Source organism: Nilaparvata lugens, chromosome 1, assembly GCF_014356525.2.
Source record: "Nilaparvata lugens isolate BPH chromosome 1, ASM1435652v1, whole genome shotgun sequence".
Classification (NCBI taxonomy): domain Eukaryota; kingdom Metazoa; phylum Arthropoda; class Insecta; order Hemiptera; family Delphacidae; genus Nilaparvata; species Nilaparvata lugens.
The window spans coordinates 93,783,492-93,855,580 of NC_052504.1; positions in this window are offsets into that span (position 1 = coordinate 93,783,492).

Consider the following 72,089-nt stretch of genomic DNA (forward strand, 5'->3'; position numbering starts at 1 on the left):
GGTGGAATCACCTGATTATTGCATTATTTTCTGTAGCATAGCCTAAATCCTATATAAAATATAATCAATAATTTTACAAGATCCAACAAAATTTATTCATAGAATAATAATTCAAGTAGATGACAGAATTAAAAAAAAACTGATGGCTTCATTCAGATGGTAATCAAGTTACATATCATACTCACTGCTTACAGGAATTCAAAATAACCTCCATTTCTGTTTATACAACTCTGCTGCGTCTCATCAAGCTTCGAGTTGCCCGTCTCACTTCGTTGGGCCGTGTCTTCATTACTTAAAAACGTCAATCAAATTCTGAGAATCAGTTCCTCCCTGGTCTCTACAGGTTCTCTATAAACTTTACTTTCCACAACCCCCCAAAAGTAGATGTCTATTGGAAAGAGATCAGGTGGCCAACTTACGGGTCCACCTCGGCCAATCCACCGTCCAGCATAATTGTTATCAAGCCACCCACGGACGTTCCTAGCATAATGAGGGAATGAGGGAGGCAGCCATCCAACTGGAGCCTCATATTCTGCCTCAAATTGAGAGGCAAGTCTTCCATCAATTCGTAAAGCTCATCGACCAGGAAGTCCATATAAACTTCACCATTTATACTTGCAGGGAAAATGTAAGGTCCATGTATGTGTATTGTGGAAATTTACAGCACCAGTTCTTGTGAACGCACTTTTATCTGTGATCTTTCAATAATATGTTTGAAACACAATCTTGTGCTAAGATCCAACGGCAAAACAGCATCCTTGAAACAGTATCAGGTTCATTCAACTCTTGAACTGGGTATCATGAAAGGTTCGTAAGTTATTCTTCTTCGATATTCTTTGAACTATTCTTGAAACATCCAACATCCCAGCTGCCCACCGGATGCTGCTCGAAATACTTTAGAACAAGATTCTCAAAAGCTTCAGAAATTAAGACGGGCCTCTTGTACCTTGAAACTGATCCTAGACCCTTACCATCTTGACATCTTTCAATCTTAAAAACGTGTCATGAGATGTGTGTTTTCGGTCAGGAAAACGTTTCCTGTATACTCTCTCTGCCTCTCTTGAATTATTACATCCACACTCTCCATACAACAATAACATGTTCAAGTACTCAAACAAGGTAAATTTCATGATAATGAATGCGAACACTTATCTACTAGACAAAGTTGATACATATCATGCCAATTAACTGGAAAGCACACTGAAAACTATACTGAAAATAGGCTGAAACATACTCTTCTTGTTATTTTATTCAGGACTTATGGTACAGGAAATAATGCAAGTTATTGAAAAAGTCATATCATTGTAAAATTTCAAATGTTGATTAAAACTTGTGAATATTGTCAGAGATAAATCAGGTGATTTCACCCCTTTAGGATCACCACTTGATGCATGCTGTTTGTGAATTTCCTCATTTTAAAAGTGTTCATTCCAGATATTAGCAGTTTTGAACACTTTATCATGGAACTTACCTTTTCGAATTTATACCCATTCGAAAGCTTATGGAATGGAGAGGTTTTCGAAGTAATAAAACCCGGACAAAAATTGGTTTGAAATTTGACTTTGAATTTGAAGAATAGCATTTTTTTAAGTTTAAGCCCTAATAAAAAACTAAAAAATACCTAACAACAGATAAAATTACATTTATCTTGTTTGAAATGTTTTCTTCTTTCTAACAATACCCTTGAAATTGAAATTCGACCAGTAGTTTTCGAGTTATTGAGTAATTAATGACCGGAAGTAGGCATATTCTGAAAATATCGAAAAATCGATATATCTCGAAAACTAAGGTCGATAGGAAAACAAATTACTAAACATTTTTTGTCAGAAATGCTGTGAGGAATCTGTGGTCAACGGCTGTTACAACCTTGGTGGGACACCCTGTATATCCATATCTAGCCAATGCTTTGGCGCAGAGCACCAGTGTCATTCAAATATTTGAGGAATTCTTAAAGAAAACAAAACTAAATCTTTTTACAGGGTTTCCAAGGTCCCAATTTATCGGGGAGGTGGCCGAAAGAAGCTGAACTTTCTTAAGTGGATGGAGAAAAGTTTTCTAATGTCAAATTCTACATATTCCACTTTTTTACGTAGTCATCCTTGATTGAAATGTAGAGCTTCAGTCCATTAATACCCAAGAAAATTCATACTGGAAAATTAAACTGCTTTACCCTCTTTGTTCGTTGTTGCAACAAAATGCATCGGAAACTCTTCTTCACTTGCTCTTTGGCGCTACAGCTCATTCAGAGCCTTGACCTCCTTCAAAAAGCCTCTCCATTCGTCTCTATCGGCAGCCTTACGTGTCCATCACCTGACACTCAGCTTCCTAATGTCGTCCTCCACATCCTCCAGCCAACGCTTTCTCGGACGTCCTCTCAGCCTTCTCCCTCATGGGTTGTTCCTGAAGACCTTTTTTACAAATCTTGAGCCACTCAACGTGTCCCAGTCAAATCAAACGCCTCAGTTTTATCTCGTCAACAATTTGACATTTCTGGTACAGATATTTAAATATTTCGAAATAATCAGCTACATTACAATCTACTGTTAACAAAATCCATCGAGAATTATGGAAGGAATCAGTTCGTGAACAGAATTTAACGAAACGAACGTCTTTGAGAACAGTATTGAAGTACATTATATCCGACTAAGCCATGAAAATTATTTAAAAAATATGAAAACACATTAATAAACCAGTCCCTTCATAAATATTGTATTCTCATCCCCCATTAACTGAGAAGTTCTCCTCTTTTCCATTGCTTTAGACTTGAAAAGTCTTCTTCTTTCACTTGTCTTACATCGTATTTTATTCTCTCTCCATATTTTTGTTAAACTTTCAAATCCACCTCCTCTTCTCCATTTTTTCTTCTTCTCCTCCTCTTCCACCTTTTCTCCACTTCATTATTATTCTACACCCTTTCCTTCAATAACTGTTCTTTCTCTCGAATCAGTTTCTTATCCTCTTCAAAAGTGCGACTTCCACTACTCCCAGGTATAATATAAAGACAATCATCCTATTCTATTCTACCTCATACTTTAACTGTCTTTCTCTCTTCACTCCTCCCTACCTTCCTCTTCCAATTCCCTTTTCTTATACTCACGTTCTCTCTCCTCACTCCCTAAAGCCATTCTTCTTCACATTTCCCAAAATTATCGGCTACATTACAATCTTTGAAATGTGAAATTTATTTATTTGCCAAATAATTTACAGACATTTCTACAATCATAAAATAATAACAATTATAAAGTTAACAAAAGTACAACATTTTAGAAGTATACAGTACAATATATTACTATATATCTAAGTGAAGTGTTATAGTTTTAACTCCATTGAGAATTTACGGAAAAACCATTTCATCAATCATTCACTCCCAAAATTCATTCTTAATTTGCACTACTCTTCTCTTCTACCTCATACTTCCACTGTCGTTCTCTCTTCACTCCCTTCTCTCTCTCTACCTCTCTCTTCGTAATCCCTTTTCTTATACTCTCGTTCTCTTTCTCACTCCCTAAAACCATTCCTCATCCTCTTCTGTCCCTCTCTGCAGAGTAATCCCTCAGCAGAACCAGCACTATTGAGTCCCTTCCAGGCAAATAGACGCGCCCCTTGCTATTTCTCTCGCGAATCTCCCCGAGCAAATCTCTCCTTGTTAAAAGCAGAGAGTAATTGCTCGCCTACCCCCATCGCTGGCGGCTTTTGCTCTTTACTCCCTGTTTCCTTGGTTCCCTTGATTTCTTTTCTGTTACTCTATCCCTACTCAGTCATCCCTTCCCACTATGTTCCTCTCTGCTCCTCCTCTTCACCAATGTTAGTCTCTTCCTTCACTGTAAGACATCTTCTTCTTGTTCTTGTTCTTGTTGTTGTTGTTGTTGTTGTTGTTGTTGTTCTTCTTCTTCTTCTTCTTCTTCTTCTTCTTCTTCTTCTTCTTCTTCTTCTTCTTCTTCTTCTTCTTCTTCTTCTTCTTCGTCTTCTTCTTCTTCTTCTTCTTCTTCTTCTTGTTCTCTTCTTTTTCCTTCGTCTTCTTACCCCTCCTCCTCCTCCTCCTCCTCCTCCTCCTCCCCTCCTCCTCCTCCTCCTCCTCCTCCTCCTCCACTCCACCTCCTCCTCCTCCTCCTCCTTCTCCACCACTTCCACCCTCCCCTCCTCACACTTGTACTCCTCTGCTTCTACTTCTCCCCCTACTCACCCTTCCACTCCTCCTCCTTCCCACCTCCTCCTTCTCCACCACCTCCACCACCTCTTCCTACTCCTCCTCCTGTCCTTCTTCTTCATCATTCTACCCCTCCCCCTCCTCATCATCATTATCCTCCTTCTCATCTCCCACCCCTTCCTACTCCTTTACGGAGGAATGTAGGGGATTCCTCTCCCTCACACTCCAGCTCCTCATCACACTCATCCCCCTCCTACCACCCCTTCAACTACTCCTCCTCCTCCCACTACTCTCCTACTCCTCCTCCTCCTCTTCATCATCCTCCTACTCATCCTCCTCCTACTGCTTTTCCTTCTACTTCTGCTCTGTCACAGGTCACTCACTGTATCCCTAAAAGCAATCATCGAACTACCCCCAGAGTTTTCTAGAGCATTCTTGACATCCGGTACCTAACTACTACAATACAATATAATATAATAATAAAAAAGGAAAATGGGAGCTGTTATTCTTGAAATGAATATGATATGAAACATTGAAACTAGTTGTTTTAATTTGTGTTTTAATCTGTTATTCTATATTAAAAACTTTTTAAAAAAGGGTACTATGATGCTATTTTATAAATAAAAGGAAGCTGTTATTTTTGGTCAAGTAAGCACTCACTGATTCCAATTAGGATATTTTTTTCCTTTTAGGATTTTGGAAGGATCCAACTATCCGCCTCTTCTACATCATACTCTGAATTAATTAACAACACTGCATATCCATCCTTTGCGTTATATCCTATCTATTATTATAGGACTATTGAATGGAGCATTATTTTTTAATGATGAGGAATTATTTAAATGATGATATTCGCAGAGAGCTAAATATATAATATAGTATGAATGAGAGTGTAGTGTTGTACTGTCACGTGAAAAAATGACAGTAGAAAGAGTTCCATTAGAAATATATAATGAACACACTTTTTCTCTATGTATTTAACACGACATGCAGTCAAAATTTAAGTAAATAATCAGACTCATCCCTCACTGACTGTGGTACTTTCGACCGTCTCGCGATCATTTTTTTCACCAGTGACGACCGGAAATGATTTGTTGATTAGGATGAACACATGATTTTATTATATAATCAAAAAGTTTGTTTGGTTTGAAATGAGTGTTAATTGAAATCTATATATATATATATATAAAAGCGAAATGGCACTCACTCACTGACTGATGACTGACTGACTCACTCACTCACTCACTCACTCGCAGAACTAAAAATCTATGGACCAAAAACGTTCAAATTTGGTAGGTATGTTCAGTTGGCCCTTTAGAGGCGCACTAAGAATCTTTTGGCAATATTTCAACTCTAAGGGTTGTTTTTAAGGGTTTAAAGTTGTCTTTTAGCATGTATATTCTTCTTCTCCAATCTCTTAATATAATTGAAATTTCCATATCATATGTACTATAGAACTATAATCTAGATAGAGTACCTCTTCGAAACAGTTGTTAACTGGCAACTAATAATAATTTTGTCAGGTTGGCATTAAGTTGAGTTGACTTTGTTAGATTGGTACCAAGTTGAAGATTTAAATGCATTTATCGCGGAAAAATTGATTAAGCACTGCTACTTCAATCCTGGGAATATTATATTACTAGCAGTCAGGCTCGCTTCGCTCTACATATCCGTTTAGCCAGCCGTTTAGTCTGGACCCCCGACTGAATTGTCCTAATATATGATAAAAATGCTGAAATGAAAAATGCAGGCGAGCGAAGCGAGCCTGCTGATCTTATACATGGACGATCCAGTCAGGGGTCCAGGGGGCGGAGCCCCCTGGCCAGATGGATATGGCGAGCGAAGCGAGCCTGACGGCTAGTGTAATATATAATCATCATCGAAAAGATATTTTTACTCTATATTGTAAATATTATTGTAGCCAAATTGATAGGTTATACTAGCTTTTGAAAGTCGGACCAGGCATTGTAGCCTAAGCCTTGAATGCAAGAAGAAATATGAATATTTAAGCTAAGTAATTTCAACTGGGCACCATCTTCAATACGAATGAATGCCTTGATACAAACACAAAAAGCCTTGATACAAAAGAATGTATGCCTTGATACTGAACTTTTCGTTATAGATGGGACTCAATGCCTTTTGAAACACGGCAGAGATTCAAACACACATTGAAATTGATGAATATGGAAATTAAAGATATTGCCTGAAAGCCCGGAAATAAATAGGTTGTTCATTGAATTATTACTGATTCACAGCCCAAGAAGAGAAAATCTTCAGAAATAATTTAAATATAAGTAAACCCATCAATTATCAACTTGAGAAGTGACAAGAAATCGAACATGAGATATCTAGATAATGTGGAAAACACATTCTTCAGCACTAGTGTTGAATTTCTATTTGAGATTCTAGATTGCTGCTTCATTGAAATGAAATTCTCAAGTGTCAATATGATAATTGGTTATGACTAATGCACTAGAATAGAGTATTGTTTGATTGATTCCGGGTCATTGATCCGACTTGAAACTGTTTGGTAAAGTAGTCACTTCATCGAATTGAATTGAACATCACGGATTCTACCAACACACAATAGATCGATTATGAAATGTTTGATGATTAAAAGTTTCATTGATACACTTGCACAATATAGCTAATAGAGAAATACATTATTCAGTTATCATCACCAGAGCCTCTCTAAGGTGCGTACAGGTTTCTGAGCAACAAACACGCATTAAATGAGCGTATTCATTAACAACTGTATGATTTCATTTAACTGTATTCTTACTGTATTTAACTGTATTCATCCAACTGTATTCAGTTTGATGATTAAAAGTTTTATTGATACACTTGCATGATGTAGCTATTAGAAAATGACAGCTATCCTTATCAGAGCCTCTCTATTAAGGTGCATACATATTTATGAGCCACGAACACGCATTAAATGCGCGTGTTCTTCAACTTAATGACTTCTTTCAACTGTATTCTTCTTAGTGAAAACTGTTTATGATCAAGAATACATTGATAGCTGCATAAATTATTCGTCTGTCAATTGAAAATAACTTGCTGAACTAACAAAAATGTTTTGTCTATTTTACTATATTGTTCTTCTTGATGTTCTTTAACTGTATGACTTCCTTTAACTGTCCTTTAACGTAACTTTTCCTCAATCAAAACAGTTTATGATTAGGAATACATTAATAGCTGCATAAATTATTCGTCTGTCGATTGAAAATAACATGCTGAACTAACAAAAATGTTTTGTCAATTATACTATATTGTTCTTCTTAATGTTCTTCAACTGTATGACTTCCTTTAACTGTCCTTTAACCTAACTTTTTCTTAATAAAAAAAAGTTTATGATTAGGAATACATTGTTAGTTGCATAAATTATTAGTTTGTCAATTGAAAATAACTTGCTGAGCTAACAAAAATGTTTTGTCTATTTTACTATATTGTTCTTCTAATGTTCTTCAAGTGTATGACTTCCTTTTAATGTACAATTTTTCTTAATCAAACCTGTTTATGATGAGGAATTCATTAGGAGCTGCATAAATTATTAGTTTGTGATTTCAAAAGAAGAATATACTGAACTTAAAACAACATTATTTGTCTATTCCACCATTTGTTTCAATAATTAGTGGTCAGTTCCAGTTACTACAAGACTATGTGTTACGTTATCTAAATTTGGGAGAGGAATAGAACAAGGTTTCCGTATTTTTCCTCTCCGAATTGAAATTGAAATTGTAATTTATTTGCCAAATAATTTTACAGACATGAATCTACAATCACAAAATAATAAAGTTAACAAAAGTACAACATTTTAGAAGTATACAGTACAATAATAAAATTAACAATATTATAAGTAAATAAATTTATTTACTGAAGTATCACGTATATCTTATATCTTATATCGTATATACTTACGTTTATCATTATTTACGCGAGTATCAGTTATCATTTCGATAATGTACTTATTGTAAAAAATGAATTCATAAACATTTCATGATAAGCAAAACTGAAATAATTTTCAATTTCAAATATGAAAGGTTAAAAATTGGGAAGTCCGATTTGCGTCAAATCTGCAAAAGTGTAGAAACCAATCCGAAAAAACGTCTTGTTTGTAGTACCGTATATTTTATTTTCCTCACATCAAGAAAATAATACATTTCAATCAGGAAGTGTTTTCACAAGTCAAGTCCGGGCCATAGTTATCATACAGAGTTCCGATCCCACACAAGTCCGATATTTGTGTGGGGTGGAGGGGTGGTTGTAGGACAGATCGCATGTGTGGCATGCACCAATCCAGGTCTTTGTCATCACTGTTCATAAATATTATAGACGACGTTTTAAATTATAGAATGACGTTTTTATTTGTTGAGGTGACGAAGTTTGGACAGCATGTCCACTCTTCCACAAAACTACATTAGTTATGGTCTTTACACAATAAAACTATGTGATCGGATGAGAGTGGGATCTGAAAGCTGCAAGATACTTGTTGCCCAGGTGAATTAACAAGTGGAGTAAAGGAGTATAAAATAGTTATTTGTATATCTAGAGTGGAAAGTACTGTTTTTTCTTCCTGAGGGAAAAGTTTGAAGCCCGAGGCGAAGCCGAGGGCAACAATTTTCCTATGGAGAAAATATATTTTTCACTCGTGATATACACAACATTTTTCCTCCACCTACATTTTTATAAAAACTGCAAATAAAATAATTTTTAAAAACGTACTTGACCAAACAGTGTGATACAACATAATCTAAAAATCTGGTGTGGTACACTCACACAACTTTCCTTCCTCATTGAACTGGGAGCCTCATTCTTAAACGATAATAATTTAGAGAAATAACATAATGACGATTGGCGGCAACATAATTATTTGAAACTACGATCGGACTACTGTATATGTGTGTATATAATTATTGTTTTCAGAGTACTTTTTCCTTTGTGTAAATTGTGAAATCCGATGATTTTTTAAAAGTCGTCAAAAAGCTGTTCTACAGATGAAATATCTCGACTATGTGTTATTTTTATAGACTGCTCTACCTACCTACCTCATGCACGAGAAGGAGGTTACAAGTACATTTCTCAAGGATGGGGTGAACCCCATTAGTTTCCCAGAGAGGAGACTCATGCCAGTTGATGGGGCTGATAAATAACTATACGGAGTATGAATTTGAAATAAATCAGTCGAGTAATTTTTGAGAAAATCGTGAAAAACATGGTTTTTCAGTAATTATCCGCCATTTTTCTCGAGAATATTACGCAGCTCCTGCAATTTTCCTAGAAATAAGACTCATGTCAGTTGATAGGGCTTATAAATAGCTATCCATGGTATAAATTTGAAGAAAATCGTTAGAGCCGTTTTCGAGAAAATCGTGAAAAACATGGCTTTTTAGTAATTATCTGCCATTTTTCTCGATAATATTACGCAGCTCCTGCAATTTTCCCAGGAATGAGACTCATGTCAGTTGATAGGGCTTATAAATAGCTATCCATGGTATAAATTTAAAGAAAATCGTTAGAGCCGTTTTTGAGAAAATCGTGAAAAACATGGTTTTTTAGTTATTATCCGCCATTTTTTCCGCCATCTTGAATTGAATTTTATTGAATTTCTTATAGTCGGGTCCTCATGGTATAAGGACCTTAAGTTTAAAATTTCAAGTCAATCGGTTAATTAGGAATGGAGTTATCGTGTTCACAGACATACACACATACACACATACACACACACACACACATACACACACACACACACACACACACAGACCAACACCCAAAAATCATGTTTTTGGACTCAGGGGACCTTGAAACGTATAGAAAACTTGAAATTGGGGTACCTTAATTTTTTTTGGAAAGCAATACTTTCCTTACCTATGGTAGTAGGGCAAGGAAAGTAAAAAGTGAACAGAAACAGCTTGTAATCACAGTTCTCCGCCGACAGCGCTATGCGCTATTGTTGGCAAAAAGTTGTTACAACAATGGCCGCCACAACTACAGCTATAATGAAGTTCCCGTTTCAAATTTGATTAGTTAATGAAGAATATTCGTTGGCTGGTATTTTTAATAACATGGAATTAAAAAAAAAATATACATAGTAAGAAGTAAATTCGTATGGCTTTTGTTGGTGGGGAGTCCCTTGTGGGAAGGTCCCACCGCCTGAATTTTGAGCCATCAATGGGCCTTACGACTGTCACACTTCAGCCGGGACAGACAATTAACGTGCCCATCCTATAACACTGGATACATTTCTTTAGTATAGTGATATGAAGTTTGTAATAATTTTAGCATACAAACATGAATTTCATATATTGATCATATGTCTGGTTGAGGTATTGAATTTAGTTGGTTCAATGACTACTCTATAAATGCTTCCTAATCTGAGCTTAAACATTCTAACCTATTTCAAATGTACGTTTTTAAAATAGAGATGCTCCCCATGTTATTTAAATGGAGTCACTTTTCCTCCCTAGGGAGTTTTTCTGTTTTTTAGTTCCGAGAGCGAAAAAGTGACACTTTAGTATTATGTTTCAGGGAGTAAAGTAAGTAGGCTACTTTAGACAGTAAGTGGAGGAAAACGTTTTTACAGAGCCCTGAAGTTTAAAATACACAGGTCACAAGTGAATTGCACTTGCATGAAGTCACGTGGTCGAGTGCATTTTGGTGCATTTTTGTGGTGCCCGTTGCAGTGGTGCTCAATCACTGTACAACCCCTACCATGCGCATAAACAGCGTAATGTTACTTGCAGTGCGCATGGTGCATCTCTACAAGTAGTCGAGTCAGTCAAGTTATTGATCAGCTGTGAGTGACGTCACCCAGCCAGCCACCCACTCTTACCCACATCACCCACCTTCACCCACACCAAAACCCACCCTTAAACCTTCTATCATTCATCCCCACAACTAAACTGTCGTCAGCAATATTGCACTTCCGTCTTCTCCACCTCCTCTGGCCACCCCTCTCGTCATCATCTCTCAACCCCCTCCACTCTAATTTCCCCTCTCACTACCCCTCAAAACCACCTCCTCTTTCCGTTCCCCTCGATATCAACCCATCCTTATCACAAATGCAGTTCCTGACAGGGGCAAAGCGTAAAACTAAATACCATCTGACGGCTCACCCCTAGCGTTTCTACTATTCAACCCCCTGCTAATATTTGATAATAGTATTGTATTGATTGACTGGCCGATAATTGATTTAAGATTTAATTCATTAGGTTTAATATCGGGGGCCAAGCTTCACACTGGAAGACAAAAGCATAAAAAATGTATTACAAAAGAAGAAATTATAACATTCATAGTTCATACAAAAATATTCCATCTAATCACAGTAATTGAGGTTAATTTCCAGAGGAATGCAAAAATTTCCCTCAGAAAGGCCCGGTTGCACAAAAGCCGGTTAAATTTTAATCCTGATTAATTTCACTTGAACCAAATCAGAGAAAACCATTTCAAAAAGATGGTTCTACTGGAATTAATCAGGATTGAAAATAACCCGGCTTTTTTGCACTAAATACCTGATTGAATGATTACAAAAGTTCAACAGCTGAGTAATAATTTTGACACATCCCACACACATGAACTCGCTCACTCACTTCCATCATCAACAGACGACGAAATGATTATTTTCAGCTGTTTTTCCAAGGATGAATAATAATTATCGTTTTAATGTCCTTCAGCGTGTTTTCCCAGAGATGAGACCTAGTGCAATCGAATTTTTATATTATAAACCTACTATGTTCTGAATTTCGTGAGAATCGTTAGAGCCGTATTCGAGATTCGTTGAAATACAAACATATAAACATCCAAACATCTAAACATCTAAACATCTCAACATCTTAACATCCAAACATTTAAACATCTAAACATCTCAACATCTTAACATCCAAACATTTAAACATCTAAACATATAATCATATAATAATAAACATATATCGTGTCTGAAATAAGAGAATCATGTTTTTGGAATCAGGGGACCTTCAAATGTATAGAAAACTTAATATAGGGTACCTTAATTTTTTTTGGAAAGCAATACTTTCCTTACCTATGGTAATAGGGCAAGGAAAGTAACAATATTAAAGGTACTAGTAATTCTGTGTAATTAGACTTTTAGGGCTGGTTTCCGAGCTCGGGATTTGGCTGCGTTCTGGAATTAGCCAACCAGCTAGAGCCAGAAAATTGGCTTTCTGAAACGGGGCGTAGTCGTAGTCATTGTCATAGTCAAGTTTGAATTAAACTTCGAAAAATTAGAAAATTGAACACAAAATAAAATGAGGAGAAAATAGTGTAAAGTTACAGCTATTTTGAATTATTTAGGAATGTTTAATTTCAGGTGGTGATGCAAACGAACTCTGTGAAGAGTATAAGTGTCTTGGCAGTGTTATAACCTCAGAAGGTAATTCAAGAAGAGAGATCACCAATAGAATTGGGCAGGCTAGGCATTCTACACAGAGACTAAATTCTATGCTCTGGTCCAAAAGCATTAAGAGCAGTATCAAAGTTAGAGTTTACAACTCCATTGTACAGAGCATTCTGATATATGGCTCAGAAACATGGGGAATGACAAAAAGGGACAGCCAGAGACTGAACGCAGTAGAAATGGATTATCTTCGAAGGAGTTGCTGTGTATCTCGGATGGATCGGGTCAGGAATTTGGAGATCAGGGAAAGAGTCGGGAAGCAGATTTCAACAGTGGATGAGATCAAAAGAAGGCGCCTTGTATGGATGGGACACATGCAAAGAATGGATGATGAACGGTGGCCCAAAAGGATATTGAATTGGAATCCACCAGGAAGAATAAAGAGGGGAAGACCACCTGAAGTGAGGAGTGACATGCGCGAGAGGAATTTGGCAGAGGGAGATTGGATGGATAGAGTGAGATCGCATGTGGGATGCAAGAGACGGCTTGAGCTGTAAATTGAACTCGCGATATATATTACAAATTCAAGGAAAAACTATTCCAATTATAGAAATGAGTAAATAAAAACTGTAACTACACCCCGTTTTGGAAAGCCAATTTTCTGACTCCAGCTGTTTAAAGTCTAGAACTTAGCTGAATCCCGAGCTCGGAAACCGGTCCTATTCGTTTTGTGTACAAAGTTTGTATTGAAATTACATGGTTGAACTTATGAATATCATAGAGTGTGGATGTGTTGGGAAGTACCATAGACGAATATTATTGATAGGCATATCTCATGCTATTATTGGTAACTTATTGTATCCTATACTATGTTTTCCACGTGATAGTACTGTATCTATCAAACTTTTCTACTACTGTACTATACACAGGCCCGTATGCTCAACAGTAGTTTGAACAGTAGTTTACAAGTGAGCTGATAGTAGTTTGATAAGTTTGATAAACCATCAGCTGATAGCCCACAATAATTGTAACACGTTGTAAAAATCGACCATACATGATGTAAGCCTGGATTATTCAAGTGTTGGGTTAAACTACTAATTATTGAGCATACGAGACTTACTAAAATAAATCACTGCAAACTCCCAAAACAAGTCACAAGTCACCAACCAAAAAACGACCTACCATTCCATTGGAATGTGTGCTGCCATCTATAGGAATGTGCGGAAAGCTTTTAAGGGGAGCGAACTCCAAGTGACTCTGTGGAGGTGTCCCCTTCGATCTGTACATACGCTGTTCTAAACTTGAGCATTAGGCTATATAAGTTATGTAAATTTATATATATTTTTTGTTCTGACTGGCTTGTTATACGAAGAATTTTTTATAATTGACGCATTCATGTACATTTTATGTATGTAGCCTATGTATGTTTGAATAAAGATGATTAATTGATTCAAAAAGTTACCAATCAAGAGGTTCTCAGGAGAATGAATAAAGAACCGGAGCTCCTGAATAACATTAAAAGTAGAAAACTCCAATACCTCGGCCACATTATGAGGAATAGCTCAAGATACAGACTCTTGCAAGAGATCCTTCAAGGAAAAATCAACGGAAAAAGGGGACCTGGCAGAAGGAGAATTTCATGGCTGGCAAATCTGAGGCTATGGTTTCACCAGTCATCTGCAGAGCTGTTCCGTAGCGCCGTCGACAAAATCAGGATAGCCATTATGATCGCCAACATCCGAAACGGAGCAGGCACGTGAAGAAGAAGAATTGATTCAACTTATACACAGATTAATCTTAGGGATCAAATAATAATTGATAATACGTAACATAATCAGAAGTTCTAATGGTGAATCTACAAGGATGCAGTGTCGGCAATCACAGTTGACTCACTATCAATTTGGTGAAAACCCTCAACATTTTCTTGCAGTTCAATCTTGAATATTGATTAAATAGAATAGAATATTGGATTTCCAAAACAAAATGTATATTAGAGGATGGAATTTGAATGAAATGACTAGAATTTGAACTGCAACAAAATCAATGCCCTGTTGCCTTATGAATCCTTAATTTCACTGCACGGTGGTAAATCCAAATGTACGGTGATAATCATTCTGCCAGCTTCATACAGTTTTTTATACTACTCGTAACTTTTCTTGAAACTAGACTCGTTCATTGGAGATTGAAAAGTTTGAGACTAGTCCGTTTCAATCCACTTTTTTGAATACTGTTAGTAATTATTGTACTATTATATTTTATTCAATTATTTATTTATTTGTTATCATTTTACTAATAGTACTCAAATAGTCACGAAAGCGTCTATTCTTTGTCTACAAGAAACATGGAGAAGGGACTCGTTCTCAAAGAAAGTATTTAGTATTTATTAGTATTATAATATACTATTCTTGACTCGTTCCCACCACACCAGCAGCCATCAGCTACTAATCGGGAGATTTTCTTTGGTCCGATATGTAATCAATTTCAAAGTTATAAAGTTATAATAACTCGAAATAATTCATTAGCCCTTCTACTTTTAAGACTTTTCCTCATTTTGGGAGTACTTTGACGGCATCTACCAGAAATCGTATACAATCACTTCTTCATACAGCTAGCTAGATATGCTTGAAAAATGGAAACAGTTTTGGTGGAAACGTTTGAAAAATAGTGTTATATTAAATAGTGTTATAATAAATATATTATGATAGAACGATAGTAAAAAGAAAAGAGAGTATAGGTCTACAATATTCTTAGCATGGATAGAGCATAGAATCATAACAAATAATAACAAAATCATATGACAGTCATTGAGATTCAGATTGTAAGCACGCCTTCAAGCTCATCTCTTCTGATTGGTCATTATTTTTCAGCTCCTTGATTGGTCAACATCCAATCGAAACGTAGTTTCAAATTCTGCCACTAGAAGGTAGCAATTACTGGGTGATGTACAACTGCTCAGATCCCAAGAAATCTAGCCATGCCTACTTTCTCCTGATTGGTTGTTTGATATTTAGTACTGGAGTCTGCCGGTAGATGTCAGTAGTAACTGGATAATGAACAGTTTCATTAATGATTGTACGAATTCAATCTTTCTCTCTCCTGATTGGTAATCGTTCTAGTTTGACTTTTTTCCACTAGTTGGCAGTAGACTAGTAGTTGAGTGGAGAGGCAACAATTTGTCAGACAGATTTTCAAACAAATCACTTGAAATAAAAGTCAATTTTAGGCATGATTTCAGGATATTTTAAAAATCTACGAACCTGTCTTATCTGAAATAATGATTCGATTGAAAGTTTTCCGTCCAGATTATTCACAAGAAAGATTACAAAAACTTGGAATCTGAGAAAAATTGAAATTCTTAGCTTTTAGCCTGGATTTTGATGACTCTGGATAACCTCTTGAGACACTTTTCCTAGATGAATAACCATACATAATGGTGAATATAATTGAAAAAAAATTTTTCAGTGAAAATTTAAAATTGACAGACTTATGTTCTCCTGACCGAAAACTACACAACATCTCAAAGAAATTGGAAATATACCGTGTATATCTAGGCATTTGGGACTCATGAGCTATATATTTGTAGTGTATCTGCCATACGTTGAATAAATAAATAAACATAAATTATTAAAACTCTTTTGGCAGTTATTCAAGGAAAATCTAGCGAAACGCATTGAAAATCCTTGGCACCATTGGAAATAGTATATTTATGGACTTACATCATTCATGAAAATAGAAACAATCTTGTATTTATTAGAAAATTTAATTTATTTGTAGAAAGCGTCCAGATGTTCAGCTGGAAATGTCAGTCAAGTTCAAAATATTTTTGGCTTTGGTAGATTTTTGGCATTAAAATAGATAGTATATTTGTAACGCTTTTATGAAGAATAATTCCAATCATATTATATCAAATGAACATGTAGTCTAGCAAATTGAGAGAAATAGTCTACTGACTGTACAGTTCCAGTTCTGTATCTTTCAACGGCTCTAGAACTCTTCGTATGGATTGAACCATTGTACCAAAATTGTTACGTTGAAACCTACTTATTATGAGAATAAAATAATATTAAATCAAAAATATTCAGAAATATTGATGAACTAAGCTAGTACCCACAAATGGATCATCGTGACTCGGACGACTCACTTATTGGGGACCGCTGGTCTTCAGTTGAAAAGTTCTCCAAAGAAGTTCAAAAAAGTTTCTCAACATTGAATTCTTCTAACCTGGCGAGTATCCAAGATTCAGTTTCTTCTCTTCAAGCTTGGTAGAGTGATAGACTGATAGTCTAAACTTGTCTCTTGTCTACTCGATTGTGGATGGATTACTGTAGATAAGTTGGAGGGGTCATGGATTTCGGATTCTTTAGATTCAGTCGACGATTCCATACGCTTGCAATCTATCTCTCTCTCACTCTACTACTAGAGTTTTATCTCGTTGCTATCACTCACTGTCACTGTCACTCACGTATTCTTCGATCGTTTTTTTTTCGACTCGATCTCTTCGATTGGGAATCTATTACTGCACTACGTACAATAATAGCGAAGTTAAAAAGTAAGGCTAGCTACACACACATCGATCTTTGTCCGTACGATATTTTGCCGTACTTATAAATTCTATTGAATTAAACAGATGATTTTAAACAGATGATGTTTGTCAAGTTCCGTTTAATCTGATAGTATACATAAGGACGGCAAAATATCGTACGAACAAAAATGTGCACGATTTGTGTGTTTTGCATAACGAAGTGAACATAAGGAACATAAGAAGTCGTGGTGAAGATGATTTCAGCTGTGCAATGATGACAACAATGGAGTATTGATACATATACGATCGATATATATATTATAGAAGGTCGATAGCGAGCTGAAATCTACATATCGACCTGACCTAACTGTTCGTACCCTTAGCTCTCTCTCATGCAATAGGAGTTACATCAGTGGTTGGGACTTGGATTCTACCGATTAAGAAAGGTTGGCTTGATAAAAAACAAGAGTAGCTTATTTGGATGGTAATTAATTATTATTCTGGAATAAATGAAGTTTATTGGAATAGTGTAAGTCACTACCAGAGAGAAACGATAAAAAAAGAGAAACTAACAGGGAAGAAATATAAACAGAAAGTGCTGGAAAAGAGTGATGATACCGGAGAGAAAATTAAACATGAAAGCATGAACTGTGATAAAAATAAGAGAAACTACCAGAGAATAACAGGAACAGAATCTATCATTAAAATGAGAGAAAAAGAAACACAAACTACCATTAAAAGGAGAGAAACATAAACATAAACTACCATAAAAACCAGAGAAATTTTCAGAGAGAATCATAAATTTTTAATGCTTCATCTATCTGTAAGGCGGGTTCACACCAGAATGATTTTTCCCTGGCAATTTATAACTGACGAGACCACCTGCACCGTGTTATCAGATGGGCACGTTAATTGTCGGTCCCGGCTGAAGTATGACAGTCGTAAGGCACATTGACGGCTCAAATTATATTCTCAGGACCTTCCCGCAAGGGACTCCCCACCAACAAAAGCCATACGAATTTACTTTTTACCTGCACAGACATTTTACATGTAGATTAACAGGAGGCGATAAAAATGGTTCACACCGTAGTGATTTTCATCTTCCAAGAACAGAGAAAAACAGAGAAACTAACATGAAAGAAATAAAAACAGAAACTGTCAAAATGAATTGAATCAAAGTGAAAAAATGTCTAAACTGTCAAAATGAATTGAATCAAAGTGAATTGCTGTCGGTCCTAGCGATAAATTGCTGCAGATGTGTTCGAGGTTCATCATAAACTGTCAGAATTCTCTATAAATAACACCCATGGATCCATGCTCCTAAATCAACGAATTGAGGTCAACAACTGCATGAGCTCATACTTTTGACAGAAGTCAGAATTCAGAAGTCATAAATTATAGAAGTCATAATTTTGACATGTTCAGAATTCAGAAGTGACGGAGACTCATTGTTCCCATCCACATCAGTTTCGTGCCGATTTATTGCTTGCTGTATGAACTCCTGTGCGATTTTTCTTGTTGATATTTCCTTGACAATCAATTTGCCTGAGGATAATGCGATTCCTTAGACAAGTCAAAGAATGCACAAGAGAGGATCGGATTCGGAATAAAAATATATAATGATCTTACTTCGCACATTAATGAATAATTGACGAAAGATTTTCATTTACTTTAGAAAATCGATTTTTAATGTCAATTATAATATAAATAATCTCATAACTTAAACTGTACAAATATGAACATTCAATGATAGTTTGATAAACCATTAGTAAATTATTAACAAGTCCATATGGTCATATGATTAGAGAAGAAGCGTGAATGTAGAGCACCAGCTTCTTACATCTCCCCCCCTTGAACGAGAAACTTCCTCGAGGTGTCAATTTGCTTGAGTGACAGATGAATCTAGAATCTCACATATTTTGTGGGACTACCAGTTCATATTCAGAATAGATTAGATAAGGAAAATATCGAGACCACAGAAGATCTGATGAATGAGATTCAAAAATATGATTCATTCACAAACATTGCTCTACATTCACGCTTCTTCTTTCTAATCATATGAACCATATGACTTGTTAATAATTTACTAATGTTGTTTATCAAAACTATCATTGATGTTCATATTTGTACAGTTTAAGTTATTGAGATTACTATAATTGACATTAATTTATTATAATTGACATTAAAAATCGATTTTCTAAAGTAAATGAAAATCTTTCGTCAATTATTCATTAATGTGCGAAGTAAGATCATTATAAATCGATTTTTTTTTTCAACATGCCGAAAAAAGGAAGAGTGAATTTTCATTGATATTGATAGGAAATTTGTTTTGGAAAAATTCTCGGGGAAAATTGGACAAAATGCAAAATTCTGGCTGGAAGATTTTGAGAAAGAATGTATCCGTTACAATATCCACAACGATGAAGAAAAAATAACATGTTAAAGACTATTTTTAGAAGGGAGTTCTGAAGATTGGTATACTTCCAACAATATAAATTAGGATTGAAAAATGGAATTTGTGGTCAAAAACAGTTCTCCAAACTTTTTCTAATAAAGGCTGGTCAAATGTGAGATATGCATATTCATTCAAATACATTAAAAATCGATTTATAAGACTTACTTCGCACATTAATGAATAATTGACGAAAGATTTTCATTACTTTAGAAAATCGATTTTTAATGTCAATTATAATATAAATAATCTCAATAACTAAACTGTACAATATGACATTCAATGATAGTTTGATACAAACTTAGTATTATTAACAAGTCAATGGTTCATATGATTTAGAAGAAGAAGCGTGAATGTAGAGCAACCAGCTTCTTACAAATATAAGAAGAGAATGTGATGTCCAACCAGTGGTGAGTTTGATAAAAACATATATATATATATTTTTTTTTTTGATTGTATATCATCAAGCTATCAGAATGAAGAAGTTTTCTCAGGAAAACATTTTTTCTGATCATTACTTTCCGAGATATGAGCGTCTAAATTTTAAATTGTTGGGACAGAACATTTCAAATTCGGTATGAGATAAATCCATGAGATTTAGAGGATAAATTATTCTTCATGGTAGTGTTGATCTAGAAAAACGAAAATTTTCTGAAAATATAAATTTTTAAGATAGTTATTCAATTTACCAAAAATAACTTTTAGTTGAGTTATTTTTGGTAAATTGAATATCTTTTCCTCTAAATCTCGTGGATTTATATTGTACCGAATTTGAAATGTTCTGTTCCAAAAATCCAAACTTTTTCAATCCATTTTTTTCTGAACATTACTTTTTGAGATATGAGCGTCTAAAGTTTAAATTTTTGAGATAGAACATTTCAAATTCGGTAATAGATAAATCCATGAGATTCAGAGGACGGATTCTTCATGGAATTGTCGATCTATTAACACAAATTATCTCTGAAAATATCAATTTTTGGAAAAGTTATTCAATTTACCAAAAATAACTCTACTAAAAGTTATTTTTAGAGAATTGAATTTTAGTAAATTTCTAACTATCTTAGAAATTGATATTTTCAGAAAAATTTTGTTTTGATAGATCAACAATACCATGAAAAATCTATCATCTAAATCTCATGAATTCATCTATTACCGAATTTGATATGTTCTGTCCCAAAAATCCAAACTTCAGTCCCTCATATCTCCAAAAGTAATGATCGGAAAAAATGTTTTCTTGAGAAAACTTTTTCATTTTGATAGCTTGATGATATACAAATCGAAAAACTTAGAAAAATATCACGAGTAGAAAGTTTATTTTTAGCCTTTGCACAGCCTTAAGACGGATTTCACTGACAGTAAATGCCATGTTCGGTTTTCCGTGTTTAGTTTCTCTATACACACGTTTCATCTGTTCGAGAAGAGCGATGTGACAAACCCTCGATGTGATCAAATCTCCACCATAGAACCATAAAAATTTTACAATGGTATGATCTCCACACATTGAAGAGCTTATAGAAGGCTAGAGGCGCCTAAATCTCTCTCGATCTTTCCTTTCTCTTCTACACACACCTCACAATAGTTCTATTCATCCTCTCTGTTGGCATCAATTCGCAGGAGACCCATTGTTGCGCAACAATACATTTTCGCACGACAAATTTCACGCGTCCGCTTCCTCTTCCTCCATCTCTCTCGCTCCAATTCTTCTACTCTAATTTGCTCTCCTTCACAGACTCTGTCCTCTCACTCTATTGCAACCCAATTTCATCGGTTCACATTTCACTTGAGACCGTTCTCGTCGACAATGGTGTTCGGAAACGTTGAAGAGCCATGCTGGAGATCTCCAGAGAAAGTTGAGTCCGATTCTGTTCAGACCAACAACCAGACAAAATGATACCATGTGTAGCCAACGTTAGTAGACAGATTCTATCTACTAACGTTGATGTGTAGCAGCATCAGAGGAATCTTATACGATTAAGATTGTTTATTCTATTCCACCCCACACAGGCTAGGCCTCGAGGCATTTCTTGTCTTATTCATTCATATAAAAGAGCCTTATCTTTATGTTAAATCATTATATTACTGTACATTTCTATGTTTCGATGATAAGAAACAGATTCCCCTGTTACTGTATTATCTTTTGGATGAGTAGAATCTTTTTCATCTCATTTCATTTCTAAGGAAGTATATAACAATGCCGTAAAGTAGAGCGGAATCAAAATTGTATTGAGGGTACCCACTTTTCCATTGTTATAGTGGAATGCTTTTGCACTCATTCATTTAGCAGTTGGATAAATAGTGGTTGAACAACAATTGTAAACATTTAATGTGGGTGAGGAATAGAATAGAATAGAATAAAAAAAAACGTTTATTGAATGAGTAAGTTACCTTAAGCGAACCTCAAAGAGGCTGCTTGACAAGGTACTATTATACAAAACATGTAAATTCAAATATAAATATACATATATCAGTGAACTTTATGTTTACTTAACAGTTAAAATGATCATGATATTAATTAATTAATTGTTGGCTCAGATCTCAAAAGTGTTATAATATTTAGTCAACCTGAATTTACATACAAAAATAGAACAGAATGAATTACGACAATACATTATGTTACATCTAAAGTGTAATTATTCAACCAAATCTTTAAATTCCTTTTCAACAGGCGCATATTAACAAACTCAGCACAATTTTCGGGTAAATCATTGAACGTTTCTGGTACAATGCTTGTAGATTAAGGTGTTTCAGGCTAAATTTCGCAAGTAAATGGTACAACATACATCTCATTCCTTAAATCATATCGAATAACTTTCATAACTAAAAACAACAAATAAATGAGGAAGCTCTTTCGTATCTTCCAGTGTCGTTGTCGATTCGTGTCAGGTTTTGGGTGTGACGAAGGTTGAAGATGGTGAGTTCCCATATCTTCCACTATAGGTACTGTAACTGATATTGATAGAGAACTGCTTAATTATATTACAATTTTAGAATAGGACTTCAGAAGAGTCCTTTTATATATTCAATATAAAACGACAAAAGGTGCGGACTGAACGAGTGAGTCTCGGTGTAGATTTCGGTTTCGATCGTTTCTTAATATTTTCGGCTTCATAATTTGCAATAGCTTACTGGCATATTTATTATCAGAGTGAAAATTACACTAACGTTTTGTCTAGCAGTAGACAAAAAGGGCAAATATTCTTGGTGCTTGTATAGCAATGAGAAATATTTGTTGAGAGCTAGTGTAAATAAATTCAAACACTTGAGTGTGTTAGCACTTGTATAAACAAGATTCATGATGTTGAAGTGCACTGCTACAAAGAGAGACAGAAAAGTTTTTATTTTTCATTCTCCGGCAACTCTGTAGCCTGTAGAGAATTCCACGTCTAATGTAGAATAGAATCAAAGTTAGTAGACTGTCTACTAATTTCCTAATTTGTAGACATTTTTTTCCTAATTTCCTATTTTACTAATTTGTAGACTGTCTTATCTATTTCCTACTAACGTTGGAATACAATAGCTACAGTGATTCAATAATAATATTCAAGGTGGCATGCCAAATGACCGATTCCCATTTGGCCGAAATTATTATTTTGTCGCAAAAGATCGAAAATTGAAGAATCCCAAATGGTAGAATTGAAACTTGTACTTTCCCAAATGGTCGAATCCCAAATGATCGAAAAGTTTTAATAGTAATCCCATTTGGCCGAAAATCTCAACTGTCGCAAAAGGTCGAAAATTTGATTTTCCCATCTGACCGATTCTCAAACAGTCGAATCCCATTTGATAGAAAAATGTTGTAGTTCGTCGCAAATGGTCGAATCCTATTAGGTAGAAGAGTTTTGTATTTTGTCGCAAATAGTCGAATCCCAAAAGGTCGAAAGTATACTTTCCCATATGGTCGAATCCCATCTAGCCGATGAGATTCGATCATTTGCGACGAACTACAACATTTTTCTATCAAATGGGATTCGACTATTTGAGAATCGGTCAGATGGGAAAATGAAATCTTCGACCTTTTGCGACAGTTGAGATTTTCGGCCAAATGAGATTACTATTAAAACTTTTCGATCATTTGGGATTCGACCATTTGGGAAAGTTCAAGTTTAGTGGCAAGTCAAATGACTGATTCCCATTTGGCCGAAATTATTATTTTGTTGCAAAAGATCGAAAATTGGAGAATCCCAAATGGTAGAATTGAAACTTGTACTTTCCCAAATGGTCGAATCCCAAATGATCGAAAAGTTTTAATAGTAATCTCATTTGGCCGAAAATATCAACTGATTCGACCATATGGGAAAACAAAACTCTTCTATCTAATAGGATTCGACCATTTGCGACGAACTGCTACATTTTTCTATCAAATGGGATTCGACATTTTGAGAATCGGTCAGATGGGAAAATCAAATTTTCGACCTTTTGCGACAGTTGAGATTTTCGGCCAAATGAGATTACTATTAAAACTTTTCGACCATTTGGGAAAGTACAAGTTTCAATTCTACCATTTGGGATTCTTCAATTTTCGATCTTTTGCGACAAAATAATAATTCGGCCAATGGGAATCGGTCATTTGACATGCCACTAAAACTTGAACTTTCCCAAATGGTCGAATCCCAAATGATCGAAAAGTTTTAATAGTAATCTCATTTGGCCGAAAATCTCAGCTGTCGCAAAAGGTCGAAAATTTGAATTTCCCATCTGACCGATTCTCAAGCAGTCGAATCCCATTTGATAGAAAAATGTTGTAGTTTGTCGCAATTGATCGAATCTCATCGGCTAGATGAGATTCGACTATATGGGAAAGTATACTCTTCGACCTTTTGGGATTCGGTCAGATGGGACCCCACGATATTCAATATTCAATACAATGTTTGGACAATTTGAAATTAAATTAGAAAATTGAAGAAGTTTTGGCAATAGCTTGTTTTTTCTATTCCGATCATTGTATTGTTTGTGCTATCGTAATAAATAAATTCAATGATTTAAGTAGGATAAATTACTGTCTAAGATTCACTAGACCAATTACCACTAATGATTCAATAATTAATCTCGTATGGTTCAATAGCTACAAAATTCAAATATTCTCTTTGATAATTTGATCTTACCATATTGTTTATTCATTCATAGATTCCATTCTTAACTCATAATGACTTGGAACAACTTGTTATTGGAACAACAGTCTTCTTGAAGCCCAAAATGTTGATTATTTACATGATATTTGTATACATTGATGGTTTATATGATTTTTCTCCCAACTTCCATTGTACCATTCAATAGCTACCGAGATATGATTCAGATCAGATTTACAAACCAACTTCACCTGAGTATTTTACGTGAAATTAATAAGTTTTATTTATTTAATCATTCAGAATTGCACAACTTACAGAAAAATACAACAGGTTCACACCCAAAACGGTTCCAATTATTCTAATTTATACAACAGTCCAAATGTTGCAAGGTTAAGTGTCACTTCAACATTCTTCAGTTACACACTCAATTTACAATTCAAAACACACAATAATCATATCTAAATTTAGAAAATACTTCTAAATTGAATTAAGTAAATTAAAAATATTCAGAAAATTGTAAACTTTGAAAAAACTTTAAAATAACGAATAAATTCGTTAATAATATCTATCCTATTATATCAAGCGAGCAATTTCTGTATGTATATATATTTTTTTACATGGTTATCTGGTTATGAGGCTATATGGTAATATGGGTATATATTTATGTTCATATATATATATATATAAACAGGAAATATAAACAGGATTGCCCAAAATAAAGAACGGAAATGGATTGCTGAAAAATTAAAAATAGCCACATGGAATGTAAGAGGAATAAGGAATAAAGAAATAGAACTCTGCAAAGTGTTTAAGATTCAGAAAATAAACATTGCTGCTGTAACAGAGACAAAAATGAAGATGACTGGCTCAAAGTATATCGAAGATTATGCTATGTTTTATAGTGGTGTGAATCAGGAGAGCAGGGCAGCCAAGGGTGTGGCCATTTTTGTTGATAGAACGTGGGAGGAGAGAATTGTAGACTACAATTTCATTAATGAAAGAATTCTCACTATCAAATTCAAGTATGATCGTGGCCACCTAGTGATAATAGGAGTCTACGCACCTGAAGAGGGAAAGGATGAAGAAACTGCCACATTTTATGACGAACTACAAAAAGAATTAGAGAAGTATAAGAAATATGGGGTGGTAATAATGGGAGATCTCAATGCAAGAGTTGGAGTAGAACCAATCAACAATGTAGTCGGAACTTTTGGTGAAAATGTGAAGAACAGAAATGGAGACAGCCTTAGAGAATTCTCAACTTTTAATGAATTGAAAATTATGAATACTTTCTTCCGGAAGAAAGAAATACACAAGTTTACATGGGCAGCACGTGGAACAAGATCTTTAATAGACTACATGATAGCTAATCAAAATATAGCAAGACAGATTACTGATGTGAATGTGCTCCGTGGCTTCGATATCTTTTCAGACCACTATTTAGTTGTTGGTAAAATTGATTTGTTTACACGATGGAAGAAAACCCATACAAAAAAGGAATCAAACAATACAAATAGAGACGAAGTTTTCAAAGTGTATCTATTAGAGGAAGATAGTATCAGGCATCTCTATCAACAACGCATAAATTCCTACATCCAGGACACTCCAACGGAAGAAGATATTGAGACTGAATGGAACAATATTAAAAATATAATAGTAAGAAGTGCGAATGAGGCTGTTGGTAAGAAAAGGAGATATAGAAGTCGGAAAGGTTTAAAGATTTGGACAAATGAGATAGAGGAAGCAATTAATGAGAAAAATAAAACATACCAGAAATATTTGGGAAATCAAAATGAACAAAACAGGGCCATATATCGAGTTGCAAGAAATAAAGCCTCAAGAATTGTGAAAAAAGCTCATCAGGAAGCATGGGAAAAATTTATAACAACCATTGAACATGATCTACATGGACGTCAGTCATTGGCATACAAAGTTATGAAAGTTTTGAATAAGAGTGAAAGAGACATGGTGAAAACTGATTGTATTGGAACTGACGAATGGATTAAACATTACAAAGAGCTTTGGTGTGAAGAAGTAGAGCCAAATAGGTTGGAGTCCATATGTGAGAACTGCTGTATTGATCCAATTACAATAGAAGAGCTATTAAATGCCTTGAAAAGCACAAAAAATAGGAAAGCCCCAGGTTTGAATGGGGTAAATATGGAACTGTTGAAGTATGGAGGAATCCTTCTACACCATAGAATACTACATCTTTTCAATATGTGCTGGAAACAACACCAAGTACCAAAAGAGTGGTTGCAGTCCCTGGTTATATCCCTATTCAAAAAAGGAAGTAGAGCAGATCCTCAAAATTATAGAGGTATCAGTCTTCTGGATACAACATACAAAGTCTATGCCAGAATTCTAAACAATAGATTGAAAATAATCACTGATGTACTTCTCCTGGAAGAACAGATGGGCTTCCGAAAAGGTAGGTCATGCACCGATGCAGTTTTCGCTTTGAATCAAATTATATCAAAACGAAGAGAATATAATCTAGAGACACACTTAGCTTTTATAGACTTCACAAAGGCTTTTGATTCAGTAAATCGCAACTTACTATGGTCAATTCTGGATTCGAGAGGATATCCCAAGCATATAATTCAATCTTTGCAGAGCCTATATGTAAAAACGACTATACGTTTACAAGTAAAGGACGGTTTGAGTAAGGTCATTGATATAAACAAGGGTGTAAGGCAAGGATGCTGTATATCTCCGACATTATTTAATATTTACGTGGACGACATGTTACGAACATGGAAAAATTTGGCTGACTCAGGTATACAGTTATCAGCCCATACATCTGTTAACTCAATCATGTATGCAGATGACCTTACAATAATTCAAGAGAATGAGGACGCCTTACAGAAAGCGATGTTTATGCTGGACAGAGTTTCTCAGAAATATAATTTAAAGATATCAGCTAAGAAAACAAAATCATGGCTTTCAAAGGTAAATATCCATCCAGAACCAAGATAGAATTGAATGGGAAGATAATAGAACAGGTGAAAAATTTCAATTATCTTGGCAATGATGTAACCTATGATACGGATAAAGATATTCATAACAAAGTATCAAAGTTCCAACGAATATGTGGCAATATTCATAGAAACCTCAAAAATAAAACAAGGCAGGATACTAGAATCAAATTCTTCAATACCATCGCTGTACCAACGCTGCTTTACGGAAGTGAGAATTGGATCCACACATGTAGAGTAGACAGCAAGATTCAAGCTGCAGAAATGAGGTTTCTAAGAAGTGTGTTTGGCTGCACTAGAGCAGATAGAATCAGAAATGAGGAGATAAGAAGAGCTTTATCTGTTACACCTTTACATGGAAAAATCATTCAAAACAGAATAAATTGGTGCAGTCATTTGAATAGAATGCCTCCTGGACGAATACCTTTGGAGGCTAAATGCTATAAACCTACTGGGAAAAGAGACGTGGGAAGACCGAGGAAAAGATGGGTGCCGGAACAGGTTCTTTAACAAACCTAATCCTTGAAGTGAAGAAGAAGAAGAAGAAGATTTATGTTCAACGGATCTCGAGAACGGCTCTAACGATTTTCACGAAATTTGGAACAAAGTTATGATATGAAGATTCCATTGCAAAGCTCGGTCCCCCGATATTTATAAATAAATTCATTATTTATAATAACGAATGTGATTTATAATGTAAGCTGCTGAAAATTTCAACAAATTAATAGATGCAAGTGAGAAAGCAGATGTTGAAGGCTCCCCTCCTCCTTTGCACTGTATATGAAGTTTAATTATGAATATTAAATACACAACAGGCAGTAGCTGGGACACCGCTGGAGGCAGATAATTGAGGGGTTGAGATTTTCAGTCCACCCCTCGTGCAAAACACACATTCAGTCTTCCCCAACCCTCTTTGGGGTGATACTGCCCTACCCCTCCACTCTTCAACTGAACAACACGGTGCCAGAGGGTTCAACTGCTGTTACTCCTAATCAACTGTGAAAATTGCAACAATAATCGAATTGAGGAATTTGTAATCCCGTTTGCGATGATGAAATGGGAAAGAAGATGAATAAGAAAATGCGATATAATAGAGAAAGTGTCAGGATGGATGATGAACAATTGAATGCTTATGAAGTTGAAATGTGATAGAGTAGGCTACCAGAATCGGAAATTAGTTTTCTCTTGGATTGTGAATTATGCTCCTGCATTACAAATCCAAATCCAAATCCAAATTCAAATTTATTCACACTCATAAATACATATACAGAAACCAAATAGAGTCTAGCTTGACAAATACAACAATAATCCATCTAAAATTAAATAATAGATTGTAAGTAATAGTATATAATATAATAATATATAATATAAACTGCAGTATTATGGTTAAGTCGTACACATTGTTGAATGATTCATGAGAAGCCGTGGATTCGATTCATCTGTACCTTATGAGGTGTGAACATAACCTATTTTTGGACAATTTCTATCTAAATTTGGGAATGGAACAGTTCTGGGCTTTAAGCCTGTCGTTCCTTTCCCAATCCTTCATAGCTGAGAATGATATTGTATACTCATCAATGTATAAATAAATAAATACCTCGATTTGCGAAGATAGTAGTATAGGAAAAGAGAATACTTGATTCTATAATTCATAATTATTCATTTATTGTATAAAATACTATAATCAACTACTTTAATTCTATATAAAGATAGTTTTATAGATAGATTGTGGCTATAGTTTTATAGGTATCAAATTATTTTATTTTTATTTATTTATTTATTCACAATGCAAATAACACTAATGTAAAAACACATTGAAAGATAAAATAATAAGGTAGTCCTTGTGCTATTTTTCTTCCAAATTTATAGGTGACAAAGTCCAAGATAAGGTTAGAATTTCACGTGTAAAATTTTTATAAAATTTTGGTCCAAAATAAACATTAAAACTATAAATTTTGAATTTAGATGGCTTAAATTGATAAATTAATTAGAAATATTCCACTCAATTACCACTTTTAACGAATAATATTGAGTTATTTAAGAAATTTGGAACTATTCAAGAAACACAAACTCGTAAAAACTGAATTATAAATCAGAAGGTGGAAGATCAATATTGGAAGGCCACGTAAGACATCGCAGTGGCTGATCTATGTATTATAATAATATTATGTATAACATAATTATAAATTGATAGACTCAGATTGGAACTATACGGCTCAACTCACACTTACGCGACTCAGGTCGAGAAGAGACTCGACTCTAGTCGAGAGCATGTGTTTCCAAATGGTGACAGTCGCGGAGACTAGAATCGACTGGCCTGAGTGTCACCATTCGAAAACACATGCTCTCGACTAGAGTCGAGTCTCTTCTCGACCTGAGTCGCGTAAGTGTGAGTTGAGCCTAAAGGTGCGTACAGATATACGCGCCGCGAACATGAGCAATTCAGCCGACTATATCTGTATTTTTACAGAAACGGTAAGATACCGTACAGATATAAAAAGCTTGGCATCAGATGATTAAAAGTGAATTGCTCATGTTCGCGGCGCGTATATCTGTACGCACCTTAAGCTGTTTATAATTCGGAACAGGCAATAGCGAAATCATTGTATGTAGGATTATGATGATGAGATAGTTTTATAGTTATTGAAAGTAGGATGAGGTTATAAATAGATCAGGATTGTTTGGAAGGAAGAATGATGATTTGGAATATTCGTTTAAGATGGGAATATTGTGAAAGAACTGTCATTGAAATAAGTTTAGATTCCTCAAAATGATCCCAGATTTCAGTAGTTAAGTCTATTTTTAGTAAGTCTATTTGTCATGAAATCGATCATTTTCACTTTCCTTGCCCTATTACCATAGGTAAGGAAAGTATTGCTTTCCGAAAAAAATTAAGGTACCCCAATTTCTAAATTTCTATACGTTTCAAGGTCCCCTGAGTCCAAAAAAGTGGTTTTTGGGTATTGGTCTGTATGTGTGTGTGTGTGTGTGTGTATGAGTGTATGTACGTCTGTGTACACGATATCTCATCTACCAATTAAAGGAATGACTTGAAATTTGGAACTTAAGGTACTTACAATATAAGGATCCGACACGAACAATTTCGATCAAATGCAATTCAAGATGACCGCTGAAATGGAGAAAATGTTGTCAAAAACAGGGTTTTTCGCGATTTTCTCAAAAACGGCTCCAACGATTTCGATTAAATTTATACCAAAAAAAGTAATTGATAAGCTCTATCAACTGCCACAAGTCTCATATCTGTAAAAATTCCAGGAGCTCCGCCCCATCTATGCGAATTTCGATTTTAGATTCCCAATTATCAGGCTTAAGATAAAATTTAAACAAAAAATTTGAAAGGAAAAGATTAAGCATGAAAATCTCTACAATTAATGTTCAGTAACATTTTCACCTTAAATTGAAAATAAGCACGAAATTCGAGAAAATGTTATTATTTCAATTGCAAACTCTTGGCAACTGTTGATTCTATTAAATACCTCGTATGTCTCCAGCGTTATTGTCCTCAGCTGGCTCAGATCTTTGTTTATAAGTAGACTTGAGATGCGCGTGCACCCTAGCGTCAGGTGATCAATTTTCATAACGGCAAGGAAAGTTATGTGAGTGCTCCACACCAGATTTTTCATAGTGAACTCTTTCACTTCTGTACTAACGAGAGCTCTTCATACCATTAGAATACTGACAAAATTGAATATCATCTTCATGAAAACGCTGACAACACCCTATTGAATAGGTTGTTCATTATCTGAAGGTTGCTCAATACTCATGTACCATTCACTTTTGGACAACACCATAATTATCAATGTGGTGATTCTACTGATTCTACTTAGAGCTTATAGCATAGAGAAAAGATTGATCTTGAGTATGTGTCAGTTTGTGGGGGGGATATACCATAGTGACTTTTACCAAGCAGGTCACAAAAACATTCATTTTGGTGAAATTGTAGGGTAGATCTGTACTTTTTTCTCAAAAGAAGTCACGTAAAAAGTACCGTAGTCTTTGACAATATATATAATTATTATATGATTGAATAGGGATGAAAACAAACCAGAAATATTATCGAAACTCATTTGACCAGCAGGCCTCAGAAACATTCATTTTGTTCTTCAATGTTTGATTCCATTACGAACTGCTCGTTAAATAATCACTTTTGAACAATTAATTACGAAGCTAACGTATTAGTAGAAGCTAATAGCTTTTATTTATAAATACCTGACTGCTATGTCGTAATTAATTGTTCAAAAGTGATCATTCATTTTGGTTAAATAGTATGTTAGATCAGTACTGTATTTCCAGAAGAAGTCATGTAGAAAATAGATTTTGTCGATATATATTATGCTTCACATAATATTATGTGATTGAATAGGGATGAAAACAGAACTACAAAACATTATTGAAAAACATTTGTCAGATAGAATGATAGCGTTGGGAATTTACATGTTCTGCAGGGATATTCTATTCGATGATAATTGCCGATTCATACAGAAAGTGCCTTTCACGTTATATTATGATGTTGCATGGAGCGTATCCCTCAGAACTCCATTAGCCTGGGCCTGGAACAGGTGGTTTTCTGGTTGGATGCTCCGGCAGCAGCTGCTTCAACAATGATAACGTTTCCACCTGAACATCACGAAAATCATTTCTGTGTTTCAGACATTCGTTGAATGTTATAAGGACAGGAACCTAGAGGTTGATGAAATTCTACAACAACAAAGACTCTACACTCTTTGGTTATACTACTCCTGCTTTACTCTACTACTCTATGGTTATACTACTCCTCCTTTACTCTACTACTCTATGGTTATACCACTCCTCTAGTACTCTACTACTCTATGGTAGAGTGTAGGTAGCAGTTATGAAGGAAACAGTTGAATAAAAGGACGAAATGTGTTTCCATGTTCTTCATTTTCCTGCAATGTCATAATTGTATTATGATTATAGTGTTTTATACAATAAATGAATGAATAAACAAATGAAAATGAATGTTGCTATGCTATTAAAGATGGTACTAGCGTGGATCAAATCAAATTTATTCATCAATTAACAAATGTGTTACAAGAAAATAAATAAATAATTTTTTCGTTAAACTCCACAAAATAATCAAACCATGAACTCCAACTCAATTTATAAAAATGATTTTTTGCCAGCCAATCAATCGGGCACCTTAATTTGAACAGTTTTAGGGGTGTTGTTGGAGGTGTAGCGGTAACTTATTATACACCTTTTGCCCAACTGCTTCAAAACTGTTTAAAGATTTAGACAATCTTTGTTATTGAATATAGATCTGTCTATTGTTTCTGGTATTAACAGAGCAGAATCAGCGTACCTCAATTCTTATTGTTAGCACGTATGAACTAGCTGCTTAATTTTGTAATAATGTCTTTGTTATTTGTAATATTTGGAAATGTAATCTAAATAGATCTGTGTATTGTTTCTGGTATTAACAGAGTCACAGTATTTCTTAATTGATGCAGATTCTCCTTAGTGTATAACAAAACAGGATATTTGTACTGATTTATTACTGTCAGAATTTTATTATTTATGAATAAAGGCCTACAGTGTTCTAAATAAGGTGATTCCTTGATTATTCGCACGGCTTTTTTTGTAGCAGGAGAATATCGTTAATGTGCGCTGAATTTCCCCATAGAAGAATACCATAAGACAAGAGACTGTGAAAGAAAGAAAAGTTTGCTGTCCGTAAATATAATTTTGGTACCGTATTAGCAAGGTTTCTCAGCAGATAGATCACTCTACACAGCTTAGTGCTTACATATTTGACATGAGGCTCCCAAGTGAGTTTTGGATCTAAATTAATGTACACCAAGAAATTTTATACTAGATGCGTTGAGAGTAGCTCCGTATTTCAAATTAAAATTGATTCTTTCTGTCTTATCTGGATTCAATACAAAGCCATTCGCCCTGAACCAGAGAGATGCTCGTTCCATCGTACTCTCCGTCTCTTGGATAAGGCCTCTCAAATCATTATTGGTGTGCAAGAATGTAGTGTCATCTGCGTAGAGACATTCTGATTTCATTCTTGGTCGATCCTGTCGGGGGTCCATGGGGCGGAGCCCCCTGGCTAGACGGATATGGCGAGCGAAGCGAGCCTGACGGCTAGTAGATAATAAAATCTAAATACAAACACATTCAGTATCATATGATGATAAAAATAATGTTAGGTCCACGCGTCATCGTATGATGATAATAATGATGTTACAACTTGATAAGTCATCTCCTAATTGGCAAGAAATGAGGAAATGAAAAATAAAGGAGTGGCAGACTAGAACAAGTAGACAGAACAAGTGGTGCTGAAAAGTGAATTGCTTGTTGTCGGGAGCTGAGAAGTAATCTTGAAAGCAGCAAGCAGGGCTCGGGGCATTAGGCCGGCTGCCAGAAGCTTCTCAACAAGCTCGAAAAAACTTGTAAATGGTCGTTTGAAGCTCAACGGTCGGCTAAATACAAGCACCTCTGACAGATTTAGAGTTTCTCTCGCTCACACTATATGCTGAGCGTATCCGTCTGCATCTGGTATGAGTAGAGTGCACAGTGGTTTTTTTCTACAAAGTTGTGAATTTATTTGGGATTCTAGAAATTTAGTTAGAACAGGAAAAGATTTCTCACAAGAATATATTTCGGTTCAAATTATCTTAATCATGAAGAGAAAAAAATCAAAGTCTTTTTCCACAGAAACCATGGCGAAGTATTATCATAGAGAAACGATAGCATAAGTAGATATCCCATGGTATAGGGCGTTTATGTCGCAACTTTTACTGTCATCCCAAGCCAATAGTTCACGTAGTTCTTTCCCATGCAGCTGTGTGACGCTGATAGTCTCTCATATTGTGCCGTTCATACACTCTCACCCCAACAAAACAGTGAAAATTGACAATAATCGACAGTAATCGGCTTGAGATAACAGTAAAAGTTGCGACATAAGTTCCCCATACCATGGGATATCTACTTACGCTATTGTTTCTCTATGGTATTATCCTTCACATTCTTCACATTATAGGAACATAATCTCAAGATTAAACTTGAATCATAAGGAAACTTTGCTAGCCGTTGTTAGATTCATTTATGACATTTTCAAATCTGCTTTATAAAGTATATCCTTGATGACATCAAATTCTAAAAATGGATACAGTAAAAGTTGACGAGGTACTTCATTAGTTCATGTTTTATTGGCTCTTCTGACAGTTTCAGTATTAATTAAAATAAAACTTTGCAGAAGAAACTTGGAACATTTACTGTAAACTTATATCCCTGGAGAGAACTTCGAAACTTTGTCTGGAGAAACATCTTCAGGGTTTAGCTCTCAAGATGTTTAAGGTTTAAGAAAAACGATTCAAGATTCAATATATCAAATGAAACATATCATTTACAATAATTAAAACATCATTGTCATCGTCGTCTTCATGGATTAGTAGTTTTGTTCAGAAGGGTTTGTCTGAGGAATCATCTTCAGGGTTTAGCTCTCAAAGTTTATAAGGTTTCAGAAGAACGCTTCAAGATTAAATATTTCAAATGATCCCGATCATTTACAATAATTATAATTAAAACATCATTTTCATCGTCGTCTTCATGGATTAGTAAGTAGTGTTGATCAGAAGGGTTTGTCTGGAGAATCATCTCCAGGGTTTAGCTCTCAAAATGTATAAGGTTTCAGAAGAACGCTTCAAGATTCAATATTTCAAATGAAACAGATCATTTACAATACTTAAAACATTATTGTCATCGTCGTCTTCATGGGTTAGTAGTTTTGATCAGAAGGGTTTGTCTGGAGAATCATCTACAGGGTTTAGCTCTCAAAATTTATAAGGTTTCAGAAGAACGATTCAAGATTCAATATTTCAAATAAAACAGATAATTTACAATGATTAAAACATCATTGTCATCGTCATCTTCTTGAGTTAGTAGTTTTGATCAGGTGGATTTGATAGCTTCTTGAACTAGATTTGAATCGAAGTAACGTAATGTGACTTTGGTTTGCTTCAAGTCTCGATTTCTTATCAAAATAAGAAAGCAAATAATAAGAATACAATACAATACGGGGGAACAGAGCGGTCAAGTTGATATGCGACTTTCAGCGTGGGTAGCGATCGACCTATATAGGTAATAAGGTCTCTGAATTTGGTGTCTAGCAATTGCTATACTACGACGTATACTTGCAAATCAAATCAAATCAAATTTATTTGCCATAATATCGAAAATACAAATCAAAATAGACAATACAAAGTTTTACACATTAATATATACAATTTCTATAAGTACATAAAAATAAACTTTGATAATAAAACTTATTATATAGGCGCTGCCTGCAAAACCTCTAAGGTTTGTGTGCTGGCAAAATATTTTGTAACACAACACATTGTAAAGTATAAGAGTGAACAGTACGGTTAAGTCTCGAGTTCCTTTCAGAATTATGCCAATTAAATGTTTCTATGAACTCATTTTAATGGCATCCATCCAAATCGAAGTCTACACCGCGAGCAACTCTCTCCGTTCGAACTTTTACGTATGAAAAGAAACAAGAAACCTTTGGTCCAGTAGGTGTCAAGTAGTCGGGGAGACAACTTGACGGCAATGGTATATTTTTATACGAGGGTACAAGTAGTCGCCTATGGCCAAAATGACCAGGTGTCAAGGTCTCGGGGTGACAACTAGACGGCGACCCGCAGGTAAAGTATACATAACGTTTGTAACTTGGGTAGAGTGAAGTATGCGTATGCGAAGTATGCGAAGGTGCGTACAGAATTTTGTGCCACGAAATATTTTTGTATTTTCTGATTCTGTACAATTATAAAAAACATAACGTCGCTGATAAAAAGCATCAGCGAAATGCTCGTAGCGCATAAGGTTGTACGTACCTCAAGAAAATAATGCAACAGGGAGAAGTTTTGATGTACAAATAAAAAAAAGTTTTGGTAAACCTCTATCTAAACTCGAGTTATCCTTTGTAGATGAGTAACAGAACATCATCATTTAAACGATCTTTTTCTTTTCATTGTTCATCAGTGCAATAAATCATCCAAGCTATTTTATCAGAGGGAGTAAAAAGTTTCATTGTTATGGGGTGGTAAAGTTGGTGTGAGTAGCCTCTTTATCGAGGTAGAAGGCACAGCAGACGCTATAAATCCCTGGTAAGAACTTGGGATAAAGTTGAGCAATGTGCTTCCAGGTTGCCCGTTGCACAAATCCTACGCGGAGAGCTTTTAGTGGCAAAATTGAATCAAGTTTGAAAAGATTGCAATAACTATGTGGGATGAAGAACGATTTGCTCAGTTGAGAGAGCTCGATGTGAACTGGTCTGAGTTTAATACTCTCTGGAAACTCACTCAGTGCCTCTATCTCTCTCGTAACCTGGCACATTCACTAGATTTGTCTCTCTCACAGGTTCACTGGTGAAGTGAACCAAGTAATCCAATATTTATCGCTTAGCCGCTCAGTAAGCCCCTCGCTCCCCCACTCGATGTGGGTTTAGAATGGCTTTTCCCCTTGCAGCACCCCCTTTCCTGCACGACCCCCCACATCCCACCTCTCAATATTCCCTTTTCCCTCGCCGCCAACACATAATTTAACGACTGCGCCACTAGACCAGCAATTTAGATCTCCCACCGACCACAAGCCATGTCTATTGCATAAAGTGGTTTAATTAAAAAAGACGGAAAGAAAACGAAACACAATCTCCCACAACCTATCATTTTGTTCCGACTTTTTCCACTGGCAATCAATACTTCAAATCGCTCTTCTATACTTCGTGTATTTCGTTTCTAATTGGCACGAATCGTTTGGCGTTTAACTTCTACGAGGATTGAATTTATTAATTTCTTTGTGTTTTCATTGAGAGTACTGCTTGTTTGGGGATGAATATTAGGTTAATATTAGAGAATGCAAAATGAGTAATGGATAGTATCTAGTCAGAATGATTAGAGTGGTACGATCGATCCTACTCTAATGGTACAGTTAGGCCTCTTTCACACGATAGGAGACGTGCAACTTGAACACTGAACAGTGTTCTCGTTTTTTTGTCGAAGTACATTGAGTCAAATCGTGTCTTTCACATGGTGACTCCTATCCAGGAACCTCGTTTTGTCACGTCTTTTCCCCTCGAGGCAAGCAGAGGCAAGATCTAACAACTACGCGCCGACGTTTGCTCAAAGGATGACTCATCAACTTTTTCTCAAAGTCTAACTTCCTTAAAAATATAGATAGAAGATTTCTGATTTCGGATTTGGATTCAGCGACCCCAAATTCTTTAAAGCGTAAGTCCCGTTTTCAAAAATATCCGAAAACAAGGAAGTTATGGCTGTTTTTAATAAAGCTTTCTATTATCATATAATTATACGGTAAAAACGAACAGGTACTGTACTATACAGTACGTAAGTACTGTAGCTATTATAATACAACTTACACTGTATTCGAGTAGGAAATTTGGTAGGTTATTTATCTTGATTTCTGAAAATACCCCAAAATAAGGGAGTAAGATAACTTTGAAAAACCAAAGTTCTCCTGCCGATTGAAGAAACATTAAAAATTAGTCTAAGGCATATTATGTCTTAGAATAAAAACGTGTAACAAATATCAGATCACTGGAGAATTCAAGCTATCAAGCTTTTCATAAATTTATTTGTCTCCTCATGGCAGAAGGTTTGCGCCCAACGTTTTCACTTAAACATTTCTATGATTAAATTGTGATAGAGAACATTATTGTATTGATCTTCTAAATCCAGTTACATGTACATAGATTTTCGTAAAATTGATTTTTTACCGTTCCTATGAATTCTAAGAATTCTATGAATTGTTTATACCGGTTCATCACAGGCCAGGCTGGTCTGAGCTATTCATGACTTTTTTTCACTATGCATTATCAACTCAGCAGTTCTAATACACAGACATCACTACTTGGAATGCCATGACATTTTCTATTCTTTCAATTCCTATTATTACCATAGATCGATTCAGATCAGCTCAATGTTTATTCTGTATGTTCATAATAGATTTTTCTGATTGTAAAAAGAAATAGTCAATAATTGCTGGGAATTTAAAGTGATATTCAATGATTTGAACCTGATAAATTGGATTGTTGAATGACAATTGAAATTCAGTGAATTTTACTGTACAACATTCCTTTTCCTCCTATTTTATTGGGTGATGAGTGGAGATGATTTATGATTTCATATTGGATTCATCTTTTCATAGTTCAATATTTTTTTGGAAAACTAGAACTTTTAAAAATTAAAAATGTTTATGTATAAACTTCTCAGGTGTTCAAAAACTTCTTAAAACCTTTGCCTGTCCCTTGTGAGGCAGGAGTATTATTTATCTTAGTACGTACTATATAATCATATGATAATGGAAAGCTATATTAAAAACAGCTATAACTCCCTTGTTTTCGGGTATTTTTGAAAATGGGACTTACGCTTTAAAGAATTTGGGGTCGCTGAACCCAAATCCGAAATCAGAAATCTTCTATCTATATTTTTAAGGAAGTTAGACTTTGAGAAAAAGTGATGAGTCATAACTTTGAGCAAACGGCGGCGTAGTTGTTAGATCTGTCGGCTTATTCGTAGATCCCCATGTGAAAGTACAGGAGAGCTGCAAAATATGAAATATTATCTTCAGTAATATGATATTCCAGGAGCGAGGTCTCTGCCGTGTGAAACTGGCCTTAGGCCAGTCCTGGAATATCATATTACGGAAGATCATATTTCATATTTTGCAGCTCTCCTGTACTTTCACATGGGGATCTTACGAATAAGCCGACAGATCTAACAACTCCGCCGACGTTTGCTCAAAGTATATGACTCATCACTTTTTCTCAAAGTCTAACTTCCTTAAAAATATAGATAGCAGATTTCTGATTTCGGATTTGGATTCAGCGACCCCAAATTCTTTAAAGCGTAAGTCCCATTTTCAAAAATACCCGAAAACAAGGGAGTTATAGCTGTTTTTAATATAGCTTTCCATTATCATATGATTATATAGTACGTACTAAGATAATAATACTCCTGCCTCACAAAGGGACAGGCAAAGGTTTTAAGAAGTTTTTGAACACCTGAGAAGTTTATACATAAACATTTTTAATTTTTAAAAGTTCTAGTTTTCCAAAAAAATATTGAACTATGAAAAGATGAATCCAAATAGGAAATCATAAATCATCTCCACTCATCACCCAATAAAATAGGAGGAAAAGGAATGTTGTACAGTAAAATTCACTGAATTTCAATTGTCATTCAACAATCCAATTTATCAGGTTCAAATTGTTGAATATCACTTTAAATTCCCAGCAATTATTGACTATTTCTTTTTACAATCAGAAAAATCTATTATGAACATACAGTATAAACATTGTGCTGATCTGAATCGATCCATGGTAATAATAGGAATTGAAAGAATAGAAAATGTCATGGCATTCCAAGTAGTGATGTCTGTGTATTAGAACTGCTGAGTTGATAATGCATACTGAAAAAAAGTCATGAATAGCTCAGACCAACCTGGCCTGTGATGAACCTGTATAAACAATTCATAGAATTCTTAGAATTCATAGGAACGGTAAAAAAATCAATTTTACGAAAATCGATGTACATGTAACTGGATTTAGAAGATCAATACGATAATGTTCTCTATCACAATTTAATCATAGAAATGTTTAAGTGAAAACGTTGGGCGCAAACCTTCTGCCATGAGGAGACAAATAAATTTATGAAAAGCTTGATAGCTTGAAAAGTGTGATCTGATATTTGTTACACGTTTTTATTCTAAGACATAATATGTCTTAGACTAATTCTCAATGTTTCTTCAATCGGCAGGAAAACTTTGGTTTTTCAAAGTTATCTTACTCCCTTATTTTGGGGTATTTCAGAAATCAAGATAAATAACCTACCAAATTTCCTACACGAATACAGTGTAAGTTGTATTATAATAGCTACAGTACTTACATACTGTATAGTACAGTACCTGTTCGTTTTTACCGTATAATTATATGATAATAGAAAGCTTTATTAAAAACAGCCATAACTTCCTTGTTTTCGGATATTTTCGAAAACGGGACTTACGCTTTAAAGAATTTGGGGTCGCTGAATCCAAATCCGAAATCAGAAATCTTCTATCTATATTTTTAAGGAAGTTAGACTTTGAGAAAAAGTGATGAGTCATATACTTTGAGCAAACGTCGGCATAGTTGTTAGATCTTGCCTCTGCTTGCCTCGAGGGGAAAAGACGTGACAAAACGAGGTTCCTGGATAGGAGTCACCATGTGAAAGACACGATTTGACTCAATGTACTTCGACAAAAAAACGTGAACACTGTTCAGTGTTCAAGTTGCACGTCTCCTATCGTGTGAAAGAGGCCTTATGGGTATTCAATTGATAACCTCACCACATTCTTTCTCCCAATCACATTATTGTATAATATGATGATTTGTGAATATCTTTGAATGAAATGAATTTGAGATCTTCTGAAAGATGGACTAAGATTGATGTTTTACTTTCCTTGCCCTATTACCATAGTTAAGGAAAGTATTGCTTTTCGAGAAAAATTAAGGTACCCCAATTTCTAAATTTCTATACGTTTCAAGGTCCCCTGAGTCTAAAAAAGTGGTTTTGTGTGTGTGTGTGTGTGTGTGTGTGTGTGTGTGTGTGTGTGTGTGTGTGTGTGTGTGTGTGTGTGTGTGTGTGTGTTGTGTGTGTGTGTGGTGTGTGTGTGGTGTGTGTGTGTGTGTGTGTGTGTGAGTGTGTGTGTGTGTGTGTACACGATATCTCATCTCCCAATTAACGGAATGACTTGAAATTTGGAACTTAAGGTCCTTACAATATAAGGATCCGACACGAACAATTTCGATCAAATGCAATTCAAAACAGGGTTTTTGGCGATTTTCTCGAAAACGGCTCCAACGATTTTGATTAAAGTTATACCTGAAATAGTCATCAATAAGCTCTATCAACTGCCACAAGTCCCATATCTGTAAAAATTTTAGGAGCTCCGCCCCATCTATGCAAAGTTTGATTTTAGATTCCCAATCATCAGGCTTCAGATACAATTTGAACAAAAATTTTCGAGTGGAATAGATTGAGCAAGAAAATCTCTACAATTAATGTTCAGTAACATTTTTACCTAAAATTGTAAATAAAGCTCGAAATTCGAGAAAATGTGATTATCCAATTGCAAACTGTTGGCAACTGTTGATTCTATTAAATGATTCACTATGAAGAGATATCAGACCACGTGTGTCTCCAGCGTTATTGTCCTGTCACCAGCTGGCTTAGATCTTTAAATAGTAGTCTTGAGTTGCGCGGAAACATTAGCGTCAGTTGATAAATCTTCATAACGGCAAGGAAAGTTGTGTGAGTGCGCCACACCATATTTTTTCGTCTAAATTTATGAAACTCAATCCATCACATTAACGCAACAGCCTCATACTGGATAAGACCGTTGCGTTAAATAGGTAAGCGGTGATCGAGAGTTTGCTAATCTCAGAATTTGGTAATCCGCATTGGCTTCCTCACTCTAATGGATTTATTTTATCAGAATATCGGAGTGATCCGTAGTCTAGTGGATAGAGTGCTTGCGTAGCAGCATAGAGATCCCGGGTTCAAAGCCTCTCACTACCAAAAGTTTTTTAAACCAGATCACTCCCGTGTTATCGGATGGGCAAGTAAAAATGTCGGTCCCGGCTGAAGTATGACAGTCGTAAGGCCCATTGACGGGCTTAAATTATATATTCAGGCGGTGGGACCTTTCCGCAAGGGACTCCCCATCAACAAAAGCCATACGAATAATTTACTTTTTTTATCAGATTATCTTCAGCAAACATCATTAAATAAACACAATTTTAATGGTAGGCATACTATTTTTTGGATATAGTTCAAGACAAATTGTATGTTCTGAAAAGTGCCTTATTTTGTGAAACTTTCGGTTTAAACTATTGATTTTTTTATCACAAATGACAATGTATTGCCAGGTCTTGCAAGACCCATTGCATACTAACACTACATTATAATGGAAACAAATGAAGATTTAACGTATTCAGAACAGATAACATATGTAAATGAGTGAATAACTTCTGGAAACAAAGAGTGGAACCTATTTGTTAGATAATACAGAATAGAAATAAGAATACTAAGTAAATAAAATGACTCAACTTTTCTAAACAGATACACATACACAAGCACGCTCAACGAAATCCAAACTCAAAGACAAATAAGATTGAAAAAAAATATATTGTAGAGAAAAACAAAACTAATCATTGCCCTCCAAAAGTAATTTGAAATGTCTCCTCTTGAAAACTCCAAGTGAAACAGAAAAAACTACATGTTCAGGAATAGCATTCCAAAGTCTTGCAGCAGTCACCACAAACTGCAACTATACGAAACTATAACTATAAGTCATTGATTACATTGACATGAGTCGTTTTGATAAAACCAGCTAGCCATTTTGACAAAGCTCTCACAGTTTAAGTTAAGGGCCAAGCACAAATGAGGCGTTTTCAGACGAGTCTGCAGGGCAGGAAGCTCTCCGATTGGGCTAGTATCAGCTGATTCCCGATCGCCAACCCAATCACCTGCTAATAAGCCAATCTTAGAGCTTCCTACCCTTACGACTCGTCTGAGAACGCCTGATAAACGCCTAATATTGTTTCATAATCACTTTTAGGCTAAGATTGAAACATGGCGAAGAAGTAGGTTACGTAAATGAAATTCAATTCTTGGGGGTTCCTAAAAAATGTCATCCTATTTTGGGAGTTTGCCTTATTCATGGGGCTAGTGCTAGAATTGAGATCCCCCCCAAAATTTCATACTCATCTTCGTACCCCTGCACCATGTATGTGCCAATGTACTGTACCATGTTTCAATCTCAGCCTAAAAGTGATTTTCTTCGGCAATCCAGCAGTCACCTAAAAGGCCAGACCATATTAGGCGTTTTGTACAGAATCCATAAATAATATGAGACGTTATAATTACATCAGAATTTGAGATCAAATCTATAGGAGTTAGATGAATATAATTCATTCAATCAATCAGGAGATCTTAAAATCTACTGAACCAAAATAGCTCAAATATGGCAGGCATGTTCAGTTGAACATCTAGATTTTCACGATTTGAAAAAAATGCAAAGATACGCTCAGAATGTGCGTTTCGCCAGCGTTTCACGTTTTTCTGCGTTTTCTCAGCTTCTCCGAGAACTGATCCAAGAAAAGTTCATGGATTTGATACAAAGCTAAGATCTGAATCGTTTCACGGCGCTTCCTTGGTATTTGCGAGAACTAATGGACAGAAATAGTTGAAGTTTGGCACACAAGTTCAGTTAATCTGAAACAGATTAGAAGTCCTGTATTGAGAGGACTTAGGAGAGGATTGTATTGATGGAAAAAAGGCCAAAGATTTGTTGAAAATTTGAGTTCTTTTCAAATTCATCTGCTTTTTCATGAACTATCTGCCTTAAAATGCTTCAACTTTAAACTACGGTTCAGCTATGGTCTTGTTGCGAGAACTTCATGACACCCAAGAAATTCATGTTTTTCCTCTTCTTCTTTACACTTTCAACATGTTTTGATCTTTTGCAAGAACGACTGAGCTAGAAAATTAGACAGGTTCAACTGAGGTATTGGAGGTGTAACAATTCAGAGGTCTTTGTTCACCAGTCCTCCATTAAGTTTTTCCAGATTTTTAAGTTTAGTAGATAAAAAAATGCGTTTGTATATGTTCTCTACATTATTCTTATGAGAGGTAAACAAGACTGGAATACAGTCATAAAACTTGATAAGTGGGAAGAACTATTTTCTTCCACCTATACAAAACAGGTTGAAAGCTCTGCAAACCTGAAGGCAGTGAACTAGATTGAAAATTTCAAATCAACAAGTGTTTGAATAGATTTTCCATTTTCCTCTTTAGTGATAATGTCCTCTGCTTTTGTTGATATTGAAATACAATGTATCTCTTATTAAACGTGGATATCGAAATACTGTATTTCATAATTCAAATTTCATATTAATTTACAATTATCTCTTTCCTTTCCACAGGACAAAATGGTTAAGTGACGAAGTGAAGGAGAGAGGCACTAGCTCCTTCTCCTTCCTGCTTCCTGGCTGCGTCGCTCTGTCACGTTCTTCAGCGAAGCAGTGATGCCTTGTTGCATCTGCGAACGAAAATTTCCCTTCAGTGGGAAACTTGAGGATAAGTCTGATGTGAAGAGACCAGCGTCTGTGAACAAAAACTATGGAACTATATTTCAATTAACATAGGAAAATAATATTGATAATAATTTAGTCTCAAAATTGAAGTCTTTCTAAAATATGCAACTTGGAAAATCTTGAAAAATGCAACTACTTTGTCCTGGGATCATCCAGGCTGCTTGATAATAATCTCATTGAAAAATATTAGTAATATAATTGTCATATTATTATTGTCAGACTCATCTATTATTTCTATTTCGAACTTTATGTGGATTTGTCTCCTTGTAGCATGTTGTTTGGAGAGTTTGTCCATAGTTATTGATGATCTAAACTCACAAAGCCTTCTACTGCATATTCTTATATGACACTTGTATCCTCATGAACGACTATACATATAGACATACATATATACATATACATATATACATATATACATATACATATATACATATACACATATAGGATTGTATCCTTCATTTTTAGCATACATTTCAAGCATATTTGAAGTTCAGTACGATTGATATTGGACGCATATTTATAGATTGAGTATGGTTGGAGAAATTATCAGAGAAACGGGTTCCAACATTAAGACAAAAGTGGAATCTCTTCAAGGTTTTTGTATTTTATGAGTTGAAAAGTTGATTGAAATTATTGGACAAACATGGATGATCTATAATTTATAGAACTAGTATCCCAGTATGTCACAGAAGATGTTATATGTTTTATTGGAGTGCTTTGTATTGTACTGTATTATCATAAATTTATTTGATACAGTAATAAAGTGCTATTGACAACATAATTAGTGTTTCTCAATAGTCAAATCAATAACTATTGGCATTAATTTGGTGCAAGGTCCGGTTGCTTCCCAACGGGCAATAGGGCTTGCAACATTACATTACGTCATTACATCACATTACTTCCTCGACAGCATCATCTTCAATCCACCTTTACTTCAACACACCAACTTTAGTTTGAATTTGAGAAGGATTGATTGAATTTGAAGATCTATAATAATTACAAGATCTTTCAAGGATCACCTTTATAATACCTGCGATTTTCAATTACAGAAATATCAATTCATTTTGTTTATCTTTGGAAAGATTGCATGTAATGTGCAATCCCCACCTCATACCCATTACTTGAATTACATTACTGAATCAAGATCAACTAAAACCGTTGAAAATCGATAAGTTTTGTTTCAGTTAGCTACCTAATGCAATCATTGGGGTAGTTAGCTACCTCAATAATGAATTCCTCTTTCTTCTAAAACACTTACGCACCATCTTCCCTCAAATTAGGCGTCAGGCTCCTCACAAAATGAGAAACCCCATGAAAAGGTTGTCAGTTAGTCAGTATCAGTCGACAGTCAATAAGTCAGTAACAATCGTCTGTCGTCATGTTGAAAACTTTCAACCTTCGTTTGGAACCCAGCTTCAAAGTTTTTTTTATGACACTGCGACATGACCCCCTTCCATTGAGCACCCTTCTTTTCTTCTCAGGGTTTTTAAATTTTATCAGTCAAATCATTCAAGTTGAAAGCCCAGGATTCCATGAGGAAGGATCTCTTTTTTCCGGGAGATTGACAAATATCGTTAATTTCCTTATAGCTTTCAGGGAAAGGGAAAGTCACAATGATAAGGGTTTGATTAATTTTATCAATGTCCATGTGAGGTTTTCAACGTCGATTCGTTGAATTAAGGAAAGTATGGAATTGGATCAAACATTTATAGTAGACTAATGTAAAGTTCTATTAAAAATGGCTGTGTAGTAGCAGAGAAGCGAATATCATGCTCAATCTCTTAATCTATTTTTTAACTCTCTCAGAGATAAGCAACACTTCTCTCCTCTCAGTAGTAGTGTACTTATGATAGTTCAATGGTTGTGTAATTCGTAGAGCGTAGTGAATGAGAGCTTGGGAAAACCGTGCACAAGAGCTAGTTGCGGAGAGAAATTTCTGTTTCTGGGTTTCCAGTTGGCAGCCCTGAGCTATCCCCATCGTTGGGGAAATTGTGCACAGGAGCCAGATACTGAGAGAAATTTCTCTTTTTGAGTTTGCAGTTGGCAGCACTGAGCTATCCTTAGCGTCTACCACGTGTATTTGGCCAGCTTTGTCTCCCATCCCACTCTTCTTCGTTGCAGTCTTCTACTCAACGCTCTTCTAGGACCCTTGTCCAGGACGATATATTTATTATAGTCAACCAGTAATTGTGTATGTTATTCTGTAGTCAACCTGAATCAGTATATCCATGTGTTATTCCATAAAGTGTCTCTTCCCTGCTCTCATTAATGTCATTATAGACTGATGTGTAGAATATGGAGGGTTCATATTCACGGTTTCGCCCTGCTTCTACGTGCAAATAGACTTATATAGAGTACGAGGTACCGCAGATGTAGGCCTAAACGCAGATCACATTATAGAACTGTTTCATCAATGAAGAATATACTGCAAACTAAAGAAGATGAACCATGCACATTAAAACAAGCATACTGTCACCAGAGATAAAGAAGATCTAACTTCTCTGAAGTCGTAAAACTTATCTACTAAAGAAGTACTGACTTCTCTCTGCTGTCAATCATTAAAAATTGAGGCAACTGAATAATAACAACTGATTCTGATCTGTTGATAATTTAAGGTTTTTTCAATACTTCCTGGATTGCACTTCTTCTTATTTTTAATTATGTATTGAAGATAATTTACACAGATAACATAAGATAAAAGCCTGTACAAAAGCCTGTTGAATTTTAACTGTGATAATGCCACGAGAACTAATCATAGAAGCCTTCTTTTCAAAAGAGTCTTCTCTGATTGGTTCTCGAAGCATTTAATCATGATCAAAATTTAACAGGTTTTTGTGCAACTGGGCCAAGATAAGATAACATACATATTTTATCAGTATGTCTCTTCGAACCATTTACATCACATTTTGAGATTCTCTCTTTCCTTCAGGGGTGCCCATGCTTAGAAGAGCGGGATCTCACCTCCATGAAAAAGTCATATCATATGAAAAAAATATTCTTTGCTGAAACATGAACGGTTCTCCAAACTACAAACACTGGTCCATCACCAATGGTTTTGAAGTTTGAACAGTACCCAATAAACGGACCGATGCATCTAGTCTAGGACATCCGCGACCAACTCAAAAAGCAAGGACTCCGTAACCTTCTGTCAAGATCCTTGTGTCTAGAACAGGGGTCTCCAACCTTTTTCATCCAAGGGCCACATTGTTAACTCTTGGGAGGCTTAGAGGGCCAATAACAAGGATGTACGTGGAATTTGACTTGTGGGGACACACACGACACGGGGGATTTGGGGGGTGTAAAATTATTATATTCCCATTAATATAATATGAGGAATTTTAAGTAGGTTTAATTAAAACACAGGAAGAAACATTTTAATACAAAGTCCAATTTATCGAGTGTAAAAAGGTCATAAGAGAGCTTGACAATGCATGAATTTAGCAAGTTGAACAAAATAATAAGTTTTTTAAATAGAAATAAGATAACTTGACAATACACGAATTCACAAAAAGTTACCAAGCTAAAAGAGAATACTTATTTTTAGTGAGAAGATTGCATTTGTTTTAAACTTAAAATGTCCGCCCATTTAGACACAGACAGTTCGCGCGCACGTACACAAGGACATGTACAGTCCGTGCAGACAATTTGCTAATATCTCACAATGATTGATCGCTGCTTGTTTACAGCTAATTTTACACTCATTAAGAAATGGAGTGGCTAGTAAGAGAAGAGCACTGAATTCACAGTTGTTGTCAAAAATGTGTATAGATATATATTTAAAAAAAAACGGTTATAACTGCAATAACTCTCGGCGGGCCGGACAAAATCCGTCCGCGGGCCGGACAAAATCCGTCCGCGGGCCGTAGGTTGGAGAGCCCTGGTCTAGAATATACATGTTCCCAATAGTCCTTGGTCGCACAATCTTGTACCCCGAACAGTCCTGGCGTATTCTTTATCGTGCACTTTCACCTGAAACATATGAGGTAAGTAGTTATGATCGGTAGTCGACATTACTCAAGGATTTATAGTGTCATTCCATGTGCGACGGAGAGGATTTACAATTAAACATTGGAAAAAAAGTAGATCTGGAGAGCGCATTTTCAAGAAAGATTTATTCTTTCGGACTGCTAGGTCGTAATTTGAGTATTCAAAAGCGATTATTAACAAGCAGTTCGTAATGGAAAGAAACATTTAAGAGAGATTTATTGTTTGAAAATATTCATTAAATCTCGATCACTGGCACATGTAAAATCAATTCTGGTGATGACATTAATGCCAATTATTGAGATAGAGACACCACTGCAGTCCTAGATGAGTTATCCACCACCCAGTATAATTACAAGAGGAAATTTCAGAGCGTGGAATAACCATAAAGTATTCAACCATAAATAACCAAAATAACCATGTGTATCGAGAGAGTATACAAATTAGATAATTCAGAGTATATAGATTGATTGATTGATTGATTGAGTACTTTATTTATGTAGATTACAATATATACTGGCTTAAACACTTATATACAATAGCTTACAATACAGCAAAATTATAGATGAATTTACATATTAATATAGACTGAGAAAATAATTATTGAACTGTATATGATATGAAAAAGTAATTATTTGTAATATAATAACTATAGATAATTGTATTGTTATGCATCTACATAAATTGGCGGAGCTTTGGACATATCAATGTCCATTCTTCGGAAAGAATATTAAAAATATCCTCCCCACTAACTCTCTACCAAAATTCAGATTCAGAGAAGGTCAGAACACAGAGATTATAGATATGTTACATGCGATATTCTCTGGTAATAGCATCAAGTGAGCGATCAAGATGCTCTTGAAGGCAAATACCCATTATTTATCGATTTCTGATGTTGAAGGTAACTGATTTTTTTGAGTGAAACAAATTAAGAGATTATAAGCAGTGTATTACAAGTTGAATGAATTGAAGAATTACTTGACGAGTAGCTATTTTAATAATCATCAATGCCGTACAATAAAACAGTAGCCCAATAACGAAAAATGAATTCGAGAATAATTCTTGACAAGCGGTAATTATTACTCTTGACAAACGGCTATTTTAACAATCATCAATGCCGTACAATGAAACAGTAGCCAAATAACGAAAAATGAATTCGAGAATTACTCTTGACAAGCGGCTATTTTAACAATCATCTATGCCGTACAATGAAACAGTAGCTAAATAACGAAATATTAATTCGAGAATTACTCTTGACAAGCGGCTATTTCAACAATCATCAATGCCGTACAATGAAACAGTAGCCAATAACGAAAAATCAATTTGAAAATCACTCTTGACAAGCGGCTATTTTAATAATCATCAATGCCGTACAATGAAACAGTAGCTAAATAACGAAAAATGAATTCGAGAATATTACTCTTGACAAGCGGCTATTTTAATAATCAGCCATGCCTTTAAATAAAACAGTATCCCAATAAAAAATTGTAATTATTATTTAACGAAAATCCTAAATAAATGCTGCAAATCACGCCGAAGACCTCTGCTACTGCAGAGACATTGACAACAGGGTTAACAGCTAGATGGAAATTCGGTGAGAACTACTATCCAAAAACTAGTTGCCAGCCCGGGAGTCGAACCCGGTACCACCCAATTGCCAGTCAGGAATGCTTGCCCTTACACCAAACTGACAATCTCTGGATAGCAGCGTCAGTTGCTCTCGATAGCAGATTGTCAGTTTGGTGTAAGGGCAAGCATTCCTGACTGGCAATTGGGAGGTACCGGGTTCGATTCCCGGGCTGGCAACTAATTTTTGGATAGTAGTTCTCACCGAATTTCCATCTAGCTGTTAATCCTGTTGTCAATGTCTCTGCAGTAGCAGAGGTCTTCGGGGTGATTTGCAGCATTTATTTAGGATTTTCGTTAAATAATAATTATATATTAATTAGCATTTGAATAAATTCATTCTCTATTTAATTCCAACCAAAAAAACTGTATCACTAGAATCAAAGTAATTTTGATTACAATTAAACTTGATTCTATTGATACTTTCAGCCTTTACAAGTGGGCGCTTAGTGTGTGTGTGTGTGAATGGAAAGTTCGTAAAAATAAGGATTCCCAATTGAAAGAAAAGAGAAGCCCGCTTGACAGAGAGTAATGATGGTGGATGGACTGTTTCGCAAAACAATTTCCTCAGTTCCAGAGTCTTTTTCAAAGAGTATGCCAGTGAATGTGCATGCGTGAGTGGAGAAACTAAAGATGTCCTCGTTCTTCTTTCTCAGTTGAAAATCCAATATGTCTGTCGAGTCGTTTGCATTGTTACTGGTGCCATTCTTCAGACCTCTCTCAAGCTGTTCTCTTTTCAATCATGGCCGGAGCTACTTATCAGTTCCCAAAGTGTCCCACTCATTCAAGGGATTAGAGTTTGTCGAGGAATCTGTCAAATGGTTGATCGGTTCCCCCTGTTGACGTCATGTGTTTCTTGGAAACATAGTCTGTTCATCGAAAGGCGACACAACAAGATAACGTTTGAGGCTTTGTGCTTGAGTAAGTATTTGAGTAATTATTTATTATTTTTTATAATTCTCAAGCGCTAACTCTATGTTGTTGTTTCTTTTTTCGATGAACACACCATAGAAGCTTATATCATAGAGAAACAATAGCTTGAGTAGATATCCCATGGTATAGGGCGTTTATGTCGCAACTTTTACTGTTATCTCAAGCCGATGGTCCACGCAGTTCTTTCCCAAAAAGGTTTGTGACGCTGGTAGTCTCTCATATTGTGCCGTTCATACACTCTCACCCCCAACAAAACAGTAAAAATCTACAATAATCGATAGTAAACGACTTGAGATAACAGTAAAAGTTGCGACATAAACGCCCTATACCATGGGATATCTACTGAAGCTATTGTTTCTCTATGCTTATATCATGTCATATTAGAACACATAAAGAATTACAGTCACATTTAACTGAATAATACCATTATTATTTTACTATAAACATTATTTGATTATTCTATTCATGCAATTATTATAATACTATCATTGAAATTTATCCATCTATGATTTTCGAATACACTAAAACATAATCAACTGAAATGGCATCTATTCAAGCTATTCATAAGGTAGATGATCGCACTACTTTTGCTCGGTGCTAGGAGCTTTGGAACCAGTACTTTTTGGGACCAATACATTTTGGGACTAAGATGGGTCTTCGCTGGTAGAATCAGGTGGATGAACATTGTTCTTCAACACAAAGTTATTGAACTCATGGAATTAGCGAGTCAGTTGTAGGCCTATTCTACTATATAAGTGCAATATACTCACTAAATTAACATGTTGGAGAAGATGTATGTAAGGAAAATACTAGATTGTTCATCTACTCAGTACACAGAACTATCTCTAAAAATCTGGTGTGGCGCACTCACACAACTTTCCTTGCCGTTATGAAAATTGATCAACTGACGCTAGTGTTCTCGCGCATCTCAAGTCTACTATTCTAAGATCTAAACCAGCTGGTGACAGGACAATAGCGCTGCAGACACACGAAGTCTGCTATCTCTCCATAGTGAATGATTTAATAGAATCAACAGTTGCCAACAGTTTGTAATTGAATAATCTTATTTTCTCGAATTTCGAGCTTATTTTCAATTTTAGGTGAAAATGCTACTGAACATTAATTGTAGAGATTTTTATGCTCGATCTTTTTTGTTTACATTGTATCTGAAGCCTTATAATTGGGAATCTAAAATCAATCTTTGCATGGATGGGGCGGTGCTCCTGAAATTTTTACAGATATGGGACTTGATATGGCAATTGATAGAGCTTATCAATGATTTTTTTAGGTATGAATTTGATCAAAATCGTTGGAGCAGTTTTCGAGAAAATCGCGAAAAACCCTGTTTTTGACAACATTTTCGCCATTTTAGCCGCCATCTTGAATTGCATTTGATCGAAATTGTTCGTATCGGATCCTTATATTGTAAGGACCTTAAGTTCCAAATTTCAATTTATTCCGTTAATTGGGAGATGAGATATCGTGTACACACACACACACACACACACCACACACACACACACACACACACACACACACACACACACACCACACACACACACACACACAGACCAATAACCAAAAACCACTTGAAATTTGGAAACTTGGAAACTATAGAAATTTGGAAATTAGGGTATTTTTTTAGGAGTAATTTTTTGGGAAGCAATACTTTCCTTACCTATGGCAATAGGGCAAGGAATGTAAAAACTATTGATATCCATAGATGATAAGTCAAACTGCATGCTCTAAAAAACTGATTTCTGCCAACAAATTATTTCCAACTACAAAATAGTAGAAACAACAGATCTAACCACAAATGTTTACTTAGTCTATGGTAGAAACAATAAAGCCATTGTTTGCAGAACGTGCATTTCCCGCGGTGGACCCTTTAACTAATTCATAGTCCACTGTAGAAACAAGCTAATCAGAAAAGACAATAATTAACACTCGAGAGCGAGTTGTAAGCTTTGAATCACCACCACACTCAACCACACTTTGTTTGAATGGTAGCTGCTTGGAACGTGTAACACAAACACTGTGAGATGGGCTTATAAGTAATTAGAAGTGTCCCAAAGGAGAACTGGCAATTCAGCTGTAGAGGGGTGTTGAATAACCCCTCACTGCTTGCGCCCAAACGAGGATTCAAAGCAAATGTGAGTTTCACTACAATCTGACAGCATTTATAATAGAATAATATCTATGCATCCTATTCATGTAATGCTGAATCTCACTATAGAGGGTTGTTCTTCCCTGAATTTCCTCTACCAATTCCTGTCTAGTATTATCTTCATTTGTTCTTAGTTCCAGCTTCTCTAATATTACTACATATCACCATAGAGAAACAATAGCGTAACTATTTGTTGATTGGAAGTATAAACGGTTAAAAACCAAAATAACAGGAATACAGCTGATGATGTGTGAGCACACACGAAAGCATGCTCCTGTAAAATATTAATTTTTATTTAATAAAAGTGGATTTTTGACAACGTTCTAAGTCTATTCAATAACAGGAATAGTTTTGTAGGTGATATCATAGAGAAACAATAGCTTAAGTAGATATCCCATGGTATTTGGCGTTTATGTCACAACTTTTACTGTTATCTCAAGCCGATTGCTGTCGATTATTGTCGATTTTTACCGTTTTGACCGGGTAAGCTTCACGGGTAGGAACTACGTGGACTTTCGCCTTGAGAAAACAGTAAAAGTTGTGACATAAACGCCCTATACCATGTGATATCTACTTAAGCTATTGTTTCTCTATGATATCACTTACAAAACTATTCCTGTTATTTTGGGTTTTATCCGTTTAACCTTTAATCAACAAAAATATTGTATCGACTATCAAACTATTGAGTATTGTGAGTATTATACAAGATGAAAACTATAGCTGCACCAACCCTTTTATATAGGTGTGAAACCTGGATGCTGTCAGGGCCAGATGAAAGTAGACTACAGGCATCTGAAATTGAAATTTTTCATTGCCAAACAATTTTACATTCATTTCTACAATCACAAAATGATAAAAATAATAAAGTCAACAAAAGTACAAAATTTTAGAAGTATAAAGCACAATATAATTAACAAGATCATGTGATAATATTAAGCAAAGTAATTTGGCTCTACTTGCAAAAGTTACACTTGGGCGCCAGTAATGAGTTCAATTAAAAAGCAATAATTACATAATACTATGTACATGTACAAGAACAAAAGAGTACAGGTTGAAAAGGTTAAGTTGTTAACAAAATTAACAGAAATAGGGAAAAAATATATAGAGAGATATATAATAGGCTAATCTGAAATGAGATTCCTCCGAAGAATCTATGATTGCAGCCACGAAATTCATTTCAGAAATACTGAGATAAGAAAACATCTTAAGGCCGTCCAAGGAAAAGATGGACAGTTGTGAGGTTCGGAGCAGGCAGAGATGCCGAAACCCTGAAAGCTAGAAGAAGAAGAAGAAGAAGAAGAAGTAGAAGAAGAAGAAGAAGAAGAAGAAGCAGAAGAAGAAAAAGAAGAAAAAGAATAAGAAAAGTAATGGTCAATTCTCATCCCCTCACTGTCGTTTTACAATACAATAATTTTTGGGATTATCTATTCATCTATCGTATTTAGCAGAAGGAAGTTTGAAGTCAGTTTAATCCAATTCATATTCAGAATTTGATGATAAATCTGTTTTCAAGATGGAAATAGATCGTCGATCTATAAGTCATTTTATAAGTAATAAAATAACTCGGATTATTTATCGCAATTGTAGATCATACCTAATACTTATTGGGGTAAATGTTTACAGAAGATCCATTTCATCGACATTAATCGTACCTGGTTCAGATTAATAGTCGATTAATGTTAATCAGTAAAGTCGAGTAATATAGCCTGTAAATTTCCAATTAGCCTTGAATTTAACTTCAGCTATTGTGGTTCCTACCCTGAAGGTTTGAAGAATAGAAGAAAGGATACTTAGTAAAAGATGAACTAGTAGTTCTGCGAACAATAGACCTCGCTCATGAATACAACTTTCAAATTAATGAGAAGGGCCATGCATTATGAGTGTACAGTATGTTGTGATTTAGCAATGTCATCTATTATTTTTTCTATTGAAAATGCTAGTGACAATGTTTCCAGGGACATCGGGTCAACTCAAGGAAAAATGGAATATGCAGTAGGCGATTTAGACGATGAATGAGATAGAAAATGATTCTAAATAAGATGGGTTTCTTGGTGTCAATGACAGGAGGTTGCTAATGATGGTTTTAATGTTATGGTTGTTATATACTATGCAGAATGAATGCTCACAACTCGGTTTCATGCTCTCATACTAAAAGGAAAAACAAAAGCTAATAGTTTTTCAGAAACTATTCGTCTATGAAACAGAGAAATTTCGTGTTGAAAAGGAAAAAAATTGTGCAGTCAAGTGAGACGTTTTCTACAATTAATAAATACAGCACATTTTAGAGTGGCACAAGTTCTATTATATAGAATGAGAGCCAATTTATTTTATTTATATTTATTTTGGGCAAGATTCACTCTTAACATATTGTTAATGCAATGATCTTTCATTTTGAAAAGAATACAAATAAATTGTTGTATCTTGCAAAATAACAGCGCTAGATACGAAAAAGTAACTTTATGTAAGGAGGTTGGTCTGTGGTTTTTCAAATTACAAAAACCGAAGGTCTTATCAAAAATCGTTACACATACGTTTCTGCGCCTTGTTTCAAAGAACTTGTTTACCAAATTTTATCCAAATCGGACAATAACTGCGACTGTAACTGTGGTGCAAACGAACAAACAGACAAAAGCCGATCGAGTCGAAACTAAGACCTCAGCTTCGCTCCGGTCAATAAAATTCTACTCGGTTGCAGATTTTACTCAGATTCATCTTCAACTTTTCTATATAGATAGTGATAATGGTGATTTGCTGTTTTTAATGTGATGAGAAAGACGAGAAAGAGAATAACAGTAAATGTGTAACAGTAGAATTTTTTTCAGCACTACAGCCCAATATGAGCTTTGGCCGCCTCCACTACAGCTCTCCACGCATCTCGGTCTTCTGTTAACATCCTCTATTTATCCCATTTCTTGGAGATCGTCTCTCACTTCATCTTCCCACCTTATTCTCGGCCTTCCTCTCTTTCTTCTTAAATGTAGCCTCTCCTTGAACATTATTTTATTGCATTCTGTTCTCATTCATTCTACAGATATGTCCAAACCACCTAAGCCGCTGCGCCTTTATAAATTTTACAGTAGAATATAGATTTTTAAATTTCTTCCCCAACTGATCTACTAATGATGATGCTGATTTACTGATTCAGATCTCTAACTTCAATATGATGAGTGAATGAGTAACAGCTCATGTATAATATACATCCTCTCTGACTCATTATTAATTTTGGGGCTGTAAATAACAGATTGGGGTGGAAGTGAAAGAGAGACGGCAACTTTGCAAATGGCAACTGACCAGCGTCACTTACTGAAACACCCCTCCCCAACCCTTGTGCATTAGACGGGCATACACAAATTACTCTCACACACGCAATCTAATCCCAGCACAAAAAGCATTCCCTATACACACACACACACTCAAACATCCCTCACAGACACACACACTCACGCACGCACATGATGGCTATAAATTAGTGGACACCTGTTGCATTGGTTGCCTGCAGCGATAGTGAGATTCTCTTTAATCTGTCAGTATTTGTTGAACAGGTGGTGACGTTTGTTATCTATGAGGAATACTGACAGAGAATCTCACAAAAGTCGTGAGTGGAATGGGTGCGCGCGCATCCCACCACAAAATACATTACTGGCAGCGTTAGTTGAACGGGGAGCATCGATGTTATCCAATGTGGATTGCTGACAGTTTTTATTGAATCACACTAAAGCTTGTTAAAATGCTGCCCTACTACAGTAATAATAACAAGCCAAGCACAGGCTCTTCTCCCGCGGGTACATTAATTAATACAATATTAACAAACCTCTATTATTTCTCCTATGTTGGTCTCGCTCTTCCACTACGGATGTTTAGCGAGTTTGAGTCCATGTTTTTCCCATTATCTCCAGCATAATAACCCTCATTTACCATTGGTAGCGCTATGGACTGAAGGTAACCTCCTAAAAATCAATACAAACACAAAATTGAAAATTTTCACCAATAATGGAATAGGCTACAGTCTTGAAGCTCTAATATATTGTCAGATTATATTGAGGAAGATGAATTTTGGAAAACACTGTGCTCATTATCAGATATTTTATATTTATTTATCCCTTTTACTACCAACGTTTTTCACATACATGAATGCTTAAAGAATATTGTATATTGAACAATATCAATATAAAATATTCTTCATACATATACGATTGTGGCCTTCCTCCGTCACTGTCCATAATGATTAATGACACCCAAGTCCTCCCATTCATAGCTTCTGCCTATCCTTATTGTTATTCTGAACAATGGATCGCTCAGTGGACTACTTTTTCCCTGATCGCTCATCGGACGACAAGCCTATTATTCCTATTATTCCTATTATTCCTATTATTCCAGTATAAGAAAGGTACAAGTTTCCAATCTTGAATGAATTATCAGTGCAATGCAGAATTAGATCAGAATCATTCCTTTTTTAGATCTTAATATAGACTAGATAATTAAACTATGTTTCTTTTCTTCTCCTTCAGTTCAAGTAAGGTTTCCCCGAAATCCGAGTACCCTCATATCATTATCCTCTATGGCCGTTTCCGAGCTCGGGATTCAGCTGAGTTCTAGACTTTAACTGGCTTTAAAATCTGGAGTCAGAAAATTGGCTTTCCGAGTCAGAGCGTTAACGTAGTTGAGGACTTAAATAGACTCTGGATTTTAGATATCACGTTGGACCCTAGAGTTTATAATTTCGCTTTCTGAGTGAAGGGCTTATAAGTCCAGGACTTGAATTAGATTCTCGCCTCTTTCCGAGTCGAGGATTTATCAAAAATCGTCAAGTCCAGAACTTAAAACAGCGTAATCTTTAACCCTCGACTGGGGTAGGGTTTAAATTAAAGTTCTAGACTTAACTGAGCAAACACAATTCAGTTATTGTTTTGAAGTAGATGAAAAGTCAAATGGATGCCATGGAATAGTCTACCTAAATTATTTGGATTAGTCCATCTGAATTCATAATAGTTTGCAAGTTTATTTTGCAATAAAATTGTATCAGAATTATGCGTAAAAAAACTAACCTTATTTTACGAATGTGACAAAACCTAAAAATGTTCAAGAAAAATAATACAAGGATTGTCTTTGATTGTCATGTATGTAGCTAATAGTATTTCCTCGAAAAAAATGATAGTCCAAACGAATATCCTTTCTTAGCTGTTGAGCTGCAAACTAAAAATAATAAATATTTAGTAACATCCGTTTATAGATCTCCTAGTACAAGTATACCTTTATTTATAGAACAACTTGATAATTATATGAATGGTTCATGCTTTAATTTTGATTATTCATTAGTGATAGGTGATGTAAATATTGATTTGTTATGTAACTCTAAAAAAACGCATGATTATTTGTCTATTATGAGTTCGCATGGGTTTGAGTCCTTTGTCAATAGAAAAACTCGTCCTGCTTCAAATACTTGTTTAGACCATATTTTTTCTAAATCCAAACATAATGACTCATTAAAACTGCTGTATTAGAATGTCAATTACTGATCATTATGCGACTGCTCTTCACGCATCAATTAAAAAAGATGTTTGTTCTCGATCTAGTAAGCCATGTAAGTTCATTGAAGTGAGGAATGTTAATAAAGAAAAGTTGTTAGAGGAGAGTGCTTTAATGAATTGGGAGATTGACGCGAATAGAAGTATTGAAACATTAGTAAATGAATTTGTAAATAATGTAAAAACGTGCATCAGTAGAGCAACAGTTATTAAAAAGGTTAATTTAACTAAAAAACATTTGAAACCTTGGATGTCCAATGGAATTCTAAAGTCCATAACTATAAGAGATAGATTATATAAAAGATTGAAAAATGAACCATTTAATGTAGAGCTGAGAAGGAATTCATGTCTTACAGAAATAGAATAGTAGATCTAATTAGAAAAGCAAAAGATTTATATTATCAATCAGAAATAAATAAAGCTCAAGGTGACCCTAATCACCTGAAGATATGGTCTGTGATAAATCAAGCAATTATTGGGTAAATAAGAATTCACAATTACATGCAAATCAAGATCTTAATGCTTTGAATGACTATTTTGTGAATGTAGGTATAAATCAAGCGCAGGAATTGATATACATGGACAGAATGAAGATCAATATTTGGAACAAACAATAGATATTGAAAATGCATTTAATTTCAATTTTGTTACTGAAACAGAAATCAAGGAAGTAATCAAAAGTTTGAATGATAATAAGGCACTTGGATGGGATAACATATCCAACAGCGTGCTAAAACTATTAACTGACACAATCTCTAAACCTCTTTCAGAAATTTTCAATTGTTGTTTTTCATCTGGATACTTTCCCTTGCATTTCAAGCATGCAAAAGTTATTCCTTTACACAAGGGGGGGAGTAAAGAAATACCTCAAAATTATAGACCAATTAGCTTGCTAAGTTCTATTTCTAAAATTTTCGAAAAATTGGTAAGAAAAGATTAGTTGAATATCTAGATGTTAATAAAATCTTGATAAGAGGCAGTTTGGTTTCCAACAGGGTAGAAGCACAGAGGATACATTGGAGTCCTTAACTGAGACAATATACAATGGTTTCAAAACAAATAAAAAAACCTTGGTAATGTTTCTGGACCTGGCCAAGGCTTTTGACACAGTACCACATGATAAAATGATCCAAACTATCTAATATTGGTATTCAAGGAATAGAGTTAGATTTCTTTGAAAGTTATCTAAGGGGTAGAAGCCAATCGTTAGCTGTGGTGGTAGTAATAGTGAGATTAGAGATGTGACATGGGGTCTACCTCAAGGGACTGTATTGGGACCAGTTTTATTTTTGATCTATGTTAATAACCTGCCTAGTGTACTGGACTCAGTTGGGTCTAAGACAATTTGTTTTGCTGATGACACAGCACTTATCTTCCAAGAAGGTTCCTGGGAAGATGTTATCAAGCAAACAAAAGTGGGTTACTATAAGGTTTCTCAGTGGCTAAAATGTAATTATTTGAGACTAACTTGGTAAAACAAAATGTATGACCTTCAGTCCAACAACAAGAGGAGATCTAGATATGAACAGGCTTTGTTTGAATAATGCTTGTAACAGGTATCCATGTGATTCTTGCAATGAGGTTATTGAGAGTGTAAACAATTACAAGTATCTTGGTATTTTTGTTGATAAGCATCTACGCTGGTCACCTCAGATTAGCTACCTTTGTAGAAAATAAGGGTGGTCAATTTAAAAATGTACATGCTTAGAAGTATTTTGAGTCTAAAATTACTGAAATCTGTTTATTTTGCTCTATTCCAATCCTTAGTTCAGTATGGTAATTCTATATGGGGAGGCCTTTTGATTCAACTTTAAAACCTCTATTTGTTTTACAAAAGTTAGTTATCAAAACATAATGAGGTATCCGAGAGATTTCCCAAGTGTCACATTGTTTCAAAATTCCAATCTGTTCACTATAAGACAATTGTTCATTTTAAAGACTATTAAGAAACATGTGCTCAAATTAAAAAATATTCAAAATTTTCAAAGAGTAACTAGACAAGTCGCTCAAACTTATCACAATTGAAAGAGTTGATAGCACCCTATCCCGTAGAAGTATTTCATATTTGAGAATAAACTCTATAATAAAGTTCCAAGGATGGTTTTAAAGAAGCCTAAAATAAAAGATTTCCATACCTGGGTGAAAGAAAATTATTTTATTCAATTAATGATTTGGTTTATATTGATTGATGTTGTATGAATCTTAAATTCAGCTTTATGTATATATTAATTTATTGTTATTTCTTAGAAGGAATATTTAGTTGGTTGAATGTTAATTACTGTTAGCCTATATTATAATATTAATATTAATGTATAAGTGAATAAGTTATATTAAGACTCCACGTCGGCGTACAAGTTTTCTTTTGCCGACGTGTAGCACAAAGTTGTCAATTTCCTTTCAGTTGTATTCTGTATATATTTTGTGCAATAAACGATTTGATTTGATTTGATTTGAATTTATATTCCAATCTGAAAGTTATTAATCAATGTCATATTAACATATTAATATTCTAACAATAGTAAATTATTATTCCTGTTTTTTTTAAAACAAATGTTTTCAAATTCAATAGCCTAATGTAATTGTTATTCCCAAATCACTGGTTAAGATTGATTGATTGATTGATTGATTGATTGAGTACTTTATTTATGTAGATTACAATATATACTGGCTTATACACTTATATACAATAGCTTACAATACAGCAAAATTATAGATGAATTTACATAATATAGACTAAAAATAATTATTGAACTGTATATGATATGAAAAAGTAATTTGTAATATAATAACTATAGATAATTATATTGTTATGCATCTACATAAATTGGCGGAGCTTGGACATATCAATGTCCATTCTTCGGAAAGAATATTAAAAATATCCTCCCCACTAACTCTCTAAAGATCAATGATCAATAATAGCCTAACGTAAAATAGAATGTTTATCCATTCATCTTTCAAAAGGTTAGGTTTTGCTTTAAAAAGGCCAACAAAGAAATCGAAACGTATTTTCACAAAATACGGTAGTTTTACAAAATAGTTTGGAGAGCATGCTCATTTGAATTATCCCGCTGCAATCATCTGTTATCGTTTTGCTATAATGCCAACAATACAACAGCAAAATATTGTGAATTTCCCTCATGTTTAACTACATTAAAGTCCTGGAATCGAATAAGTCGAGAACTTAATATAGACCTCGGAGTTTAGAAGATAAAATCGTGACTCAGAAATTCGATTTAGACCCGAGTGCTTATTTTAGTCCTGGACTCTGTAAGTCCAGAACTTATAGATCCCGAGCTCGGAAACCGGCCCTAGATTCCTCATCCTAGGAGAGATACTGTCTCGTTATATGTCTAACGTTCCACCTAGCACTTTCATGACAGCGGAAACAAATGAATGAATGAATAATGAATTTATTGTCAAATACAAGAAATATTTTTAAATGAAAATAATCTTAAAAAATACAATAGTTTTTGGCGTGACTGGAAAAAGAAGCCTTGAGCTCCAGCCACGAGAAACTACGACCAAGTACTTTTTTCGGAATTGAACAGACCTTATTGTTCACGTTTTTTCTTTACTCACTTGGTTTGCTCGTGCGGTTCTCATACAGCTATTTCAAAAGCACACATACGTACACCATGAATCCAGTTAAATAAATAATCAAAACAAAGTCTCACTCCGAAGACAGAAGGTGTGGTCGGAATATGTTTTATGCAAGACTCGCTTTACGGCCTGAATGATGATGCTCTTCTATCTTTCTCTAGAATAATCCTCAGCTCGAACCAAATCCTTTTCATCTTGCTACCCTCTCGGATATTCTTCTCCTTCTCACAGTTCTTTGTTACTATCTCACTCTTACACCCCCTTACACAAACTCCCTCTTTCTTTCTCTCACTCTTTCTCTCTTTACTTTGGTAATTCTTTCCTCTCTCTCTCTCTCTCTCTCTCTCTCTCTCTCTCTCTCTCTCTCTCTCTCTCTCTCTCAATCTCTCTCTCTCTCTCTCTCTCTCTTCCTCACTCTCTCTCTCACTGCATAACAATATTATCTATTTTATCTAAATAATAAAATAAATAAATAAAGGCTTTTATTGAACGAAATTTCATTACATTTCAGAAAATAATCAAGTAAATGTTAATACATTTTTATTGTAAGCATTTTCTCCTTGGCTGAGTGCCGTCAGGAGGTGTTGGCAAGCTTTTTATATATGAATTTTAATATTATTTATTTATTTTAAAAATAGACAATATATACAAAAAATAAGAATGAAAATACTATTTTACAGAGGAAGAGAGGGTAATAGTACATCTTGTGTGTATGGATTAAAAATTGAATTCTTGAATCAAGAAATATCTGTACGCCCAAGCATCTCTGCAGTATTGTCCTATCAGCATCCATTGTCACATTCAGGTACGTCTTCAGCTCCTCTACAGCAAGCAAAGTCTTTCCGAAGTATCGCTTTCTGAACTCTGCAAGCACGGGCACCTGGCTATGAATGAACTACATCCTCTTCCTCCTTCATGTTGCATAGAACAGATCCTTACATCCTGCCTGTGGGAATATTGTTGAGACGAATGAGCTCGGTCCTTGACTTCATGAACCACTTAATCAATGTGAAGTCCACTGGTTCATACACATAGTTTGTGAATTGCGTCAGTTCTGGATACAGGGAGTATCGCTGGCTTCTCTGAAGTCTGCCTCTGAATCCCTCTCCCAGTCCCTCAGTGACTCTGATAACAAGAGCCTCAACATCACCCGCAAGGAATTCCGTTGCTGAGACCCCATAAGCCGTTTCCATATTCATCCAGTCTCTGTACACAACACTTTCCTCTCCATAGTTTCCTTGAGCAGAATATGCGATACCTATTATCAGGCAGATTCATGCATCTCTTCATATACTTGAAGTGGAGCCTTAATGTATAGACAAAGAGTGGGAGCAGTGCAGTCTCGAGTAATAGGCAGTAGTTTGGGCGCCACATAGGTAGATTGAAAACCTTCTTAAGGAAAAGACGTTGAACCTTTTCACTTCCTCACTATCTTTCTCCCCATATTTGAGCGCCATAGCACACTGTATTTTATCTATAGTTATTACTAATTGCTTCTTTTCATATCATATACAGCTCAATAATTATTTTATTATTTATATTTTGTAAATTCATCTATAATTTTTGCTGTATTCTAAGCTATTGTATATAAAAGAAGGATCGTTGTTATGTCCAAAGCTCCGCCAATTTATGTAGACATAACAATATAATTGCATCTATAGTTATCTACGTAATTATCTTTTGTTATTACAAAAAATGCTTTTTCATATCATATACAGTTCAATTATTTTTTTAGTCTATATTATGTAAATTCATCTATATTTTGCTGTATTGTAAGCTATGTATAATTTATAAACCTGTATATATTGTAATCTACATAAATAAAGTACTCAATCAATCAATCAATCAATCTCTCTCTTTCCTCTCTCTCTCTCTCTCTCTTTCGTTTGGTAGAGAGTTAGTGTGAAGGATATTTTTAATATTCTTTTCGAAGAATGGATGTTGATATGTCCAAAGCTCCGCCAATTTATGTAGATGCATTACAATATTATTATCCTGTATTCCTAATTGCTTTTTTTCATATCATTGTACAGATCAATAATTATTTTCCTAGTCTATATTATGTAAATTCATCTATAATTTTGCTGTATTGTACGCTATGTATATGAGCGTATAAGCCAGAATATATTGAATCTACATAAATAAGTACTCAATCAATCAATCAATCTATTGTAACATACATAAATAAAGAAATCCAATCACTCTCTCTCTCTCTCCCTCTCTCTCTCTCCTCCTTCTTCTTAAAGCTTTCTCTCTCTCCCTTCCATCAACAGAAACAGAAGCCCCATCCAAACTAGACACTCTTGCTTCAGCATCTTAGGAGGTGATTTGTTTCTTCAATTCCTTTTCAACCTTTTTCTCCGTTTTGCACAATATTTCTTTAAACCCTTCCACACTCTCATTCATAGATTCATCAATTACTATTTCTATCTCACTGAATTCTTCTATTAATTTTATTTATCATTCATTCATATTTTAATTCTCTTACTATTATCATAGGTTAGATCGGTGCTACTATTAAGTTGTGTTAGTTTTTGATCCATTTATTTGTCAAGTTAATTATTAATTATCAATTTAATTGTTTTTATCACAAACAAAAAATGATTCCAATAATATAATAAATCAATTCAAATCAAATTGTTTTTATTATCCATGATAACATGAAACAGCTGTTATATAGCTAAGATGAACGTTATATTTTCGAGCTCAAAATTAAGTGGTTTTATTCTTTATTTTGTGAATTTAACGTTTTTTTCTGTTTTTACAAAAGTTTTACTATCAATCTATCAAAATTTTAAATTTTTTGTTTTATCTAATCTATACTCTCAGATTGTGATTTGGTGTAGAAAATTGAAATGGACATAACCTATGTATTATATTGCACAATTTGAAACTGAATTAGGAAATTGAAAAAGTTTTGGGCAATAACCTGTTTTTTCTTTCCCAATCATTATATTTTTGTGGTAATCTAATAAATAAATAAATAACAGGGCACAAAATTCAAATCATACAACACGCTAAATATTATAACGCTACAATGATTCATAAGCATAGTTTTATTCAGAAGCAAAGTACTTGTGACTGTATTAGCACGATTCAGAACTGGCCTAATATACGGTAGCAATATTACGAGAAGTACCTAATTCCTGATTCACCAAAACAATTGCAGATCACCATGTACAACGGCCTGTAAACAACTGAACATGGACAGTTGATAACTGTCTATTTTTCTATTTTATAAACATCGAATTCATTTCTGGTCAATTATGAATTTAATAGATCTTCCGCGCAGGCGCCAGCAGGCGCCTAAACCCAAAAAACGTTATGATTCAATATAGCATAATTTTATTCAGACAGCAAAGTACTGCACGATTTCACGAAAACATTCCAAACAAGAAGATCGTCAGTCGTTACATATGTTCCTATTGGAAACCCCCCTCACTACAATGACAAGGACGCAGTCTGCGCAATCTCCCCCCCCCAACGTTACCACTCCTGGACAATGACAATGACAGTGTCATACTGTACATTAGTTTTTGCATTTCACCTTTCTTCCAATTGAATACTTGTACCCTATTACACTTCAAAGAAAGTAAATGTAAATGAAAAAAAAAGTGACAGAGAATGGCTTATCTTGGAAATCTTGCAGTATACTAAAAGTATTTTTTTATTGCAGAAATTTTCGTGGAAGCATGAACTATTATTCATTCAATTATCCAATAACTTACTTTTTCTCGAGAATTTAGGAATGATTGGTTGTTTTCTAATTATAGTATAAGAAAAAAACATGTAAAACTTGATCTCTCCAATACTAAATTTTTCCCGGTTAGTATCATGTAAAGTTCTTGGGTTGAATTTGAATTGCCATGCATGGCCCAACATGGGAATAAAGAATTCGATGAGAGAAGAATGAACCATGTCTCCAAAATAGCTGTACAAATAGAATATAGTACAGATTTCATGTGATATTGAAATGAAATGGGAATAAATAATAATATGGATGTCAAACTACTGTATAGCATATAGAATAATAGAGCATATATATGAATATAGTATATAACATAAAACACAATAGCGCAGACAAGAAGACGGGCAATATCTCATTGAACAAAAACAATCATTGCTTTGACAACCAAAAACCAGTTTTCCGGTCTCCGGTGTGAGTGTGTGTACTCACAATCTAGCAGTTGGGACTGTGTTAGTGAGTTCGACCACACTTTTTCGAAAGGCTAGTAGGGAATTGAAGCTTTCTCGATCGAGAGTTCTTTGCAGGTACTTCGTTCTAGCGTGTTTCGGACGCTATTTTCCAACCGATAATCATGAAAATGGTACAAATTGTTCAGAAAGACTTGGACATCTGGCGCCGTACCGCCAAATTTTGATATCACTTATCAATTTTTTCCTATTGAACGTCAAACTTGCCAAATTCTCTCAAGTTCATCGAATTTTAAAGTCATTTTATAGTTGGAAAATTGAATTCTGCGGTACGGCGCCAGATGTCCAAATCTTTCTGAAAAATTTGGTACCATTTTCATGATTATCGGTTGGAAAATAGCGTCCGAAACACGCTAGAACGAAGTGCCTGTTTCAGCCCTTTTTCAGAATTATAACATTGCTCTTAAACGAAAATCCCAATTAAATACTGTAAATCATCAAATCTCCGTTAAATATTAATATTAAAACATTATAAATATACAACCTACCTACTAAATATTACAATTTACAAATATACAATATTAAATATTACAACCTACATATTTAACCTACATATTAGTCTACATATTTGTCGATTTCAAAAAGGCTTACGACTCAATCCACAGACCCACACTTTTCAAAATTCTTGAAGAAAAAGGACTAGATCAGAAAACTCGGAAACTGATAGAAAAAACATTAACTAATACAATATCCAAAGTAAAGTTCATGGGAAAACTGTCAAAACCGTTTGAGATAAAGACTGGCGTCAGACAAGGTGATGGATTGTCTCCGTTGCTATTCAACATAGTTCTGGATAGAGTAATGGAAGAGTGGGAAAGCAACTCAAAGAAAGAAACCTTTGGAAGCCAATCGCGCTTGGGACCAAGAAAAATAATTTACAAATACCTTATTTGGCTTTTGCGGATGATCTTGCAATAATGGCAGACTCGGGCGAAGTTGCAATAAAACAAATAGAAACTTTGAAAGAATGTGCAGAAAAAGTTGGCTTACAAATATCCTTCGAAAAAACAGTGTTCACAACCACAAACCTAGAAGTTACCAGACTACAAACTAATATGGAACAATCAACAGGTTCCAGGTTTTAAATATTTAGGAGAGGTTATTTCGGAGAGATTATCACAGCAGGATAGAATAAAGAAAGTTCGTAAAGGCCTAGGGCTGGTGCAATCCATTTACAATAAAAAATGCTTGTCTCTTCACACTAAAATTAGACATTATAATACAGTAATAAAGCCATCAATGCTATATGCCAGTGAGACCCTAAATCTCAACAGGAAAGCTGATCTAGAAAATTTGAAGAAAGAAGAAAGGAAAATAATTAGAAAAATTCTAGGTCCGAGATTAACTGAGAATGGTTATAGATTACAGAAAAATAGCACAGTTGAGCAACATTCAAATATTGTAACAGACATGAGAAAAATACGTCTAAAATTCTATGGTCATATCATGAGGCTCCCTGACCATAGAATCACAAAAAAAATAGTAAAATATGTAGCTTCGCTTGCCTATGGAGGAGAATGGATTAGGAATGTTAAGAAAGATCTAGTTTTGGCAGGAATTACTGATGATGAAATTAAAAATAGAAATAATTTCAAAACAAAAGTGAACAAATGGGAAATATTCCAGAGATAAAAGCACCAAGAGTTGGCACAAGATGGAGTGAAGAAAGAAAAGCTGCATTTTCTCAGAGAATGAAAACTGGCGGGCGAACAAGAAAACCGCCAAGTCTAATAAAAATCGATGATCATGATTTTACTCAGCGTCTTCCACTTCGGGAGCTCTACGACTAATAATAATAATAATAATAATAATAATATTACAACCTAAATATTACAAACCTACTACAAATATTACAACCTACCTACTAAATATTACAAATTTACAAATATACATATTTGCAATATATAATAATAATATATAATATTTACAATATTACTAAATATACAAATATTACAATATTACCTACAGTAAGTATTGACAACAGGTGATTCACAGCATTAATCTAATTGGTATTTTCGTTTAATAATAATTATTCATTAATTAGCATTTGAACAATAATGCAACTTCCAATTTATTTCCATCTCTATTCGTCAAGTCGTCTTGTTCGCTCACTACACGCTTCCACTCTTAATGAACACGGTCCACGTTATAATGACCGTGGAGAAAGATATGAGAACAGTGTTGTAGATTCTCTGCATTGCCACTGCCTTTTATAGAGAATAGTTCATACCGGTATATCTGATATAATATTAACTGGTCATTCTTGTTAGAAATAAACAATTATATTTTATTCGTATATTATAATATTTTTCAATGATTGAATGACAGATTTTCAAAATTTAGATTAAATATTTTGTTAATTGATTCTATTTCTACATTGTTAGAAAATATTCTGGCAACGTTGCAGAGCTGGAGCTTTTGCTTTATAGAATGATAGACAAGGATAGCAACAACAATCAAATACTGTCATTAAAAAGAGGACCTCACTATAGTCTCCTTTCAAACACTTACCCCTAGATCTGAAATTTATTCACCAACTCTTTCTCCCTCACTTACTCGCTTTTCTCATTCCATTTTCTGTTTTCTACTTCTCATCATAGCCTACTTTTTTGTTTCCTTTCACACTCCTATTTATTATTCTCCATTCATTTATTCACTCAGCAACTTTTTTCTCCATCACAACTTCTTTTTTCACTCTCTCTTCTTCTACTACTATTTCTACTTATATTCCCTATCACACTCTTATAATAGATCATGTAAATCATAAATAGTATACGAATAAGAATACAATGAGTATGTGAAAATACATGTATATATCAATGCTCTATACTCCAAGACCCTTGATTCATTCACTCACCAACTCTTTGTTTCTCTTTCTCTTACTCACTGTATCTCTTTCTCTCAATCTTCCTCATTTGCTCTCTTTTGTCTTCCATCATTTGAAATAATTTTTAATATAATAGTGCAAGATACGATCAAGGTTTTTGAAAGATGTCAAGAGATTTGTAATGGAATGTGAGAATATAGATACATTTTTAGAATTCTCATGTAGACTTGTATATCATAATATTGTACAATATACTTCGAAGCTAAAATTGATAAATCATCGATACTGTCATGTAATATGTGTCACTTCATATGCGACTGTCGGCCTCAGTAACTACATTTTAGCGCTATAGTTTTGTAATCAATTTTATATCACCATCTCAAACAGGTTTAGTACCTCGAGATGCAAATACTCAATTGGCATTGCATTTTATTTTGTAATAGTATTTTCTCATGTTGTAAAATTTGTATTGCTTTTATTATGTATTTCTAAGATGTTGTAATTTTATATTTCTGTCAATAGATCATGTAAATCATAAATAGTATACGAGTAAAAATACAATAAGTATGTGACAAAATACATGTATATCTCAATGCTCTATACCCCAAGACCCTTGTTTCATTCACTCTCCAACTCATTCTCTCTCTTCCTCTTCCTCTTTCTTTCTCTCACTCATTCTCCCTTGCTCTCTCTCTCGTCTTCCATCATTTGAATAACAAACGAATGATGAGGGGCGTCTGTCAGACACCGCACACAAAAACTGTTTTTATTTATTCTTTGATGGAGCTGCTTTCCCGAATAGTGAACGTCGTTTTAAATTCCTCTCTTGTTGCCCTTGCGTGACGTCACAGCTCACTAAAGGAGCACGCGCTACATTTACATAATATTCCTCACTTCTGCTGGTGGTTGGATTTTTATGCTTTCAACACTGTTGGTCGTTTTCAGATAGTCATCATCATAATATAAAAATATTCCAATTTCTTGGGCTTACATTGATCATTCGTGTTACATGACAATATGAGATATCTATAAGATATTTACTGTAGAATCACTACTCAAATATCTCCACTGTAGAGACCAGTTAGTATAGAATGTAACATTCATTACTCACATCCATTATTACATTCTATACTCACTGGAAGAGATAGTGTGGGGATTGTATTTTGATCCACCGAAACACAAAATCGGAGATCAGCGGACTCGCTTCGCTCGCCTGCATTTTTCAATTAAGCATGCTTCATTCCATCAGAAAGTCAAAGTACTGAGAAATCGCAGAAAAGCTGTGAAAAACGTTGAAAAACGCTGATTTTGAGCGTATCTTTGATGAAGTATAAAAGTCACCTCATCACAAAATTTTTAGACCCCAGCTAAACCCTGTACCAAATTTGAAAATTTTCTGTCTATTACTTGATGAAATAACTGAGAAAACGCTTATTTTGGGGGTATCTTTGGCGTTATTTCAAATTCCTTCTAACACAACATTATTACACCCCAGCTGAGCTTCTGTATTGAATTTGAACATTTTCTGTTCATTTGTTCTCGATAAAGCTGAGAAAGCGCAAAAAAACGCTGGAAAACGCAGATTTTGGGCGTATCTTACTGTGAAAAATAATGGTATTTATTGAAAAGGGTACTATGATTCATCATTTCTATTTAGATACAAGTAGTCCTGAACAAGAAAGTAAATAATTTATCAGTTCTATTTAAATACAAGTAGTCCAGAACAAGATAGTAAATGATTTATCAGTTCCATTTAAATACAAGTAGTCCTGAACAAGAAAGTAAATAATTTATCAGTTCTTTTTAAATACAAGTAGTCCCGAACAATATAGTAAATAATTTATCAGTTCTATTTAGATACAAGTAGTCTTGAACAAGAAAGTAAATAATTTATCAGTTCTTTTTAAATACAAGTAGTCATGAACAAGATAGTGAATAATTTATTAGTTATATTTAAATACAAGTAGTCCTGAACAAGATAGTAAATAATTTATCAGTTCTTTTTAAATACAAGTAGTCCTGAACAAGATAGTAAATAATTTATCAGTTCTATTTAAATACAAGTAGTCCTGAACAAGAAAAAAAATAATTTATCAGTTCTTTTTAAATACAAGTAGTCCTGAACAAGAAAGTAAATAATTTATCAGTTCTTTTTAAATACAAGTAGTCCTGAACAAGAAAGTAGATACAGTAATCATGCATGTGTTTCAACGTTACAACATACACATACAGGATTTGCAAATTGCACAATTTCAATCACCCACTTTCAGAGCCCTACAAAAAACGCATATTGGTCCGTGGAAGGCCTCAGTGGAAGGTTTCCCTGTCTTTTTATTGCATATAGGGGCGCCTTGCTCACTCTCACACACTCGACACGAGTGCTTCGAAAAGCAATTAACTAGAATTTATGTGGTTGCGGCCACGATACGTGGGGAGGGAGGGTTCTGTACAGGCTGAAATGATTCACTACAATCTGTCAGCAATGTTT